Source organism: Protopterus annectens, chromosome 4.part0, assembly GCF_019279795.1.
Source record: "Protopterus annectens isolate FY-2018-M chromosome 4.part0, PAN1.0, whole genome shotgun sequence".
Taxonomy (NCBI): domain Eukaryota; kingdom Metazoa; phylum Chordata; order Ceratodontiformes; family Protopteridae; genus Protopterus; species Protopterus annectens.
Genome location: NC_056733.1, coordinates 1,317,930,601 through 1,318,002,689, shown reverse-complemented (window position 1 = coordinate 1,318,002,689; position 72,089 = coordinate 1,317,930,601).

Genomic DNA, 72,089 nt, shown 5'->3' with positions numbered 1-72,089 from the left:
TATGCATCTTGTTTGTCTTGTCTGTTTACCTCCCCAACCTACCTCCCACAACATACCTACTTCCCCTACCTCACATTCCACTCTCACCTGAAAAAAAAAATGGGCAATCTGCTCCCACAAAAAATTACACCCCATACATAGCTGCCCATTTTACACAAATGTCCGCTGGACACAGACACTGAAATTCAATTGGCAGTACAACATACTTCGTTGTCCTCACCCCTCTCTCAGGGGTGGAAGGTTTCAAAATTCCCTCCAAATTACTAGTATATGCACAGCTGTTGCTGTTAAAGAAATGGGCAGCTATGGACCTTCCCTACACCCGTCCTGCACATCCCAAGCTGTTTTCCCTACTGTCTTTCCCTCTTTGTGCCCCTTTTTCACCACTTTCCTATCTCCCCATTTTCTTTTCTTTCAAAGAAATGAGCGCGGGGGTTAGCGGGAGTAAGCGCTTGTAAGCAGTAGTAAGCGGGTTTAAGCGAGTGTGCACATGTGTGCGCTTAGCTAAGTATTGCTAAGCGTCGTGCAAACCCGCTTACAACTGCTTAAAAGTGCCTTAGTCACCCTGCATATGAGGGGCCTTGTTCTGCTCAGCAGCAAAATAAAACACCACTGTCAGTCTCGAACCCCGGACCTTGGACACACTAAACTGCATGAAGTACCACTAGGCCACAGTAGATATACAGCAAGATGTTGCTGAAATATATATATCATGCATCAGAATGTGTGAATATAAAGGAAAGGTAGGAATGCCATAACACAAAACCTGTTCTGTGGAACTATACCAGCAGTTGTTGTGGAATTGCATTACATGACTGTGATAACAGAACCAGACATTCTAGCAGTAAATACTGTTACAGCAGCACTTCACAACCCCCACACAGTATCATAGCAGGACAATCCCCACACAAATGTACAAAATACCAGTGTGTTCAAGGTACAGCAAGGATGTAGGTAGGCATACTCAGTACTGGAATTGTCCAGTTTCATGAGCATCCTGTGATAATGTCAACAAAATAAAAAGCACAAACAGTGCAGAAGTGAGTACATTAATATCCACAGTATAGCTGTTCCCAAACAGTTCATGTGCCAAATGGAAACATCTCAATAACTACATATGTATGGCAGCTAATTGTAGATGTTGTAAAGAAACTCCATACTCCCATGTATCTTGTGTTAGCATTTCTAGGGGTGAGTACAATTCTACACTGTCAACTGTGTACTGGAAGAGGCAACATTCAGGTCTGAGTACAACATACAAATAACTGGCTACACCCTTAGCAACAGTTAGAAGAAGTATACCAACCTTCTGACTTACACAACGGTGTCCACAGCAAACAAGCATGGTCCCCACTCTGGAATTCTGAAAGGGCTATGCCTACCTGACCTAGCAATTTATAGCACTGGGTTGCTATGACAGTGAGTACTGCAAGTACCACACAGCAGGCTGCATGCAATTGCCAAATGGTGGCCACCAATTGGTACAGAGGCCATCACATGCACATGTGCAGATACCTATAAAAGCAGTCTGTACTTGCTGTCCACACATGCAATCATTCCATTGCAGGTACAGAGGGAGAGAGAGTGGAAGAGAAAGAGAGCACAAAAAAAAGAAAAAAAAGGTGATGTAAAGTAAAGAAATATAACAAAAGGAATATATTGAAAATAAATCAGTATACTGACAAAAGAAATTATATTGAAAAAATGTATTGAATAGAAACTATATTGAAAAAAAAACATTGAAATATAATATATTGAAAAAGGATTTGAAAGAAAAATATATAGAAAAAAATATATTGAAAAAATATATTGAAAGAAAATATTTAGAAAAGTTAAATATATTGAAAATAAAAATATTGAAAATCAATATATACTGAAATAAAAATCTATAAAAGAAAATTCCTGAACAGTAAAGGAGGTATTGAAACCAACACCTATATTGGGAAAAAAAGTTTACCAGGATATACAAACACATACAAAGGAAAGGTATGTAACAGCTATGTATTTACTGGAATGTAGTAGATGTTTATGAAGAGTACTCTATATAGTTGGAATCATCCATATGTGGCAGCAGTACGTATCGATGCACAGATGGCCTGCATAACCACTGGCATGGGGAAACGAGTGTGTTGCTGTGTGCAGTGGGATGTGACGGTGACATATGTAGTCCAGCATTAAATGTCAAACATCTGATCCATGTTATCTGTGTTCTGTACAGTAGTGTGTACAAAGTCTGTTTGGGGTAGTAGCCCATATGGTTATGCAAACATGGATGTGACAGAGTAACAAATGCATGATAGTCATATTAATGTGTAGCTTAGCATTGGCAACAGCTGTACCAGGCTAGTATGCTAATTCAGCATCAGCAGCTATGTATACACCCTCTGATATTACTGTGTGCTCACATGTGACACCTGTTCATGTTGCAGCAAGGCCCAACAGGTCAGCCGTGAGGTACATGTACTTACAACAGTGTGGTCCTTGTGTGTGTATGGCACACACATACGGAGAGATCTGTCCGTGTCAGATATATTAGCATCTGTACATGTGCATTGAGCAAGGGACATACTGCAACTGTTTGTGAATGGTGGATATATATATATATATATGTTGTTGAAGGTTGTTATGTGCATATTTCTATGTAGGTTGTAGTGTGTGGCAGACCAGACAGCATACAGTGCTGGTATATGACATGTGGTGGTTAAACGCTGTGGGTATGATTCATCAGGTTTGCAGTGTTGCAGCCAGTGAGGCCTGCTAAAGCTACATGGGCTGAGAACACCTTAAACGCATTCTGCACAACACTGTGCAATGTTATGACATAACTGTATACATCACAACCTTCCCATACTTGATATACCCACCATGACAGGTGGACTGTATATGTGCCTATATGTATATCTATATGTACAGCAATGGATGTTCATATGTATGTGTGTATATAGATATATTTATATACATATATATATATATATATATATATATAGAGAGAGAGAGAGACAGGGTCATAATTACTGCAACAGATGCCTGGTGACAAAGCCATGGACTCAAGCTCAATGTTGACACTGCATTGGCATCCCTCCTTGCAAAGACTCAGTACCCATGAACTACCACATAGGTGGTAGTCTACTCAACACCGAAGGTGTGATAAGAGACCATGGGACACAGGTGGACATTAGTCTCCCCTTCGATAGTCACAGTGCCACACTAGTCATGTAATCCAACTATGTGGCACACGTCATCACAAAAGGTGTGTCATCCAGGGAAAAATAGGTCAGTGTTCCCCTCTACTCCACACACATAAGACCCAGTATAGAGTACAATGCCCCATGTGGTATGTACCTCACAAGACATCTACAGCAAGTGGAAAGGACACAGACATACCTCACAAAGAGTGATACCAGTGACAAACAGATGCCCTATGCAGACCGTCCCACAGACCCACAACTACACTGTGTTGCATACCGCCTACCCAGAGGTGACCTCTGACTGACATACTAAGCTATGTCAAACCCAGATCTGTTGGACATGCTCCACGTAAACAGATCACAATCTGTATGAGCCACACGCTCTTGGGACCCAAACCCTTTGACCACAATAAACAGCACATGCTGGAGGGATAGATCCCTATCTCAGAGACATCCCATACTCTGGAACTAACCAACTATCCATAGCAAACAAAACTCCTAATTACCAGTTGTCATAAATAATCCTGGAGACTGTATGGGAGATAGTGAATACACCCAGGCAATCACCTCAGTGTCTCTGCTTGACTGGGCCACGTGAAATTTAAATACCTGTGTGTCAGAGGCCAGGGTAGTGTATGGCTAGAGTTCTATAGGCCCTAGGGCCAATAGCCTCTTACCTACCTATGAAGTGATACACACCCACATGTACTTGTCGCAATAATCGATATGTGAGGTGACTGAGTGTGATGGTGAATGTGTCGGTGAATGTGTCAGAGTTCGGTATATGTGTGATAGCTTAGTGGGAAACTGTTTCAGTCATGGTATTATGTGTCCTAGCTGTGATCCCAGCAAAAGATGTGTATGCAATTGTTAGGCAGAAAAAGCAGCATGCCATACGGTCTGACGTAGTCCCTTGTTGTCGACTGGGGTGTCCCACTGTAGGCTAAAGCAGTACATGTATGCTTATTGGGCATTACTGCTGGTGAATCCAACTCCTGTATGAACTGTAGTACTACCTGAAGCTGTATGCCTAAACAGCACAGTATGGTGTATGTGCACATTTATTGGAACCACTGTTATGTGTGTTCCCTGTAGACCTCACAGATTACATACCTCAGGCATAAGGTCTGGTAACTACTGACACACAGTACTGTAAGGTACACAGGTAAAGGTCACCTGGGTCACCATACCTTTGTGTCTGTTATGTATGTCTGCTGTGTGTGTGTGGGTATGCCTGTACCATGGCCTCGGTCATATGTGTGTTACAGGATATAACTGCGTATCTAGCAACATGTATAGTCTAGTACAGTGGTATGCCACCTATATTAACGAATGTGCACATATGTTAGGCAGGGGTCTGCCATCAACGACTAGTGTGGTATACTGGTAATACTGTCAGTGGACTTTACATTCATTGCAATGGATTACATATTTCATGATGCATTAGCATGATATATACCTCCTGTGGCTAGGTGGTGCATTGTGTCACATACAGTGTGCCATGTACTGTTGTATAGTCTTACATACTGTTATAACTTTGTTGCTGTGCAAAACATGGTTTGATATATAGAGTGTGCCAGGCACTGTGAGGCATCTGTGTGTTGAGAACTGATATGTGGTATTGAAAGTGTGTATCTTCTGACAGCCAATAGGTTGCTATATATGGCAGTTAATTTATATCTGTACTTTAGAATGTCACGTGTGCCACATGACTTGCTCACACATATTGTTTATTTGTCTTCCAGGGTAATGTCCCACCATCGTAACCCGGCATATAGCACATCCGAGGAGGAAGCCATCACAGCGAGCCTGGTGCAGCACTATGCGCTGCTGTTCTCCAGAACCAGCCAGGACCAGCATGAGTGGGCTGCGCTGTGGCAAGATCTTGTCCATAGGGTAAATGACATAGGCATGCATAACCGGACATATGAGCAGGTACGCCATCACTGCAGTGATTTAATTAGACATGTCCAGCAGTGTGCTTCTGATATCCACAGACAACAGCTTGCCACAGGTGGGGGGGGTAGCCATCCACCCCCCCCTCACCAGAGTGGAGGAGCTGCTCCTGAGCCAGGTGGCTCCTGGCCAACAACAACCACAGCAATTAACATGTATCATCATGGAGGCCGGAGCCACCCAGCAAGTTGACATGGAGCGTGCAGGTAACATGGCATAGCTGTAGAATACTGTTACCTCTATTGGTAGAGCATGCTTATGTGAGATGTGTACTGTGTAGTTAGACGATGTGGTGCCTAGTGTTGTGCAATACTAATAATTAGGAATATAATCTGTAGGCCTGTGACTGTCCACCGTTGTACTACTGTAAGATTGCAAACACACAGTAGCAATGCCACAGTTGTTGCCACTGACAAAGTGTCTGATATCCTTGTAGGTCCCTCTGGTGTGACAGCAAGGCAGCAGAGCCATGCTGGTGAGTGTGTTATACCTTTAATATTGCTAATTAAATGTGCATGTCATAGGTGAGGTGTAGGCTATGTACACGTAACACACCTACGCATAATGCATGCTGTGCATGTTTGCTGTGAGACTATGCACATCCTAGTAACATGGGTAGCTGCCTAAAACACATACAATACACAGAGCATCCCACACAATTGTGGCAACACTGTAGTGGACATCGGATAGGCAGAGTCGATACACATGCACACAACTTACACACCTTTGTCATATGCAGTACACGTTAACATGCTACACATGGCATATTCAGACACCCACTGTAAGGTCACACTACAGTATCCCAAACCTCATCCACACAGCACACTTAATATACCTGAGGGGTAGATGCCTCACATGTGGCTGTGCAACACTCTTCAACACATAACACATTCATGTTAGGCAATGCCCCCTATTGGGCACCCCACAAACCCATGTAACAACTGGCCATGAAATGGTGAATGTAGCCATGGTACTGCAGTTCAGGTACAGCATGCTATGTGCCGGTCTGGCACACATTAGTAGCCTTGAGTGACCACATGATGCTGCATGATGATGGCTCATGGTACTACACCCCATCCAGTTACAGTGGCCACAGTAATACACATATCATGAATTGCTATGCACCTCAATGTTGTGTGTGTGTGCAGACATATGCACCTATATGCAATATGCATAGCAATCCCCATTTGTAGAAAGTGACACACATATGTCTTGTAATGCTATGGGGTGTATAGGTCACATGACACACATTGTGTATGTGTGATGTTTCATGTTGCAGTTGTGTGGTAGCATGCCATGTCATGGCTGGCAGTGGCATGTACACAATATGTCCTACACTCACCATAACCACTGTACAATGGCTATGTTGAGCAATGGTATTCCATCAGGTATACATGCACCACTCATCCTGTGTGTATACATAGCATGCATGTGCTACACCTGTGTCCACAATCATCTGCTAAAGACACAGATGCTCTAATCAGTAATGGATATCTATGTGACACACTGATACACATCCAGCCATGGTATGTATACCTGTGACTGATGGTGCACAGGACATTGCAGGGCTTTTAATACCTGCACAGCAATGTTGTGTCCATGTACACATTGCGTTCCAGGGTGAGGCCATTCACTGAACAAAACACACATGCATCAAGGCCATGTATACTGTTATTAGCAATGGCTGTCTACACTCACACTGCATGCTGCTGAGCAACACACGTTCTGCATGCTGTCACGTTTGCTATACATTTTGGCTTGTGATCCTGTACTCCAGCATCACACGCTACTGAATTTGTTCCAGATTGCTGGTTGTGTGTGTGTGTGTGTGTGTGTGTGTGTGTGTGTGTGTGTGTGTGTGTGTGTGTGTGTGTGTGTGTCTGTACTAGTGAGGAGTGTGCATGTGTGCATGTGTGCATGTGTGCATGTGTGCATGTGTGCATGTGTGCATGTGTTCATGTGTACATGTGTGCATGTGTTCATGTGCGCATGTGTGTATTTGTGCATGTGTTCATGTGTGCATGTGTGCATGTGTTCATGTGTTCATATGTTCATGTGTTCATGTGTGCATGTGTTCATGTGTGCATGTGTGCATGTGTGCTGACATCATGTACAGGTCGTAAAGTGTGTTTCCTATCTTCCTCTCACAGGTGCTGATATTGGGTTGGTTCAATGCAGCAGGGAAACTGATGTCACTGAGCATGATAGTGACAATGATGATAGGTGTGTTGAGGCACAGGCATGTTTGCCAGGGTCTATCATTGGCTCACCAATTGACACTACACAAGTGTCCACCCCATCCATGCACTCAGTCTTACTGCCATTACATCCGTCACCAATGCCCTTAGCAGAGGGACAGCGTACAGCCAGCATTGGCCAGGACTGTGTGGTATCCATGGCACATGCATCCCAACACAGCAGCCATACCCAGATGTCTGGAAGGGTGCCACATAGGCAGATGTCCAGGGGTTCTCGTTGGAGCACTGCTGCCCATCATGCCACTGGCAGACGTGCCACAGGTCTAAGTACCTCACGCATGTTCCAGGCTGTCATGGAGGCACAGGCATGTATGGAATGGTACACCAGACAGGGACTGAGGGCACAGAGGGCACATAACACCGCCGTAATAGACAGTATCCATGACCTAGCTGGTGCCATCCGCAATTACACTGAGGTCACCGATAGACGTTGGGGAGAGACACTAGATGTCCTCCGCAATGTCATGTCCATGTGTCAGGACAGTGTGGGATGGTTGAGTCATCGACGTGGATGCATGCCAGCAACATCAGCAGCTGGCAGTCACCGCGGACGTCCCTCGAGCAACAGCTGCTATAGTAGTGCCAGTAGCAGCCCCAGCAATGTTGGGGGTGGACTTTCCATAGAACGTCCTAGAAGACCACATGCATGTGGCTCTGGACAGTCCCAGCAGGGACCTGGGTCCAGTGTACATCCATCTACCTCTGGGGATAGTACCCAGTCTGGCTTGGTACCTGATAGTGTCAGTAGCACCCCTGCCAGGCACAGGCACCATATCCATGGCCAGAGATGGTGATCTGTAAAGCCTCGCAGGTACAGTCTGTGGCTGTCCCACAAGTACCCGTATGTGGCAGCTGCATGGTGGAACTGTGTGCATGCAGACACACACACACATAATCCAGACACCTAGGGCTAACACATACCCACACTCATTACATCAACATTGGCCCATACCATTATTCTTGCCCCTCACACACACACACACACACACACACACACACACACACACACACACACACACACACACACACACACACACACACACACACACACACACATATGTTGATTGGATGGCTCACTGTAGGCCTCTGGCAGACCAGCAACACACCCTGTGCATATGATGAAACCTGTGCCACCTCCTGTCATCTGTAACATCGATGCAGGAACAGGCTACCATGGTGCTGATGCACAGGGTGTCATTATAGCAGTATAGCAATGTTAGCATGTAGTCAGCAGTAGAGTGTAATGATATGCTTGAAGGTGTATCTGAGCAGGCATGATGCATTAAAGCTATGATTGTCATTGTAGTGTGGTTTACACCAGTGTTAGTTCCAATTGTATATTGTCCGCCCACGTGCCACTTGGCTGATGTGTGCAGTATTGGCAGCATGTGTTAGTGAGTGGACAGTATGTGTGGGATGTGTGTAGCACATATTTGCAGGTGTACAGTTGTGGTAATGGAGGAGGTGCACTGTCTGCATGTACATGCATAGTGGACACATGGGCAGGGTGACATGCTCTGTATTACACAGTAACACTCCATAGTTTCTATTGGTGGCCAGTATGCATTGTACTACACACATTTTGGAACCTGACTACACATGTGTGTATTACATGGTTTGACACTGTGCTGTGGGTGATACTGTTACTATCTGTCATTGTTTTGCATTCTGGTAGTATACATGACTTCAACAGCCTGACCATAACCAATCGTTAGATGATGTGTTGACAACTGACACACAGATGTAGGACACACAGCAACATTTGGATCCTTCAGGTACTATACTATGCCAGTAACCAGTGGTATTCAGCTGCACCCATTACTGGGACCACTCCTGTTTGGCATATGGCTCTCTTAGGTACAAGCAATCACAGTAGGGATATGTCTGTCCACGTGTGTTAATGCATACTGTGGCCTATACTGCATTCTCCAGGTGACACACATATCCTCCACAAGGGTATCATACAGACAGATACCTGTTGTCGAACCCATGCTGTAAAGCTATGGGCGAAACTAGGCATAATCATCCAGCTTTACAGAACATAGTATCCACACAGTACCGCATAGGTAGTAGCTACCAACATGATGAACTGGTACCGATGTGTACATGCAACCTAGTGTTACGTCATCTCACTTTTGATAATTATATTCCCTAAGGTAATTTGAAATCCTGCGGTGGATCACATAAGCAAGAAGGGGTCTGCATGCATGTCCACACAGGTTGTTGTACACCTATAATGCATAGTCATCATTGACAGACTCTGCTGCATTTGAACAGGTCAGACATATGCCTCGGCCATAAACCCTCACTCACACAATTCAATAGAAACCGTAATGAGTGTGTGTGACACGGATGACCTAGGCCAGGCATCACTGCAGTGGCTGGCCTTTTCACAAGCATACAGATGTGACCTAAGGTCTGTGAAGCAGCAGCACAGTTTGGCAAAGATGACAACTGTGTACTTGGACAAAGCAGAGTTCACACACATGCAATGATTGAGGTAACATGTATGTATATCTATTTGCCTCACAGCTACCTCACATGTGCTATGCCTACTGATATGTCATACGGTGGTAAAAACAAAACCCCCAACACAATGACCAACACTGTTGCACACACGCACCAAGTGCAGGATTCAAACCCCTACCTACCTACTTCATGATACTAGAGGAGTACGCATTAACACGACGCACTATACACATTACTGGAGATTCTTCTTTCCACAGGTATATTTGTAGGATGGTGACATCATCAGACTTGACAAAGATTGGTTTAACAACTTTAATGTATTTTACTACTCTCCTAAAAGGTTGCTCCTTCCCAAGGAGGCCACACACAAACACACTTTTCAAATGCAGGATTCAAACCCCTACCTAATTGCTCCATGATATTAGATGAGTACACATTAACATGACGTGCTATGCACATTACTGGGTGTTCTTTATTCCACAGGTATATATGTAGGATGGTGACATCATCAGACTTGACAAAGAATGGTTTACCACTTTTAAGGTGTCTGACTACTCTCCTAAAAGGTTGCTCTTTCCCAAAGAGACGACACAAACTCATACAGTTGTCAAGTGCAGGATTTAAACCCCAACCTAACTACTTCATGATACTAGAGAAGTACGCATTACTATGATGCGCTATGCACATTATTGGGTGTTCTTTCTTCCACAGGTATATATGTAGGATGGTGACATCATCAGACTTGACAAAGAATGGTTTACCACTTTTAAGGTGTCTGACTACTCTCCTAAAAGGTTGCTCCTTCCCAAGGAGACCACACACAAACACACACAGTTGTCAAGTCAGGATTCAAACCCCTATCTAACTACTTCATGATACTAGAGGTGCATGCGTTAACATGACACGCTATGCACATTACTGGGTGTTCTCTATTCCACAGGTATATATGTAGGATGGTGACATCATCAGACTTGACAAAGAATGGTTTACCACTTTTAAGGTGTCTGACTACTCTCCTAAAAGGTTGCTCCTTCCCAAGGAGACCACACACAAACACACACAGTTGTCAAGTGCAGGATTCAAACCCCTACCTAACTACTTCATGATACTAGAGGAGTACACATTAACATGGCACGCTATACACATTACTGTGGGTTCTCTTTTCCACAGGTATGTTTGTAGGATGGTGACATCATCTGACATGACAAAGATTGGTTTAACACTTTTAAGGTGTTTTACTACTCTCCTAAAAGGTTGCTCCTTCCCAAGGAGACCACACACCACACACTTGTCGAGTGCAGGATTCAAACCACCACCTAACTACTTTATGATACTACAGAAGTACGCATTTACACACCGCACTATACACATTACTGTGAGTTATCCTTTCCACAGGTTTATTTGTAGGATGGTGACATCATAGGACTATACAGAGTGGGTTACATTAGGTGACATTAGGTGGGCTACATTGAAGGAATGTCTAAACACCTTGGCCATGTGTTCATCAAAGGGGAGTTTACTATCTACCTGTGTCCCCAGGGCCATAATGACTTTCTCCGTACATACTGGATTACCACCTATGTGGTAATTTGTGTGCACTTTGTTGTACCCAAATGGGATGACTATGCATTCTTTGGCATTCAGCTTCAGGGCATTGTTTTGACACCAGGTATCTGTCTCTGTAAGACACTTCTGGAGGATGTCTGTGTTAGCCGTACAGTTGATTATGGACCACAGTTACCATTCATCTGCAGAACTGTTCAGCCATACACCTCCCATGCTTGCCTGTACCTCTGAGCAGTATCTAATGAACAGGTGGGGTCCCAGGACCAAGACCTGTGGGATGCCATTTGTGACTGGCTTAGAGTTGGACATGGCACCAGCAACTCTGAACATGTGTGTTTGATCTGTGAGCCACCTGGCCACCCATCCTGTGACATAGCTGTTAATGTTCCAGCTGGTATGCTTGTCCATGGTGACAGAGTGGGGAATGGTGTGGAAAGTCCTTTGTGTGGTCCGGGTGGCCTGTGTGGACTACTTTCACCTCCATCTATGTCCTTGGTACGCTTGTGTCTGGACAATGAATGTAGGTGAGGGTCTAGTTCCTCATGGGCCTAGTGTAGGACGCAGCCTGGGACACCATCCAGTCACATTGATGCTGTGTTCTTAGCTTTGGTGAGGGCTGTCTTTACCTGGATGTCCATGATGTCTGGGGCTCTGCATCCTTCTGTGATGGACACAGGCCCTTTTGGGGATGATGAGGGGGAGTGTACACTGAACTTGTCCCCCTGGATGTGTGCAATGAAAGTTGGTTTGTTGTTTTTCTTTCCTATTATCAGTAGCTGACAGCATATTTGGAAGTTGACACCTACATGTCTGGTATAGCTACCGAAGGCTTTGTGGTTGTTATTCTTACATTCCTTGGCTATTTGTCTTTTGAAACTGTCCTTGGATTTTTTATGAGCGATCATTGTTTCCCCCTGATAATGATCAGTGCTGCCTTTCCTTTAGTGAAGTTGGCTCTATCATGTGTTTGTTTCCTCCTTCTGTTGTCTAGCTTATTTATGGGCAACAGCCACATGATTGTTGTCCTATTTTTGGAGGACTGCATCTTGGTTTTATTTGTGATGTCTCATTCCATGCATCCCTGTAGATGATCATAGGATGCACTTGTAAATGATTCTGCAGATTGTATACCATTATCCTATAGCAAGAGTGCTTTGGAACGCTCCACTTTGGTCTTGGGAAGTGTGCAGTTTGCTTTTGCAAATGTCTTCACAGTGGTTTCATTGACTGGGTGGGGGTGCCGGATGTGGATGTCCAGTGTGAATACTTCATGATCTGATATTACCAGCGAGGGGTTTATCTCTGTAGTGGAACACTGGTACCCCATGTTGGTGATGATCATGTCCAGTATGTTGTCACCTCTAGTGTGCATGGTGACCAGCTGTTCCAGGGTGTTAGGGTTTTTAAACTCTAGGAAACATTGGGTGAAGTACGTTGTACATGACTAATTCCACCACTCACTGTTTGGGTAGTTGTAATCTCCTCATATAATGGTGTTTGATAGGACCTTTATACTTTCCACTGTTCTCCAGAATACTGAGTGAGGTTCCTGAGACAAGGTACATGAGCTGTAGCAGGCTACAATGTGATGGGCAGCTTTGGCCAATGTTAGTTGCACTTGCATGGTCTCCTAGGCCTCATGCTGTGCCACTAACCTGAAGGTGTGGGTATCCATAAGGTAAATGGGTACACCCCTTCCTTTTGTATTTCACTTGTGGTTTTGGGTCCACAGGTCGGAGAGATTGTGAGTGTTTTACGTGGAGCATATCCAACAGCTCTGTGTTTGACATAGCTTTGTATGTTAGGCAGTGAACACCTCTGAGTAGGCGATATGCAAGGGAGTATGGATGGAGCATTTTGAGATGGTCTGTGTATGGCATGTAATTCAGGCCACTAATGCTCTTTGTGAGGTATGGCTGCTGGCCTTCCAGTTGTTGTAGTTGTCTTGTGAGGTACATAGCAGCAGTGGTCTTGTACTCTATTATAGTTCTAGTGAGTGATGAGTAGAGGAGAACATTGTCCTCTTCTATTCTGCATGTGACACATTTTGTGATGAGGTGTGCCACATAGGAGGGTTTCCTGACTACTGTGGGAATGTGATTATCACAGTTGTATCCACTGTCCACCTGTGACCAAGGGTCTCTTGTCACACTTTCAGTGTGAAGTATACTACAGCCTCTGTTGTAGTTCTTGGCTACTGAGTTTTTAACTAAGGGGATGACAATGCACCTTTTGGCATTGAGCTAGAGCCCATGGCTTTGACAGCAGCCATCTGTCTCAGTGAGGCCCTTTTGTAGGATGTCCACATCTTTTGTGTTTACAATTATGGCTCCTAGTTTGCAGTCCTCTGGAAACTTCAGCAGCCACAGACCGGCCATGTTAATGTTTACTTCAGGGAGGTAGATACTATGCAGCCTGGGAAGTTATCTGGTCCTATGGCTGCTGTGATACTGGCTTTGGAGAGTGTTTATTACTTGTGCGGCCATGATAACAGCAACTTTGCAGTCTTCCTTTATAGAGATGTGCTCTTTCATGGGTGAGATGCATGGTAAAGTTAACAGTGATCCTATCTGCCAGGATGTTGGCTATATCAGTTGGCTCTGTACATTTACTGCCATTGAGCTATAACTCAGAACAGATCTGAGTGTAACCATGACATGGACCTGTCTGTTGGGCAGAGATCTCCTGAGTAGACAGTATGCAACGGAGTACAGATTGGATTACATTCAGTCTTGTTGCATGGGGCAACTATTTGAGGCCAGTAATCCTCTTGTTAAGGTACTTCATTGGTCTTTCTAGCTGCTGAACGTGCCTAGTCGGATTCATCGCCAGTGTGTTGTGGTACTCTCTGACAGGTCTGATGACTGCTGAGTAGTGGGAACCTCCTTTCACCTACATGCACAGACCTTGGCAGTTTGTGTGTACACATAGCATGGTTTTCAAACCACTTTGTGAATGTGTTTCTGGAAGTTGGGATGACTATCCACATTTGTCCATAGATCCCTTATTATCACATCCATATTTAGCCTAAGTGTGTGAGCATGCCCAGTATGACCTTTCAGTATGTTGCTGCCTGTCATTTGCTTTGTTTCTTTAAGTGTGTGAGCATGCCCAGTATGACCTTTCCGTATGTTGCTGCCTGTCATTTGCTTTGTTTCTTTAAGTGTGTGAGCATGCCCAGTATGACCTTTCAGTGTGATGCTGAATGGAATCCACTACATTTGTTGGAGTGTGTGAGCACCCGGTATAGACATTTATACTATATGTGTATGGAAACCTAGTTGTATTTTTACAGCAGGGCTCACCTTTGTGTCATAGATCAACAGGGATCATGCTGTGGCTGCAGGGCTTCCATGCAACACTTTGCATAGACTTATCAACATTTCTACATACAGAGGTGACAGCTATTCTTTGTACATTTCTACCTGGGGGCACACCTGGTTGTTACTGTGGGTGTACATAGGATGTGGGTTTCACCTGACACTTATACACATTTGCTATGCCTGCACTGCTATGTACAGGACACCATTTCAGTCTGTACTGTTGCCTATCATAGTGTCTTGTGGCATACTACTGTACTACAGATGTTAGCGTCCAATGTCACATATATTACACTGCGACTTCATAGCCTACACAACCCACATCACACCACCTAGCCTGATGTTCTCTGTCTGCATAGGCATGTGGGGGAGGTTACCCATTTGCCTCTTTAGGGGCATGATACTGCATTCCTTTGTGTTTGCATTAGTGTACAATTGTCCTGCTGTGTCTTTGCCACTGAAATGCTATCATGGCTCAGTGGTTCAGTACTGTGACTATAGTGCACAGTATCCTGGGTTCAAGCCCTGTCATTGCTTTTTATTTTCATGCTGGGCAGACCAGACTGCTTAAGGAACAGTAATGCAGATATGAGCATGTTTAACTGACTTTGGTCAGCTTTGGCCAACCTTGGGCAACATTGCTCAATGTTGCCCGATGTTGCAATAGTTGGCATGAGCAATTTTGTTTACATATACTAGATATTGGTAGAAGCTGCTTAGCACTGCTTGATATTGCTTAGAACATGGCAATCATGCCTCAGGTGGTGCCGCAGGGCTGCCTGTGTCGGATGCACATTCTACACTCCCTATACATGTTTGGGAACAAGTAGTGTCAAGTTAGGCATCCCTATTATTTTATGTGCGAGTCAGAGGGAGGTATCATTTCAAGTTTCCTACTGAGCCAGTGTATGTGCTATGTGTTGCCTCTTTGCCAAGGCCAAGGCATACTGGGCATGCCTCCTTCTGCCTACTGGGGCAGGCTCAGGTTGTTCCTCCTCTGAGTCATGCTGTGCCTGTGCAGGGCTTGGAAATGGTGGGGGGCTGTTTGGCCCTGCCCCATGCTGTTCCTGCTGCAGCTGTTTTCGCAGGATCATATTGTGTAGCATGGCACATACCATGACAATTTGGGTACATGTAGTTGGTGAGTACTGCAAGGCTCCACCAGATGTGTCCAGGCAACGGAACAGTGACTTGAGCATCCCAAACACACGCTCAATTACATTTCATGTTTGTGCATGTGCCTCATTATGGAGTTCTTGTTCAGGTGTGTGTGCATTTCTGATGGGTGTCACCAGCCACGGCTCCAGTGCATATCCAGCATCCCCCACTAGGTGACCGTCAGGGATGTCCCCATTGGCAAATGTCTGGTACAGCTGCAACAGATGCCAGATATGGGAATCATGGTAGCTTCCAGGGCAGCCAGCACACACATTCAGTATTATGCCCTGAGCATCACACACGACCAGGAAGTTGATGGAGTGAAAGCCCTTGCAGTTGATGTAGGCCCTAACCCGCTCTTTGGCTGGTGCTTTGATGTGTATGTGCGTGCAGTCAATTGCACCCACTACCTCAGGGTATTCTGCTATTTGATGGAAGAGACGCATGTTGCTGGCCAAAACCTCACGGGAATTGGGGAAATATACATGATCACCTACATGTGCTGACATGACATTCAGGAACTGGTGCAGTACCCTGGATGCTGATACCTGTGAAATCCCCATCATATCACCAGTTGGTCTGGAAGGTACCTGTTGCTAGTATTCTTAGGCCAACACATCCCTTGGTTTCCACTGGGATGGGTTCCCCTCTGTTGGTTCTGTGTGTGAGGCGTGGCCTGCACAGCTCAACAATTTGCTGCAGGAGCTCTCTGTCCACTCTATAGCGCTCCACTATCTCCAGCTCATGTAGCCCCTGGTAGGTTACCCTGGGTCTGTACACTCTTCTCTGTCTCCTCACTGTGGGTTGCTCAGCAGCATTTGCAATGGCACCACCCTCAGCATCTTGCACATGTCGCCTTATAATAGCAATGGCAGCCCCTAACATTTTTCTGTCTCAGTTAGGCTTTTTAAGTTTTCACTTCTCTTTGTAGACTGCAGTGTTGCAGTGTTTCTGAGAAAAACATGGGGGAATGTTGTTTGCAGAGTTTTAAGTGCTGGGCTGGGCTGGGCTAGTGTACTGCCTGTGTAATTGGCTGATTCTGATTGATTTCACCTGGCAGCTCTGCTAGTTCTCCTTGGTTAACTTCCTACTACTTCCCTTCCTTCCTTTTCCCATTTCTGTTTCCACAGGGGGCAGCGCCGTGCAAACAAGCGCAAACACGCGCACACGAGCGCACACGCACGCACACAGGCTTACACAGGCTTACACGGGCTTAGGCGGGTGCACATTCATGCATACAGGCTTAGACGGCCTTACACAGGCTTACACAGGTGCACACATGTGCACACAGGCTTAGACGGGTTTACAGGCACGCACACAAGCGCACACAGTGTAAGCAGCTTTGCAAGAAACTTCAGTGATAGCCATAGCATACACCTTCGGTTTCTGGGTTTCAGTTTAGACAACTGTGGACACGCCTCTTCCAGTCCTGAGTAACTCACAGCTATCACATGCCACTCTGCTCCAATAAGATTAGAGTCTTTTTGAAACATACCCCCTCATGATGTCACCTATTTTCTACTCTGTTACTGCCCTAATCCTACTCTTACACTCTACGGACATGGTTCACATAGCAGGAAATTTGGGATTCACTATCCTTATCCTCTTTTGCATAGGATTGCCTACTAATGCTTGGTTACATCTCTCAGACTGAGCTTCCCCCCATAGCAACCACTACTCAGTAGCCATGTTGTCTTCAGCCTGCCATTCACCTGCATGGCAGATGAATATTTTGAATAAAATCCCTATTTGTGGCTTTTATTTTTTGTTTTTCTGGTTTTTACAGCTCCACAAGTTTGCGAGGCGCTGCGCTATGCTTAAACATCGGAGATCGAGGAAAAAAAATGCATTTTTTTTTTATTTTGCAATGGATAAAAATGCCAACGGCCATATATTTGGTCATTGGCATGCTTCCTCAACTGGATGCATCCTTTATTTGGAGCTGTCATGGCTCCGTTTTGCTATTTGCAGAATGGTACTCAGTTGCCAACAGAGTACATTTCTGCAAATAACACTACTCTTACTCAGACAGGTTAGTGTTTCCTGGATTGCAAATTTACCTCATTTGCATAGCTTTCAGCAGCAAATTAGGTAATTTGCATAAACTAACCCTGTCTGTGCAAGAGTCGTTTTAGGAGCTCTCTTGCACGCCCCTGCCAGCTGTTCCTGGATCACTCGGCAGACATGTTGGCTTGCTGGAGTCTTACTCTACTCTTAGACTCCATGCAAGCCTTCGTGAATCCGGCCCATTATCTTTCCTATTTCATAAACTGCCTTCCTCTATGTATAGAAATGTTTCTCTAAACATAACATTGCACAATATCACAAATTGGCAGAAAAACACTTTTACTGAAGTTGGAGGACCTGTGCAGATTTGATAGGAGATGGGAAGGATGGTGTCAAATTTAGGGCAAAAAGATGGGATGTGGAGGAGTCAAAAAAATATTTGTTTCACTCTTCATGAAGCTCTACATCCATAGGCTGCTGCAGTAGGACCATACCTGGTCTCAGTATAAAGCTGAGGCTTGGAACTGTCAAGCCAAGTCTGTCTCTGTGTGACTGCCATACCACGTGCTGGGGAGCAATGTAGGCACATTATAATGACCTGAAATGGTACAAGCCGACATAACTCAACCAGTGGCTGGATGAGTTTAGACCTGCTGACATCCCACAGCTGTGTAAGTATACAGATAAAGCAACTTTAAATATTATAGAAAGCTGTAGATAGCCAGGACTGGCATGCATAATGCTTTCATGTGTCTTTCTCTTCTCTTTGTTTTACAGATCCTTAGGAAATTTCAGCAAACAGGGAGGCACATGCTTAAAGATTAGAAAGACTCAGAGAGGCAAAGGGTATGTATGCAGGACAAATAAACGTGACTGTAATAAAATGAATTGCTCGTCTATACATTACTAGCAACCTAAGCATGTAGATCTTAACTGTAAAAGCAAGCATGCAAGCTTTCTTCTGTAGCTCTTGGTAATTGTATCAGGCAAGTATAGTTGTGTTTTAAGATTTGGTGAGTTCAATTCCTACAAGTAACAAATGCATTCGAATTACAAAAATCTAATTTTTTAATTTTAATTCCAGCAAGATTGACTTTAATGGGGTCTATATTAGAACACCGAACATTCAAAATGTTGAGTGTTCTAATATCGAACCCTACCAATTGAAAATACTAAACATCGAACATTCAGAACAGCAAATTTTTTCCTAGGGAAAAAATTTGCTGTTCCAAAACACATACACACAACACAAGCACACCAAACAAACAGTAATCCACACACATACACCTAAAGTCTTACACGTAACCCTACACTAAACTATACGTACATCACTAACTATCCACTTACCTTAACCCAAACCCTAACCCTAAGGTCTGTCACTATCGCACACTCACCTCACCCACGCCCTAACCTAACTCACCTACCCCACCTAACCCTCATATCCACACAATCGCACACTTACATGACCCGCGCCCTAACTCACCTAACCCGCCTTAACCCTCATGTCCACACAATTGCACACTTACCTGAACCCGACCCGTAACTTTCCCCCAGAGCGCTGAAAATACTGAAGCAACAGAAACGGACAACCAAATTCTTTCCCTAGGAAAAACTTTAGTTGTCTGTTTCTTTGACATTTTCAGCATTCGCTGAAAACAGGTCGATATTAGAACACTCGACATTTTAAATGTTCGGTGTTCTAATATAGGCCCACTTTAATGCCATGTTGCTAACTGAATCTGTACTATATTTAAAAACATATATGCAATATCTGCATATAGCAAGGATTACTTGTTATAATTCATAATCCTATTTTGTAATGGGAAAGGTATTTTATTACAATAAATATACTTTTATTAGTATAGCTATTATACTAATAAAAGTATATATATTGTAATAAAACATTTGAATGTGACATATAATGGTTCTAATCAACTGTTTTCCTTTTTGTCTCACCCTGCCCCTTATCTCTATTTTTTTATAAATGGGAGCAAACTATTCTGATGTCATACTTTTCTTCCAATGAACAAAATGCTTTTCAGCAAAGGGAGGTAGGCCAACCACTGCAGCTTAGCCTGCCAACCCTCCACTGACCGTCACACCAACATCCAGCACCTCTGAGACAGAACCTAACAGTACTGCTTCCGCAGCCCATGCACTACCTGGCCCATCCACATCAGGTAGCATTGCTCTGGCTGCTGTTGATGACATCTCCCACAGGATCTGCCAAGGATGGCGTGAGGTAATACAAACTGCCATTGCTGGCCGCCTCAGCTCGCTGGAGAGGTTGCTCGTTAGAATGCAAGAAAGACCCTCATTTCAAGCAGTCTCAAAGAGAACTGAGGAAGACAACAGTGATGACAGTTCTGAGGCTGAAGACTAGATTCTCACTGTTCCCATGATTGATGGGCATGTGCCTATAATGTCCCTAACCTATTCACGATCATAGTGTTTCCCAAATGTTTGTGTCCATCGCCATCACTGTGTCTGTCTTGTTTGCCTGATTGCCTGTACCTGCTTCCTCACCTACCCTACATACCTGATTCTGACATTCCTATGTCATTTCCCCAACATTCCTCTCTTTTTGAAATGCCAAAAAAAAAAAAAATTGGGCAGCTGCCCCCCCCCCCCCAAAAAAAAAAAAATGTCCTATACATAGCTCTCCACTTTGCATATTTGAGTTCTTGACACACTTGATTTGGTTCATCCATCTGTATTGTGGTGACAGTCCAAACTCATCCAATGTTCAATACATTTTCACATTACAGTGCTAAAGAAGTGGATAGCTATGGCTCCTTTTTAATTCCGTCCTGCAGATTCCTTTATTACTTCTCCTTTGTTCTTCCTGTGCTTGCCCACAATTTCACCTCTTTCCTATCTATCCCATTTTCACACCTTTAATCTGGTTGAAAAATAGAATCACACACCACGCACACATGGTCAGAAATGGCCCATAATAAAGCCTTCACATTTTTCCTCTGCATTTGCACAGAGTTTGGCATCACACACCAATACCGACTGGTGGTGAATAGCTCTATATGTTCTATGTCGTAACCTGGTGAGTTTTTGCCATCAGCCACACTAGTCCATTTACCAAAATGTAAATTCCTATGTGGAGTGTTGACATAGCACTTAATTGAAGTTTTTTTTTTTTTGACAATAGCTTCAAGGACTCAATTCCAGAAGCATCTCTCATCATTCCCTGGTGTGATGATTCATGTGTATGATGTATTTAATAACCCACATATTAAAATCTGTCACAGTTATGATTTGTCTAGGAGCTATATACTGCCCAAAAATGAGTATCTGAAGCGACATCCATACCCACTGCTATCACATATTTAACTAACCTTGCTCTGCTTGTATAAGCCTGTTGTCCTTCTTCTAAGCCTTCTCTACCCTTGTGTCACTCGCTTCATGCTACACAGCATGTAATGTTTGTTAATAATAATAACAGACCAAAAATAATCATTAATGTGCCATTAAACAAAACAGTGCTAGATGTATGTTCATCTCTTCTTGTTTCATCCCATCACTCCAACTCCTCTTTATATGTGTGTGTATCTATTAGGTTGATGGATGGTGTCGGCAAACTGACTTGTCCAGGATATATGGCCATACACAAATAGTTAACATATCTGCTAAGTCATAATAATCATTTCATAGGTTCATAGGTTCATGGGTAGGTACTAGGCTATCAGCCCTAGGGCCTATATAAGCCTAGCCAAAAGGTACCCTGGCTTTTGCAACCCAAGAAAATTATTTTTCTGTGCCCCTGTCAAGCAGAGCCACAGAAGTGATCCTCGGGGTGAATTTCCTATCTCCCATCCAATCATCAAGATTTTACTTGAAGAGTGCTAATGAGGAGCTTTGTTTGATATAGATAGACAGTTTGTTCCAGAGTATGGGAAGTCTCTGGGAGAGGAATCTATCCCTCCAGCATGTTCTGTTTATTGTGGTGACAAGGTTTAGGTCTCTAGAGCAGTCTTTCTTTCTTTCTCAAGTATCATGTAGTTCGGAGGGATTGGGATTTCTTTAAGTGGAGCATGTCCAACAGCTCTGGGTTTGACATAGCTTTGTATGTTAGGCAGAGATTGCCTCTGAGTAGGCGATATGCGACAGAGTAAAGCTGGAGTTTTTTGAGACAGTCTGCATAAGGCATCTGTTTGAGGCCAGTAATCCTGTTTGTGAGGTATTTCTGTGGCCTTTCCAGTTGTTGTAGATGTCTTGTGAGGTACATACAAAAAGGGCATTGTACTCTATAATGGGTGTAATGAGTGATGAGTAGAGGGGAACAATGACCTCTTTTTTCCTGAATGAGAAACCTTTTGTGATGAAGTGTGCCACGTAGAAAGATTTCCAGACTACTGTGGTGATGTTATTATCAAAGGAGAGGCTACTGTCTACCTGTGTCCCGAGGTCTCTTATACTTTTGGTGTTAAGTAGACTACCGCTTATGTGGTAGTTCATGGGTACGAGTTTTTACCAAAAGGGATGACAATGCACTTTTTGGCATTTCAAAAGATGTACTACCCCTTATCATTTCTAGAAAGCTGCACATACAATTAAATTATTATTTGCAGTGAAGCCTGCAACACAGCTAATAGCTGTGCAACTGTATAGGGTAGGCATTAATGATAAAAATTGTGGAAGACACATACTCTACTGTAGTCACTGTTTGTTACATTTTCTTAGCTAATACCATCCTGACATCATCTGCAAAAAATGCAAAAAGAATAATCTGAATTTGAACCCTGTGATATCTGTGCTCAGAGAAGGAATTCACTGTTCTTACACCTGGTGCCACAGAGAATCTAGGCAGCAAATGTATTGTTTTACACTCAGTACTATCCAGAGTGCTGATGGTCATGCATCACCGTTTAGCCTGTTTATGCCGAGTGAGGCAAACCAAATCAAAAATTACTATTTTTTCCATTTAAATAGAGAACTGGTTTTGCTCGTCTCTTAACTCCATGGAAAAGGAAAAGGTAATATCAACAGCTCCTAATGTAATGAAAGTTATGACACAACATTTCTGATGTAAACTACAGGGTCAATATTAGAAGAACCTTTTTACAGAAGCTCGTAGTTCATATGGTCGAGACCGTATGACTGTTTCCGAAAACTAGAACTTCAAAAAAAAAAAGAAAAACACAGAAAAAGACAAAAAAACTACCTTTTTTATGTTTTTGCAGGAGTCAAGCCCTCCGGCACCCCTCACACCCCTTGAAAAGTATACATACCAACTATGAGATTGCACTATAATGGGGAAAAGGGTACATTTCGTGATCCTCACTGTACAGCAATCTCCATTCAAAAGCTTTGGGTTTTCAAAAACTCGATCATATGGTCTCAACCAAATGAATTTTGAATTTGTGAAAACTCAATCATCTGATAGGGACCCAAACTACAGTATGAACAGCATAGTATTTGTCAGACATGACTTTGTAGGTCAAGCAGAGATCGTCTCTAAGTAGGCAATAAGAGACAGGGTATCACTGGAGTTTTTTGAGTTTGTCCATATAGGGCATGTGTGTAAGGCCTAAGATCCTCTTAGTGAGGTATTTTTGTGGCCTTTCCAGTTGTTGTAGGTGTCTAGTGATGCACATGCCAAATGGGGTGTTGTATTCTATAATAGGTATAATGAGAGATGAGTAGAGAGGGATTATGACCTCTTTCTTCCTGGATGAGAAAACTTTTGTAATGAGATGTGCCACATAGAAGGACTTTCTGACTACAGTGGCATGTGGGTATCAAAGGAGAGGTTGCTGTCAACCTCTGTCCCCAGGTGTCTTATCACACCATCGGTGTTTAGTGTACTACTGCCTATGTGGTAGTTCATGGGCACTGAATTTTTCCCAAAGGTCATGACAATGCACTTTTGGCATTGAGTATAAGGCCATGGTTCTGGCACCAGTCATTGGTGTCTGTGAGGCCTTTTTGTAGAATGTCTACATCAGTTGGAGAATCAATAATGGCTTCCAGTTTGCAATCATCTGCAAACTTGATCAGCCAGAGTTCCTTTGTGTTGGCTTGAACTTCAGAGAAGTAGATGCCAAACAGGAGAGGACCTAGGAATGATCCTTGTGGGACACCACTTGTAACTGGTCAGTAGTCAGATTTGGAGTCCAATACTTTCACAGTGTGGGTTCTATCACTGAGCCAGTTGGCAACCCATCTTATTACACAGGGGTCTATGCCTAGTTTAATGAGTCTATCTAGGATTCCTGAGTGAGTGATGGTGTGGAAGACCTTGGCAAGATCTAGGTAGGCTGTGTGAACTACCTTGCCCTCATCCACAACTCTGGTAACAGACTCAATGAAGTCTATCAGGTTGAGCAGGCATGATCTACCTTTCACAAACCCATACCGTGTGGGGTCCAGAGTTTGGAAATTCCCTATGTCCTTATTTATCAGGTCCATGATGATGCGTTCCATAGCCTTGCATATTAGACTCATCAAGCTAATGGGGCGGTAGTTCCCAGGGTCTGTAGTCACTCCCGCTTTGTGAAGTGGGATGACCATAGCAGTGCACCATTCGGTAGTAACAAAGCCTGAAATTAGGCTGTGATTGAACAGGGTACTCAGGTGTGGTGCCAGTTTACTTTGTAATTCATGTAGAACACAGCCAAGGATATTATCATGTCCCATGGAAGCTGTATTCTTGGCTTTGGACAGTGCATTTTTTACCTGTGTAGCCATGATAATAGGGACTTGGCATTCCTCAGGTATTGTGAGAGGCCCTTTAGGGGGTGACAACATGGTAAAGTTCGCACTGAACCTGTCAGACATTGTGCTGTAACTCAGAGCAGATCTGAGCATTGCCATGTAGATTCATGACAAAACTATAGAATGCCTTGTGGTTATCTTTAGAATCTGCAGCAATTTTGTTTTCATAGCTAGCTTTAGAGGATTTCATGATGGATCTCAGTTTTTTGCTAAGGCTAACAAAGGAGTTTTTCCATTCTTGGGACTTCACCCTTTTCTGCAACAGTTTTTTATTTCTGTTGTAGAGGTTGTTTATGGTGAGGGACCACCAGATTGACTTCTTTTTTTTGAGGAGAGAGTCTTGGTTCCGTTTGGTATGGCCCATTCCATGCACTTGTGTATGTGCTCATACAGTGCATTGGTGTATGATTCAGCAGTCATGCACCTATTTTCCATTGCATGGGTGTCATGAAGTTAGCCACCTCTGTTTTTAGAAGCCCAAAATTGGCTTTGGAGAAGTTTTTTATGGTGGTTTGCTTTAGGGGGTGAGGGTGGGATGTAGATATCCATGGTGATTAGCTTGTGATCAGAGGAGTTGATTACTGGTGTACAGCAACGATCACCCATGTTAGTAATGACCAGGTCAAGGATGTTTCTATCCCTGCTGGGGCTAAGAATGAGTTGGTCCAGGTCACTGGAATTAATGAATTCTAGAAAACGTCGAGCAAGTATGTTGGTACATGAGTAATTTTCCCAGTTAATGGAGGGGTAGTTAAAGTCACCCAGTATAAGGGTATTGAGTTGTACCCTAATATTTACCAGTGGGTTTAGGAATGTGGGATGGGAGTCTTGGGACATGGTGGGGGATCTATAGCAGGCTACAACCTGGATTGTAGTTTTACTCAGTGTTAGTTGTACCTGAAGTATCTCTGATGCATTATGTTGGGTTACTAATCTGAAGGTGCACATATCCTTTATGAATATGGAGACACCACCGCCTTTAGTGTTTATCATCATTCATGATGGCTTATTTCACCTAGGTTACCATGATGTCTTTAAATATATTTTTATACATTACAATCACAAAAGCAAATCTGAAGTCCAGCCTTAGCACACAAGTCTCGTAGCAGTGTATCCTCTATAAAAAGCATCACAACAATGACAATATCTGTGATGGTGTGAATGTTAAGTATTGTGTTCACCAGCTAGATTAACTAGTTAGGGAGGGGGTCAAATTGCACAACAGTCAACTTGTGTGTGTGCCTGTATGTCTAACTGTTTGCGTGTGTGTTTGCTCAGAAGAGCATGAGTCTTTGTCACAAGTTCCTCACTCAAGTCTCATTCAGAGCAAAATTTGACAGTGGTACATGACTGTGTGTGTGTGTGTGTGTGTGTGTGTGTGTGTGTGTGTGTGTGTATGTGTGTGTGTGTGTGTGTGTTGTCTTTCAGCTTTTCCCAGTTAGGGGTCGCCACAGCAGAACTCTGGTCCGCTAATGATTGGCAGTAAATTTCCATGGTGCTGAGTTGCCAGCTCGATGCCCAACCTTCAAAGAAGGCACGCCCATTCATGCATGTCTTTCAGAACGCCACTCGACCCACGGGGAGGACATGCAGACTCCACACACTAGCATATGACTACACAGCAATTTTATACAGTCTTTCCAACATCTTTTTCTTACCATACACTGATCATGTCATCTGCTATAGAGTGCTCACTGACATAAAAAATAAATCAGATGTGCTGTGGTGCTAGCATTATGTGCTATGTTTTCTAGGTAGGAAGGAGTTCTAATCTCACTGCAGTCAACTTTGCCTATGTTCAGTCAACTCACATTATAAAGGCAATTTTTCCCCAATAAACATCCTTATTAAACCATCACATATGATACAGGCAATCCCACATCCACACAAATGAAAAATAAACATTGACACCACCAGAGTTGCAAACACCATACATCACATACACCACTGAAATAACTGTAGTTGCAAAAACTATATATCTAGCCAGTCTTTGGAGCAGCATGTGAGGCACTCCTGCCAACATCTTCTTTTCATTATACACTGATGATATCTTCTACTATAAAGTGTTTGCTGACAGTGTAAAACATTAGACTTGTGCTGTGATGCTAGCATTAAGTATTGTGTTCTCTAACTTGTGTAACTAGGTAAGTAAGAGTTCTAATCTAATGGCAGCCAACTTGTGCGTGCTTGTTTCGCCAACTCTCATTCTGGAGACAATTTTTGAGCAGCAAGTGAGACACATCTACCAACATCTTATTCTCACTATACAATGATGAGGTCATCTGCTATAAAGTATTCTCTGACAATATAAAAGTCAGACTTGTGCTGTGGTGCTAGCATTAACTGCTGTTTTCTCTAGCTTGTGTAACAAAGTAGGTAGGAGTTTTAACCTTAGTGCAGTTAACTTTTGGGTGTTTAGTCAACTTTTATTCTGGAGACAGTTTTAGAACAGCATGTGAGACACTCTTACCAACATCTTCTTCTCATCATACACGGATGATGTCATCTGCTATAATGTGTTCTCTGACAATATAAAAGGCAGACGTGCCATGGTGCTAGTGTTAAGTACTGTGATCAATAGCTTCTGTAACTAGATAAGTAGGGGTTCTTCTCACTGCAATCAACTTGTGCGTGCATGTGTTCATTCAACTATCAGTCTGGGACAATTTTAGAACACCATGTGAGTTCAAAGCTATGTCAGTCTCTCCTCCAAACATCTTCTTCTTGACATACAATGATGATGTGACCCCCCTATAAAGTATCATCTGACAGTGTTATACTCAGATGTATCTGTTGGCATGGAACATTAACTACTGTGCTTTTTAGCTTGTGTAGCTGTATACTGTGGGGTTCTAATCCCACAGCAGACAACTTGTGTGTGTGTGTGTGTGTGTGTGTGTGTGTGTGTGTGTGTGTGTGTGTGTGTGTGTGTGTGTGTGTGTGTGTGTGTGTGTGCTAATTGAAATATGAGTATGGAGGCAATTTTACCCTGAAATGTCACTCCATATCTATGTCAGACACACCTGCCAACATCTTGGAGATTACATTCTATATATAATTGTGTTGCTAGTCACAAGGAGTATTCAGGTGTAAAGAGAACCAAAAGTTTTGTCTAGGAAAATCTTTGGAAACATGAATTTTTACTGAGAACAAGTTTATTACTTATGTCTTAAGTGTTTTGTCATTTTTATATGTTGATGAGGTATGTGAACGTTTTGTATTAATTTCAAAGGAAGTGATGTAATTAAATGTATTATTGGTTCCTTTTAGTTGGATATAAAAAGGGACTGTGTAGTGAAATTTGTTAATCTGATGAAGTCTTCACCCCAGGGATCACGTCAGTCGCCCTGCTAGACAGGGGTCCAGGAAAGTAAATAATGTGGGAAGAAATAGCCAGGGAATTGTTATGGCTAGGCTTGTATAGGCCCTAGGGCTGATAGCCTAGTACCAACCTATGAACCTATGAACCTATATGAAGATGAAAGTGCTAAATAAATACTGTGATTTTGGAAAAATCAATGCTGTATGGTTTGAGTTGGAATCCTTTTTGTGAAACATTTCCAAAGTGTTATTGTATTACTAGTTGATTGGTACAATTTGGTTGCCTGCAGACTTTTTTTGTGATTATTCAGGTGTTGCCAGCAGCATTGTGTGACTGTCAGCATTTGTGTCATTAACTGTCCTGCATGAACCATAGCCACCTCATTTGTAATGTGTCCATATAGGTCCCATACAGAAGAACAACAGCTGAAAAGACCGAAATCCACATAACCAACACCACATGGTCGACAATCAAAATGCCGACAATGGGGAAACGGTATGTCTCCATAGTGCAGAATGGAAGGATTTCCATTCCTGCACTGTAGTGCGATTTCAGAGTTGGTATATTAAAGTTACAGGGGGTGTGGGGGGTGGAGCCCCACAAGAGAGGTGCAGGGGAGTATAGCCCCCCTGCTAGCATAAAAAAGGATTTTTTTTTCCTTTTTTTGTGTAGTAATTACATTGCCGGTGTTTTGATTGTCGACCATGTGGTGTCGGCTATGTGGATGTCGGCATTTTGCGCTGTCGTTCTTGTGTAGGTGATCCATCCATATATGGTCTCAGAACACACACACACACACACACACACACACACACACACACACACACACACACACACACACACACACACACACACACACACACACACACACACCTTTTCAATGATAAACGTATAGGCACATGATGTGCAAGTGACTTAATAATGTGAAATAGGTACAGTTGTATGACTGTGTTAACCATTCCACTGTGTAGCATACGATGAATACACAAGGTTTTGTTTGGAGGTGCTGTCACAAAACCTTTTCTAGTAAGTACAAATTCTTATGTGGAATACACAGCTATGCACGCAGATGGTTAGGGATGGCACCACCCATACTTAACTGGAGGCAGCACACAACCTGCTAGCTGACAGATATGGATCAAACTTCACCACCCTGTATCCACTGGTTGTCACCCAAAGTATACATGCAAACATTACTCAGCATATTTTATCAAGAGAACAGCTCATCTATGTGCTGTCTAAAGCTAAAAACACAGAATCAATTAGCCCTGACAATATCCCAGGTTGCCTTATCAATAAATTAAAACATGACCTAGCAGACACAGTTGGATCCCTACTTAACCACATCCTCCAGACAGGCTATTTTCTTGTACAGTGGTGGACAGCATCAGTCTTCTGTCTGAACAAGGGGGAACCCTCACCTGACACTTGGAAATTATAGACTCATAAGCCTCATCTGTAAGCCAATGGAAGGAATCATCAAGAACCTTCTCAACAATAACATAGTTAATTTTCTGACTGTATAACCAATCCATTTTGATTTGTTAAGGCTAGATCATGTTTGATAAATATAGTCCAGCTTCTTCGAGAAGGTCAACAAGGCCATGGATGAGTGAAAGAATGTTCACCCCACATAAACTGACCTGGCCAAGGCATTTGACACAATTCCACGCTCAGATATTACAGAGAAAACTTTCTCAACTTGTCATAAACCAGTAGCAAAAGGCTAGTGAGCAGTGCTGTACCACAGGTTCAGTACTAGGCCCTTTTCTGTTTGGTATTTAATTCACGGAAGCCAAGGCAAACTTAGCTTTTGTCCAACAAACTTTGCAGATGACTGCAAATTGTATGCAATCCTTTAATCCAGTAACTGTATTGATATAATGCAGAAAGTCTTAACGCACGCAAATGATTGGTGCCAGAGCCATGGAGACACACTAAATGGATAAAAAACATAATTATTCCCTTTTTAGCAAGCACCCAAGTGAATTAAAATATAGAGAGTACACCCCTATGAGTATATTCAGTGGTATGTGATCTGGCTACTCAGGTAGATAGTAATCAGAAGTTTAATGAATGTGTTCCCATTGGTGACAAATCCCTTATATGTGGCACAACTCATAAGTATGGCCATGTCATCCAGATAAAAGGACATTATAATTCTATTGTACTCAGTCCTCATCACAACAGTAACTGAGAACAATCATGTAACTATCCACACATCTGCAACAGCTGTAACAACGCCAGAGTTTTTGCACAAGGAAGATACAGGGTGCAACAAACAAGTCCTATGGGGAAAGACTGAAAGCCGTATCAGTATATTATGTTCACTACAGACTAATTTGAGCCAATTTATATCTGGCCTATAGGGCAGTCACCAATCTGGCCCTGATGGAAAGGTTACACATTGGTGAGGCAAATTGCACAAGGGTCACTTGTTCCAAAGATGTTAACCTAGCATCTGACATAATAAATCAGGTTGGAGAGATAGAAGGTCCCTTAGACACTACCCCTTATCTGTAACAAGCTTCTCATACACGTAAAGCAAAGGCCTTTCCTCATCATTTTCAAGTGCAGTCTACATCAATGGATGGTTAATGGTAATTGTACTCCTGGTGTTGCACCCATGTCCCTCAGGGATAGAGGCAGTTAGTCTTAGATAATATAGCATAAGCTCATAACTGTGTGAACTTTGTTCTACTAGCTATTTAAAATTGTGAAACTCATGCTAAATATGCCTAAGCTTTTATGGGATCTTGGAACATTAGCCTAGTACTCTTCTATGAACCTACAAACCTATGAAGTCCAACTGTATATTAGGTACAGCTATAGTATGACTGTACAGCATCATAGATGTAACAGTACATCACATCACTGTTACCACTAGACATTTTGCATAATCCCATATTCATGCATGTCAGGATTTCATGGCAGCATAACATTTTCCGTGGCAATATCAGGGGAACAGTGATTGTATGGAGCATGTCTTGAGGTTTGACATGTGTTTCTAGAGTGTGCTCCATATATTCTTTGATATGTGAACAATATCAGACTGACAGTTTCCTTTCACATCAATGCCAGACTTTGCACTGTTGTAGTTTCTGTGTGCATTGACATAGCGATGATATCACTTCTTAATTTACATATAATTGCAAATGCTTCAGACAATATCCATTGCTATTGCATGTGCCAGATGCATTCAATACACAGCTGTGTGTAGGGATTCCACTCATAATAGTGTGTTGTTTGTGTGTGCTGTTACCCTTATGACCAATACCAATATCAGCCAGGAATACTTTAGTCAAATGTGTCACATCTGGAACAGTGAACTTCCACACATCTTGTTGGTCATGCAGAACTATTCTTTGTTATGCATATCTATTAAGAATTGACAGAGGAAACTTCCCTTCAAGGTGCTGTGCAAGATGCATGTGTGATATGTCTTTCTGTGTTACATCCAGTAAATACACAGCTCATTGACAACATTGATGGCATGAGTTTGATTCTTGCAAGTGTGGCTTATGGCTTATGTGTCATACAAACCTCTCAGCTGATCAGGATTGCCCCTGCATTCAACTCCAGCTTTAACATTGTCCCCTTAACCCCTCCAAAGACAGTTTATTTTTGGAAAAGGGGTGATGAATTTCCGTTATAGAATACTAGCGATCATTACAGTTGTACATCTGTTTCTGCAGAACATGTATAATTGCTTAAACTCGCATATTCTGGCAATGTCTCAAATTAATGTTGTTAATATTTTAAAATTGTTCCTGACTGTGCCTGCTTCTGTCAACAGTTTTCCATGACTCTGTTGCTGTGTGCCCATGATTGGTTGAGAGGTACACTGACATTTCAGTCATATTCAAGCAAGTTATTTTGCAGATCTTCACAATATGCACATGCCCCCCTATTGTATATACCTTCCTTGCTAAACGTCCTCTCCAGTGAGCATGGCAGTGATGTTTATATCACAGCCATTCATCAACATTGACATGTAACCTTGTGTGGCAGTCATGTATATACTATCATGTGAGATGATATGCATATATTCACACAGGAGGTGTAAACAACAGTACATACAATGCTATCTACATATGTGATAAATGTTATTTTACTGATTTGTCTTGGAAGTGTACATATCCTATCTTGGGTACATTGAAATAGTATACATGCCCTCCGCCTCTTTCTTCATTCCTATATTCATGTTTGTGGCCATTTTAATCAGCACACTTTGCCTGCCTAGTGTATTTATGTTTCATTGTATTTGCCCTTGCTGTTCACACCACCAAGTATTATTTCAGTCTGCAAATAATTGTTGTAGTGTACATTGCAGTGAGTACACTTTTCTATATTTATTTATTTTATTTATTTATTGACATTTGTTAACAGGGTTTGTCCAGCTGGGCTTGTGGCCCATTTTCAGTGGAGACCGAAGGAGAAAAGCTCCAGTAGTACATTTTAAACAAGTACAATTTTAAACAATATTGATATAATAGCAGTTATAGCAAAAAGATTCACATATGTTGGGTTACATGCATAAAGTTAAAGTTGCATTAAAAAGAAGCTAAGTAACAATTTTACATTGATATAGTTCAATAGGTCAACAATACCATTATTTTGTTTGTATAAAATTATGTAACTGCATAGTACACACATTGGAGAGAGAGAGGTGTAATGAGGTACTAAGTATAGTCCTTTTGAGGGTACATAAAGGGAAGGAAGACTAGGTAGGGTCATGGTAAGGGCAGGTTCTGGAATTGAGAAAATAAGCTTTTAGTTCATTTTTAAAGTGTGAGGTGTGGGAGATTAAACATAAGTCAAGGGGAAGTTTGTTCCAAGCATAGGTAAGGGAGCCTTTGTAGAGTATTTTGCGTACTGACATTTTTGGGTGGTAGATATCAAGTAATTGTTGGTTAGAAGTATAGAGGGTCCAGGATGGGATGTAGATGGAGACTAAGGAAGATAGAGATGGACAGAAGGAGGGTTTATAAAGAATAGAGTGCAGCATATGAAATTGATAAGATAGCAGAAATTGGGGAAGTTCAAGCCATTGAAGAGAGTTTAAAAGAAATGCAGTGGTGTGAGTTGTATGGGGAGTTAGTAATGAATCTGGCTATTTTATGGTAAGTCTGTTGGAGTTTGTTTAGAGAGGAGGCCTGGATATTGGTAAGAACTGGGGCGGCGTATAAGAGGGAGGGGAGGTGGAGTGCCTGGCCCAGGGTAAGTCTAGATTCAGGGGTTAGGAATTTTTTTGTTCCGATATAGCAGCCCTAGTTTCTGGTTTGTTTTTTTCATACATTGGAGTATGTGTAGGTTGAACTTTAGTTCGTCATCGATAATGACCCCTAGGAGTTTTTTGTGGGTGTCAGGTTGGATAGTTGTATTGTTAGAAGATCTAATAAAAAAGGAGGTTTTGTGATGAGAAAGAGAACGGGGAAGAAAAAGTAGGAGTTTTTTCTTTTTGGGATTTAGGATCAATAGGTTGTGAGAGAGCCATTGTTCAGTGGATAGTAGGGCCTGATGGGTCAGGGAGTGTAGTTCAGGAATGTTATTTGAGATGGATATAAGTGTGGAGTCATCGACATACTGAATAAGGGAGGATTCTTTGCATGAGGTGTAAAGATCATTGGTGAAGATGTTAAACAAAAGGGGTCCCAAGATGGAGCCTTGGGGAACACCAGTGGAGATGGGAAGGAGAGGTGAGGAGGATGAGAGCCATTTGACAGATTGTTCCCTGCCAGATAGGTAACTATTTAACCAGGCAAGTGCGGAGAGGGATAGCTGGAGATTTGCGAGTTTGGATAATAGTAGAGGATGAGAGACAGTATCGAAGGCTTTGGAGAAATCTAGGAAGAGACAGGAAATGAATTTATTGTTATCTAGGGCCTCTGCAATGATATGAGTGAAGGAGAGGAGGGCAGTGGTGGTGCTGTTGTGAGGACAAAATCCATGTTGGGTAGGGGTAAGTAAGTGGTGTGTGAGGAGGTGATTGAGAAGCTGCGAGTGGATACATTTTTCTAATATCTTGGAGAGGGGGGGCAGAATGGCAATAGGTCGGTAGTTTGAGGGGTCAGTGGAGTTTCCACCTTTATGAAGAGGGATAGTGATGAAAGATTTCCAAAGGGTGGGGACAGTTGATTCCAGAATAGATTGATTAATTAATATAGATATAGGATAGGCAATTGAGTCAGCAGCAAGTTTGAGGAATGTAGGAGATTGTCAGTGGAAGGAGAGCAAGGTTTTAGCTTGAATAGTAGAGATGTGATGTAAGTAATGGGAACTGGCTCAAAAGAAAACAAAGTTGTGTTAGTGGGACTTGAGGGGTGGGTGTCGAAGCAGAGTTTGGCTTAGAAGTTACCAGAATTTGGATGGAAGAGATAAAGTGTTTATTCAGGAGGGTAGCTGTTTCATGAGAGGAAGAGTTAGGGTATGGGGAGGGATTAGAGGGCTTTCTAGGACAGAGGATGTTGTTGAGAGTTGACCAAAATTTTCGAGGATTGGATTTGTTGTTAAGCTGAGCAGAGCTATAGTATAACTTTTTGCCATTAGTTGTATGCTTTTTTTTGCAAGGTTCCTCAGTTGCCTGTATTTTTGAAGAAAAGGTGGTTGTTTAGTTTTAGTCCACGTTTTCCAAGCACAATCTCTTTGTTTCATAAGGGACCTAGTCTCTTTGGAGAGCCAGGGAGCATGATTTGACTTTACTCTGATCTTCCTAGAGGGAGCTAAGGAGTTTAGAGTATTCATGAAGGTGCTATTGAAAGTGCTTACAGCATCGTTTAGGGGGAGGTGTTTTGGGATGGACCAATCTATGTTGTGGAGAATGCAGTTAAATTTGGATGAATTGAAAGTCGATAGTTTTCGACAGTCTTTGATAAGGTGGGGTTTAGGAATATGGGAATAGTGTCTTAAGATGATGGTAGGGAGATGATCACTGAGGGAGTCAGGTAAGGTGGTGGGATTGTGGTATTGGCGGGGGGAAATGGTAAGGATCCAGTTTATGTTGGAGCTGGAAGTGGAATTTTTATGGAAGCGAGTGGGAGATGTTATAAGTTGGTGGAAGCCGTGTAGGTGGATACTGACTTGGGGGGAGTCAGTTGTGAGTTTGGAGCAATCAATGCTGACATCATCAAGGATAAGTGTCTCATATGGTATGTTGTGGGAGAACCAAGATAGGATGTTTTCAAGAATGGGCAGATTGTTACCAGGAGGAAGGTAGATAGAGGCAATTGCACGTTTGTGTGTGTGAATAGTGCAGTTATTACAGTATTTTCATGCCTGGTAGTCAATGTGGCTGTCTGCACAATCTCACAGACCAGGTTTGCCCGTACTCAAACTTATGTGCATCTTCTTTTGTGTCCGTGCTGCTCTGCATGGTTTCCTGGCCAGCAACAGGAAACACTGTCGCTGGCGACAAAATGTTGTATTCATGTGAGAGTGATGCCCAGCATGCATATGTAATTAGTGCTGCTGCTCATCATGCTAACATGTAACTCCTTTGTAGGTTTTGTACAAAGACTACAAAGAGTTTATTGAATCCCTGGTAGTTTGTCTCAAAGTTCTCTCTTTGCATGTTCCTTTAATGGTTCTGGACAGAGTACAGATGGTCTAGGTATATTGTGCAAAGAAGACAAATTTATATTCTCCACTGTTACCATGAATTCTGACACTGGGACATTCAAGTACTATATTTGTACTTTTTACAAAATTTCTAATGTTATTGCATTGCTTATATTTAATGTTTTGCCTTCCACAGGTTTAGCCCAGAATGCTAAATATAAACTAAGTATTTTCTTTTAAAAGGGATGAAGTGTAGTGTGTGTGTGTGTGTGTGTGTGTGTGTGTGTGTGTGTGTGTGTGTGTGTGTGTGTGTGTGTGTGTGTGTGTGTGTATGTGCGTGTGTTTGTATTGATATCTCACCGCTCACCGGGTTTCACAGGAAGAAAAAGGAAGTTAAACCAGGAAATAGCAGCTCTGTGCACATTTGAGCACTCTGTTTGTGAGGCGTGCACACAGGCTTACACAGGGAGGCAATGGGAAGGGAAAACAGCAGTAGGAAGGTAATCAAGGAGAACTAGCTGAGCTGCCAGGTGAAATGTATCAGAATCAGCTAATTACGCAGGCAGCAGACCAGACCAGTCCAGAATACCACAATAAGCTAAACAAACACCTTCCCCCCAGTTTTTCCACACTCTACACCACCGGTGTATACAAGCGGGGACATTTTAACAAACAAACCTGCAAAATAAGAAGGGCTGCAGCAGGCAACATAGAACAACATGTGCAAGAGGCTGAGGGTGGTGAGGATGTGAATACTGTTGAACAACCCACAGTGAGGAGACAGAGAAGAGTGTACAGACCCAGGGTAACCTACCAGGGGCTACATGAGCTGGAGATAGTGGAGTGCTATAGGGTGGACAGAGACCTCCTACAGCAAATCGTTGAGCTGTGCAGGCCACACCTGACACACCAAACTGGTCGAGGGGAACCCATCCCAGTGGATACCAAGGTATGTGTATGCCTAGGTATACTAGCCACAGGTACCTCCCAAAGCAGAACTGGGGATATCATGGGCATCTCACAGGCATCAGCATCCAGAGTATTCCACCAGTTCCTGGATGTCATGTCAGCACATGCCAGTGAGCACGTATATTTCCTCAACACACATGAGGTGTTGACCAGCAATATGCGTCTCTTCCACCGAATAGCAGACTACCCTGGGGTAGTGGGTGCTATAGACTGCACGTATTTACGCATCAAAGCACCACCCGGTGAGCAGGGTAGAGCCTACATCAATCGCAGGGGCATCCCCTCCATCAACTGCCAGGTTATATGTGATGCCCAGGGCATTATACTGAATGTGTGTGCTGGCTGCCCTGGAATCTATGACGATTCACACATATGGCAACTAACGCAGCTGTACCACAGATTTGCTGATGTGGACATCCCCTACAGTCACCTAGTGGGGGATGCTGGGTACCCACTGGAGCTGTGGCTGATGACACCCATCAGAAATGCACACACACCTGAACAACAATGCCATAATGAGGCACACGCACAGGCCAGACATATAATAGAGCATGTGTTTGGGATGCTCAGGTCACGGTTCCAGTGTCTGGACACATCCGGTGGAGCCCTGCAGTATTCACCAGCTACATATACCCAAATTGCAATGGTATGTGCTATGCTACACAATATGATCCTGCGGAAACAGCTGCAGCAGGAACAGCATGGGGCAGAGCCACACAGCCCCCCACCAATGCCAAGGTCTGTACATGCACAGACTGACTCAGAGGAGGAACAACCTGAGCCTGCTCCAGTAGGCAGAAGGTGGCGTGCTCAGTATGCCATGGTCTTGGCAAAGAGGCAACACATAGCACATGCACTGACACAGTAGGGACCCAGGGAATGACACCTCTCTCTGACTCGCATAGACAGTAAAAGGGATGCCAAACATGACACTACCTGTGCCAAACGATGTATAGGGAGTGTACTGTGTGCATCTGACATAGGTAGCCCTCCAACACCATCCTTAAGTCCGGCACACCCTCAAGGTAAATCAATCAACCTACCAATTGCCAAATGGAGTAGAATGTGTCTTTACCTGTAGCTATGGAATGGATGTGACCATGCAAGGGAATTGGGTGGCCGAATGTCAAGGCAGCAGACAGTAGACACCCATGGTGGCATCATGACATCTGTAACACATACTGGAGTCACCATAGTAGCCAGTACTACACAGGATGACAAAACCCACTGCAGGAAATGGCTTGAGCAATATGTGTGTCCATAAGAGCCACACATGCCAGTCAGGAAGGTTCACATACCCAACAGCAGTCTCAGCCAGCAGTACAGGTGAAGACAAACACAAAGAAATGCTGTACTATGGCCTCTAAATGTGCCCTATGGGTAACCCCTCCCCAGGCCTACACAGACAGACCACAGCAGGCCAGGCAGTCGGATGTAAGTTGTGAAGGCTAGGAAGTCAGAAACTAATATGTAGGTAAACAAAGCTAGGATCTGTAGTACACTAGTAAGCCTCTAGCCAGCAGGATAGGTAAGACTACAGACTGAAATGGAGTACCTGACATACCAGTACAGTCCTAACAAATGTGTACAAGTGTCAGGTGCACCCCCCCCATCCAATGTACACTTATAGTAACAGTCAGGTTTGCCCCCCCCCCTACACTCCTGTGTAGAACAGTAGAAACAGTCAGGTGTCTCCCCCACCACTATGCAGAAATGTAGCAACAGTCAATGCCAAATGACCGATGGATACCCTGCAGAAGCAGCATGCTACCTGTTGGTGTACAACACAAAGGTCAGCACCATGTACAAACTACCTGGACTTGATCCACACATGCAACACAGATGGCCATACTGGGCAGGCTCACACACTTAGAGGAATGAAGGCAATGTCAGTCAACAACATACTGAGAGGCCATACTGGGCATGCTCACGCACTTAAACACATGAAGGCCATGTCTGCAAACACCAGTGGACCAGACATATCTGGCAGTCACAGTTCTCAGTGGAGACACATGTCAGTATGCACCACTCCTGCCATGCACACACAGTGGATAGGAATACAGACAAATATGTAAGGACAACACACTATAATAAGCCACGGGTACACGGCCATAGATGTGTGGAAGAGGGTGACCGTGATAAGGAGCCATGCGGGCCTGCCCCAACTGGCACACAGCCAAAGGGCCCCCAACACTTGAGGTGTGGATGTAACCCACTGCAGATACTAGCCACCAGTACCTGTCAGCATGACAGACTATGTGGTGCATGAGCCAGCTGTGCAACAAGACTGTACAAGGAAGTAGCCATCTAGTAACTGTATACACGTACCTGTGACATATGACCCCATGTGTGCCCGCATGTGGCATGTCAACCCCTACATGAATGGGGTATGGCCCATGCACACTCTGCCCTCCCCATAGCAGTAGTATGACAAGCCTGCTGAGGTCATCCAATGTGAATTACACCTTTGGGAGGGCTATAGCTCAGGTAATATGCATGGCACGTCCCATAACTGTGTACTGCTGTAGTGATGGACTAGTTAGGTAGTAGTACTAACTCCAGACCTGGCAATTGTGTGAATGTGTGTTTGTGTGCATGCCTGTCTGTCTCTGAATGTGTAGAGAGAGAAATGCTTGTTAGGCTACTCACACTCCATACAATACATATACTTAAATTTGGCAAGGCTGCAGATGTCACTCACCTATAAAAACACCTCTGGGAAAGTGATAGCTTAGTAATTGCTGTAAAGCGTCCTGTAACTGCGTACTGCTGTAGTGTGATAAACTACTTTGGTAGGCGTTTGAACCCCAGACATGGCAACTGTGTGTCTGTGTGTGAATTTGTGTGTGTGTGTCTGACTGAATAGAGAGCAATGCTTTTTAGGCTACTCACACTTCATACAATACATATACTCTACTTTGGCAAGGCTGCTGATGTCACTCACCTAGAAATACACCTCTGGGAAGGTGATAGCCTAGTAATTGCCGTAGCATGTCCTGTAACTGCATACTGGTGTCGTGTGATAAACTAGTTAGATAGGTGTTCGAACCCCAGACTTGGCAAGTGTGTGTTTGTGTGTGAATCTGTGTGTCTGACTGAGTAGAGAGCAATGCTTTTTAGGCTACTCACACTCTGTACAATACATATACTCTACTTTGGCAAGGCTGCTAAAGTCACTCACCTAGAAATACACCTCTGGGAAGGTGATAGCCTAGTAATCGCTGTAGCACATCCTGTAACTGTGTACTGCTGTAGAAAAACAAACTAGTTAGGTAGGCATTCAAACCCCAGACTTGGCAAGTGTATGTGTTTGTGTGTGTGTCTGACTGAGTAGAGAGCAATGCTTTTTAGGCTACTCACACTCCGTACAATACATATACTCTACTTTGCCAAGGCTGCTGATGTCACTCACCTAGAAATACACCTCTGGGAAGGTGATAGCCTAGTAATCGCCGTAGCGCGTCCTGTAACTGCGTACTGCTGTAGTGTGATTTAGAATGGTGGTAGAGTTCCATTTCCGTCCATGGCAGTTCTGGATGCTTTGTGTGTGTGTCAGTGTCTATGTATGGAGCAATGCATTATAGGCTACTCACTTGCAGTACATTACAAATGCCCTACTTTGATAATTCTGCTGATGTCATTAGTTGTGAAATACACCTTTGGGGAAGATGTACTTCAGTAATGTCCATGGTGCGTACTATAACTGCGTAGTGCTGTAGTGTAGTAAACTAGTTAGGTAGGGGTTCTACTCCCAGACATGACAGGTGTGTGTGTGTGTGTGTGTGTTTGTAACTTGTATCCTGTGTAGAGGTGGTTGTGAGTGTGTGACACCTGTGGGTAATTTGGAGGGGTTTTGCTTATTTCATTTATGGTGGCCCTACTATATACCACAATGACAACCATACAGGGATAACAGATGTAAATAGCTGAGAGGCTGGGGTGCAAAGCCATACCCATACATGTGACATCAAGGCCAGCCAATCACAGTTAGCAATCCCAGTGTGCCTTCACATGTGACTCACAATGGACATACCCTGCCTGGCAACATGCCCTGTATAGACAGATGACACTGACATCAGGGAATGCTGTTAGCATGCTATCAATGTAGGTGCAGGGTAAACCTGCTGACCATTACCTATCCCTGCCACAGGTAGGCAAGACTGGCACATCTAATGATAATCTGTGTTAACAGCATGGGCCAGACACCCCAGGTACAGTTCCACATGTCACTGTACATGCATGTGGGAGGTGTGCACATCCTTGACACCATCCAAGTCATGGACTAGGGAACACATACATGGCAAGTGGTGCACAGCATTAGCCACACACAATAGTCACCCAGGTGACTGGATGAAGGATGCAATACCCACCTGTGTGGACAAATGCAGAAGCTACAGGCCTGAGCCACAATGCAGACCATTGTCATGTAGCCTGATGCCAAGGTATACCATCGCCTACCCTTGTATAGCCTGCTGGTACTGTTGACCACCACACACCTGTGTAGACATTCACCCATGCATGTCAGAACTGGCACCCTGTGTGTTCATGTGTGTGTTGTATGGTGCGTATGTCCACATCCACACTCACTACATCCCCAGGGCACAGTGAAGCATGCTGTCTGATGTCTGACACCCCCTCATACTCACTGCCCATACGACCTCCATATGACCCGTGTGGTGTATGTGTTACCTACACATTGATGTGTTGTGGCAATCCCACTACTGATGAGTTTCACTCCTGGCCCTGCCAAGTGTGTTAATGTGTGTGCATCCCTGTGTGAGTGTGCCTGTGTTGATGCTGGCACCTGTTCATGCAGACAGGCATGTGTATGTCACCTACTGTATATCTACCGTATCCCTGTTGCAGATGTCACTCACTATCATATATATGTTCTGAGTGCTCCCTACCAGATAACCCATGTGGCGCATCCAATAACTGCATCAAACTGTGATAGCACTACATAGCTGTTGGGGGGTTGATACCCTGTGCTGGTAGGTGTGTGACACAAACATGCTTCAGTTTTACCCTCCCACCACTCCCTGACATGTAGTAGCCTCTGTCTGCCTCCCCCACTCCCTCTCTGGTGGATGTGGAGGCCCACACCTGATTTGCTTAGGCAGCAGCATGTGTATTTTAAGTGATGCTCATGATCAGCTGATGGCCTCTGCATGAATTGCAGCCCTCCCCTAGCTGATTGCATGTGGAACAGCTGTGGTAACATTCCCATAGCCAATTGCATGGAAACGCACTCCAATACCTAGGAACATCATGGTGATGTTTACCCTTGTCTGTCACTGTGAGCAGGAACTAGAACTGTTGTTTGGCAAACAGCATCTTAGATGGGTTGGGGATTTACCTCTAACAACATACACTGTGGAACGAGGGCAACAAACAGGAGGGGGATGTGCCTGACCTGACTACAGACTGTAAGTGCTGCTATACTGCATATGAAGTAATGTTGGCTCAACAGGGTTTGTCTGGATATGCCTGTCGTACATGTCGCAATACCTGGCATGTCAGTTCCATGTATATGAGGAATCCCCATCTGCAGGGTCATCTGCAGACTGGGCAGTGTTGTGCCTTTGGTTTCATGTGTTAGCCACGATGCATCTATCTGTGGAATGCAGACGGTAGTGTGAGGATTGCAGTCTGCAGATGGTGAATGCCATGACAGTTACTGACTACATATCCCTCATTGGACATATGTTGCAACAAACCCTGTTACAATGGTAGATTTATGAGGGTATCATAGCAACATGTCTATACTGGCCCTGTGTATGTGCTGTCAGCCACACCTCTGTCAACCTTTGTACATATGTTGTGCATGAAGTGGTGCATATGTGCTGTACACCGTAAATAGTGTCATCACATCTGATAACAAGCAAGTGATATATCAGATTGCTACACATGTCATGTACAGTAGGGGTTACATTTCATGCCATAACCTGGATATTCTGTGGATGTTTGTACAGTACTGAGGTCTGTGTAGTGATTGTGAATGTTGGCAGTGTGTGTATTGTTAATATGCACTTTGGCCTGTGTACAGACTGTGGTAGATGTCATTGTTCTAGCTCCCCTTCTATCTGATGTAACATGCTGCCCCACTGTATGGTACCATTTTGCCGTACATGTTTGTGGGGCAATACGCACACATGTCCCATATCACAGACAGCCATCAGACCAAACTATGTAGCAGCCCAGTATATGTAGGGTCATTCTGTGAGTGGCACATATGAGGATGGTGTAGAAGAGATAGTCCATATACTGTACTATTATGCTAGAGTATCACATGTGGCTGTGGTTGTGTTCACATTGGTTGTGGTAATGCACTTTCACACAGGTGTATCCTACCCTGTGCTGGGACATGGCTGTCGAGCCTGCTATATATGCAGGTACTGTACAATGATATCCTTAGGATGTCTGTCAGTAGCCAATGGCATATATGTTATGATCAGATGTCACCTTCCACACACGCCATGTCTGTGAAGACAATCCCAATGACAGTAGCAATAGTCTATTAATATACCTGCTATTCATACCTGACATCCCCTTGCACTACGACTTTGGGACTATAGGGGCTGGGGTAGGGCTACACTCCATGTCCAGGACATATGGTGGAAATATATGGACATGTACTTATCCAGATACCCATATATATATATATATATATATATATATATATATATATATATATATATATATATATGAGTACACATGTGTAGTACTTCCAATTACCACTGTCATGACAAACACCCACTATGAATCCCTACATCATGTGGGCGTATTCCCTGTACATTCCATGTGTGATGGACATCCTTCCTGTGTGTGGGCATCAATGTTATAGACAGCAGGTAGAAATACCTCTTACAGGAGAACCAGCACACTCAGGGCAGCCACATATATGCAGGAGGATCAGGACATACAGACAGACTGTGAGTAGAGTGGTGTTATTCTTTGTATAGTACTGGTGTTACAGGGCATGTGTGTGTACATACTAGTTTACCTTGGAATGCAGTCTGTCTGCATAGCTCACTACTGTGGGCCTATCCTCATGCTGGACACAGGTGTACCTATCATGTGTTGTCTGTCCACCACACGGGTCCTGCGCTGGATATTACACTGGCAGTGTGTGTGTGTGTTGTGTGCTATCATTACATGGCTACATCCATTTGTGTTCCTGATGTCTTATTCCTGCATAAGAGTATGTTGCAACACATCCTGTAACACCAGCAAGTTCCAGGGTGTGTAACAGCAATATTGCGAGTATGGCCCTGTGTTCCTGCCTTTGTCCTCCACATATATGTCAGGCTTTGTCCTGCTGTGATATGGTTAGGGGTTGTTAGGTAATGGCCTATCATTAATTACTGCTAGCATTTACTCTATCATCCCAGTCATAACGTGGACTCCCACAACATTTGTTGGTCGGGGTCCATACATGTGACAGATACATTGACATCACCACAAGTAATAAATGTCCCCCTAGGGCTTGACTACAGGGTGTAATTGGAGGCTGCTGAACTACATCTGATATTGTTGATTGTTACTTATCTTGCAGGCAAATCCTTTGTCTACTGTTGTATGAATTGAAGGGCTTGGCCTGGACACCATAGTATGTTATATATCCGCACTGTCTGCATCTACTGTTTTGTGTGGGCCTTACACTCATCACTGGTTATATACATCAAATTCTATGTGCTGTCAGTAATGGCATACATTATTGTCTGGTAAACAAATAAAGGCTGCCTGTGTATGCATACCTGTGTGTCGTGTCATGTCCTTTGAATTGTGAGTGGGTATATGTGTAATGTAAGTATTCCCTTTGTGGGGCTGGTTGCCACACTACACATGTCACAGGTATCAGTTACAGGGCTTGTGGTTGAGGGATATACATTGCACCCAGTACGTCCACACTACTTCTACATATGTATGGCTACTAATACCCTTTGTCTGTATATATGTGTATGTACCCATATATCTCATATATCATATATATATATATATATATATATATATATATAGCTGCACATGATTGTCAATGTATAGATGTGTGCGCATATCTGTACCGTTGTAATGTGTACCCCTTCAACATTGTACATTCCCTGTGGTAGAATGGCTTTTCTGCATGATATGTTACAGATATTGCCCTGACATGTACAGGTGACTTGGATTACTGTTGGAGCATCGTAGCTGTGTTGTGGTGGGTCCTGACATGAAGTACTGCATGTGCTGGATATTAGATTGCACAGCATATCCGTTAGGTCTGGCGGGGGTTACATAGCAGTAATTACCAGGTGTCCCTCATTTGTGCCCCCACCACATTAACTGTGCTCATGGTCTGTTATGTTGTACGGAGTGAGCCAGGAGTCCATTCCCATGTGGAAATCATATACACATGTCTATCTGTATATATATATATATATATATATATATATATATATATATATATATATATATATATCTGCGTAATTATATATGTGAAACCCCCATATATAGAGGGATAGAACTGGACATTGATATAGCTCTAGAAAAGAATATGTATTTATATATATATATGTGTGTGTGTTTGTATGTAGATATCTACATCTATCTATCTATCTATCTATATATATATATATATATATATATATATATATATATATATATATATGGCTATATACACTGAACCTATTTATCTATCTATGTACAATTGCTGTTATATGGTTATCTGTGAGCCATACATACACACACATATATATATATATGTATATATGTATATATGTATATATATATATATATATATATATATATATATATATATATATATATATACCTATAGCTGTCTATCTGTCTACATTTACAGATATATATCTGTCCATATGTCCATGCATGTTCGGCTTATATGTGTGGCCTGTACCTCATTCTCTTGGCAATTGACATGGATGACCTTAGGACTGAGGTCAGTCATTCGTGCCGACACGTTTGTGTTTCAGACTTATCATCTCCTTCAATATATGTGTTCTACTACATATAACTGTGTAACTAGTAATGCTTTAAATGTGTTAGAGCAATATATGACAGATATCCCTATTTATACCCACATTATGGCGCACTATGTCTGGGATTCATGCATTGAGAGGTTGTGTGGTGTGATATTACTACATTTCCTGTGCTTTTGACCAATTGTGCTGAATGATATGTATGTGAAATAAGTGGGTATGAATATCTGTCATGGTTTACTGGTAAATCGCATAGTGTATGATGTGCAGGGTCCTGGGTTTGGGCCTTGCAGAGGCTGTATATTTTGTTGCCGGGCAGAACACCGGCTGTCTGATACAGAGTGAGTAGGGGACATTTGAGCAGTTGCACACGGGTGTGCGCGGGTTTGCGCAGAGCTAAGCAATGCTAGCATCTACTTCTACTTCGCTTAATCTATGTTGGCAATGCTTAACCCCACACAAATACACGTACACACTCTTGCAACTGCTTATCCATGCTTACTACTGCTGTTTTGCACTTACACCTGCTTATTAGTGCCTTTGTCATTATGACACTTCACATGTGCATTTAAGGCAGTACTCCTGTGCAAATATAAATGTAATTTAGTAGGTTATATAGCACAGTGATGTTAACATACAGATTTCACATGGAAAATAGAATGTGCTGCAGTGGGACTTGAACCGGGAATGCGTGCGCGTTAGGCGGATGCTCTGACCACTACACTATTGCTGTTCTGCTTCATTTGCATATGTCTACCATAATGTCATACCCATGTTCCCTTCCCCCGGCCCCTGAGCTCCACATACACAACATCCATCCATTCCCCAGTTGCTAGCCCTGCCATACCACACCTCCACACATTTTCCTCTCTGCATGTCTCGGTACTCCTCCAGTATACTGTTTCGACCCAAGAGTCTGCAGGCTCTTCATCCATTTAGCCCATGTACATACCAACCTTCCCTTGATCCTCCTCTGATACTGGTGGAGACATCGATGTGACCCACAACTGTTGGTTCATCCTTCCAGGGAAAGACCTGTTGTTGTGTCAAGAGTAGACCTAGCTGGTCTACACTGTTTCTCCCACTGGTAGCATCCTGCCAGGGTTTTGTGTAGCAATGGTTTGCTCACACACCTGGCCAGCCTCATCTCCCGGTTCCATGGAACCAATGCCCCAGGTGTGACATACTTTGCTTGAAGCACGCTCACACGCCCCCACGGTGTGCACCATATATCATTATTCCCTTCGGTATTATGCAGGACTACTGTTCTCACAGTATGATTGGACAGGCACTGTTCTGTGATGCACATAGACTGCTCATACTACTGTGATTGAGCAATGGACACGTGTGCTGGCATTAATCTACACACTTATATACATTTCCTATACTGTTGGATGACTGTGCTGGATGATGTGTTTGCGATCACAGCAGCTGAATGTGTATCTGCCATGGCTTAGTGTAACACATGTCGACTATAGTGTGCAGTGTCGGGGATTTGCAACCTGGCAGTGCAGATTATTTTGTTAATGGCCACGACAACAGCTGTTGGCTACAGAGTGACTAAGGCACTGTAGAGCATTTGTAGGTAGGTATGCACTGGCTTTGTGTGAAGCACAGCATTGCTGACCTCTGGTTGCAGCATCTTTCAATGAGTTAGCTTCTACATTGCTTCACCAGTGTTGCAATTGCATACCGGCGGCCAAACAGGCTTACACCTATTTGCTCCCGCATACACACATGCAACTTCATGTATTTAGTTCACATTTGTCAACTGGGACAATCCAAATGTATGCTTGTCCATTGTCAGTGGTGGTCCGGGGAGTGGAGCTCCACATTGACCCCAGCTACTTATTCCAATTAAAACTGGGGTGTTCACATTCATAGAGGGTAACAGACGTAACATAGCTACGTCCCCCATTCTTCATACTTAGTTTACGATAACATGTCGGTATTATCCATGCTTAGGTCAGGTTTACATGTCAGGTATGACTGTTGACAAAGGTCAGTTTAAGGTGATGTTGGATTCCTGTTAAACAGTTCTGGATAGGTTACATGCAGGTATTCGGGGTAGGTGTAGTTATTTCATACCTGTGTGGTACAGTAGAGGGGAATAATGAAGGAGTAGGTAAGTAGGTAGTGGGGGTGACATTGTAACTGTATAGTAGCCTGTAGGAATAATTGGATGGGGAGCAATAGGGAAGGTGTTATGACTGGGGAGAGATGGGCGAAGGCTGCCAGCCTAGTCGAATAGAATTTGATACATAATTCTTTCAACTGTATAAATAAATGTAAAATACAGGCTTGTGTTTTTAAATGTAAGAAAACACTGTAAAATGTGAAATTCAAGATTGTTGCAGCATTGCCATCTGCTGTAAGAAAAACCAAGCCAAGTATTTCAAAAGTGTCTTTTTAAGTTGAAAAGATCTTATGAATCTCTTTAATGTTTTACAATTCCGCTCCAGTGTGGTTGGATGAAGGTTTCATGCCCATTGTTTTAAGGCTAAAGTTTATGACCAGAATTTAGATGTGGAAGATGCTTTATTGCTCTAGTTTCTGTTAGAATATACATGTGAAATGTCTTCTATTGTTGTAAGTTTCTGTGCAGGTGTTAGATTGCTAAATAATGCAGTTTGTTTGACTGGGAAAACCTAAGTGTCAAAATGATGTCATTTGGGGAGGGACCCAGCAAACATGTTTGTTAGTAATGTTTAAATACTATTTCTCACAAGAGACTGAAAGCATTTTGACTTTGGACATCCACTTATCAGCACTCTGCCTTATGCTCACATGTAAGTTTTAGCACTGTAATTTCTTGTAAGAATAGTTAAAGCTAGTAAAGATTAATTAGGTATTTTTCTTTGAAATCAGACCTGTCCTACTGTATTATTTTAAGTTTCTGTGTGATCTCTGAACTCTTAGATATCTCTTTGGTGTAGTAGTTTTGTCTTGTGTTTTAATTATTTATTATTAAATATTTTTAAAACCTTCTACCTGTGGCTGCTTTCTGCAGAGATAAGCTCTAGAGTACATTGCATATTTATAGAGGTTATTGTAATAGGCCACTCTAAACTAAGCCTTGACTGTTAGTCATACTACCATTGGATAATAATATTGCACAGTAATAATTTGACACCCTTTTAAGGGTCTTTGAGTAGCTGATATTTATTTGCTGGTGGTGGCAGCAATTACTACCGTATAGCCTGGGTAAAGGGGCACAGCTGGAGAACCTGTGCCAGGCCAGCCTTTGCCCAGGAGGGTCTGTGTGGTTGTATAACCTCTTCTCAAAGTGTGTGTGTGGTGTATCAGCTAACTGGGCAGGGACACGAAGCACTGGTTGGACAGAGAGGGTACTGGAGGTTAGCTTGCCAGCTAGACTGAGATCTGGACCCTATAGCTGTGCCAATGGGGAGTCTTATTGGGGACCTGGAGAGCAAGGGAGCAACCAGCCCCAGACTGACTGTGATCTCTGTGTGTACTTAAGGGAAATTGTACTTTACTGTGTGTCTTAGTTATCCTTTCCTCTTCTATGAGACAACTTTCCTGGTGTTAGTGGTGAGGATTGAGGCTCCTTGATTGCTGGGCCAGGGCACGGTCATCACAGAAAGTTTGTTGGATGTTGGGATATGTATGCAAGGCAGGAAAAGAGGTGTTGGTTCCACTAGTTGATGTAGTGGTATAGAGGGTGAGTTTGGGGGGGGGGGGGTTTCGCAAGGTGGTGAGCCTGTGCTGATCTGAGTGTGCTTGTGGTGTTCCTTCATGTGTTATTTACATGTGTCCTGTGGGACAGCTGAGGTACTACATGTGGGCTGGGGTTCCAGATACTGGCAATATAGTGGGGGAAGAGGGTGTCACCTATGTGTAACCTTAAACATTAATAGAAATGGAACAGTGACTGATAGGCATGTGGTGTGCATGGGGCACAAATGAGGGAGTTAGTAGGGTAATTATCCAGGGATGTACAGGACGGCTGCAGGGAAGGTCCACAGCTGGCCATGTCGTCTATGACAACAGCTGTGCATATACACTGCATTTGGTGCTTGCGTTGGGCACTCACACCCCTGGGTGGGGGTGAGGACTACAATAATACCTTGTGATGCCAACTAGATCGGCTTACATGCCTACAGTGGGGTGTTGCGACCAAGTGTTCTTCGGTGTTATGTAGTGGGTTATGCAACAACACATATGGTTATACCGTACTTTTCCATGTATACTGGACTGTGCTGCAGTGGGACCCATATCGGGAATGGCTGCCCTTTAGGCAAAAGCATACTTGTCAACTGTACAGTTTCCGCAGACTGTCCATAGTTTTGCTTCATAATTTTCGTGTGTTCCTCTTACAATCTGCACCTGTCTGGCAAATACCTGGGAACTGAAGTCATTAAATAAAGACAAGTATTTGAGTTTAAGACTCCACATCCTTCAGAAAACTCATGCTAATGCATAACTTATTATTCTATCAGCTTTCTAAGGTTGTAAGTGGAATATTTAATATCTGTCCCTATTTGTCCCCGCAACAGTTTAGGTTCTGTCCAGAGGTTTTGCTTTAAGAGGTTGAGAGGTATGGGTGGAAGCTCTGCCCACTTCGCAATATTGCTTACATCCTGAGGCAGTCTGAATACAACTGCACCAGCCAACACCTGCACGCCTAGGCCCATAATTGCACACACATAGTTCCCCCACCTGTCCCTCCTCTACAGCACTCTTCCTTACTTTGGTTGCAGGTGGGGTCTAACCACACCACTACGCACTGCCCACTCTCCACGTCTCGGGACCCATGTTGTATGTTGTGTCGACACATGGGTCATCAGGCTTGCCCAACCTAGTAGTGCGTGTACGTACACTGCCTGGTTAGGGTTAGATAAATTGTTACAGGGACTGACTCCGATCATCATCAATTTTTAGGGTGCTCCACAAGGGACATTGATGTCTTTGTTTCAAGATTAGACTTGGCAGGTCTCTCCCACTGGTAGTATCCTGCCTGTAGTCTGGGAAGCAGTGGTGTGTTTACTTGTATTGTGTGTTTGTATGTTTCACCTGTCTAGCTGGGGGGGTTGATGCTGCATGTTACTCGTTTGTTGATTGGATCCCTCATCCCCATTGGCACGGCCTGTGAACATATGTAATTCTTAACTGCTGTATCATATCCTAGCTATATATGTGTGTATGTTTACAGGCACACACATATATATATATATATATATATATATATGTAGGTAATTAATTATATTCTGTCTCTGTATGTATACATTTGTACTACTGAGAGGGAGAGGTATATCTCCATGTAGGTATGGGTATATATACACACACACACACACACACCTCTACATTTTTACATCTACATCTGGTTATTCCATTCTTTGCCATGTACAATAGACTGTGCTGCAGTGGGACTTCTAGCGGGAGTGGCTGCCCGTTGGGTGGCAGTTCTGGCCAATGCACACTATTGTTTACATCCCTGGGGCGGTCCACATAGAACCACTCCAGCCAACACCTGCACAGCTAGGCCCATAATTTCATACCCATAGTTCCCAAACTGCACATCCTCTTTGGCACTCTTCCTTACTCTGGATGCAGGTCGGGTCTGGCCACACAAGTACACACTACCCACTCCCCACTTCTTGGGACCCAGCTCAGTTTAAATAACATAGCAAACGACAATTATCTAATAAACATCAATTAATTATCCAATAAACATTAAAAAATCATTAAAAAATCAAATTAAAAGCCTCCAGTTGCATTCTACATTGAGACCCTGAGGAGATAAAGTATCATATTTCAAAATTAAAATGCTTTCCTTATACAACAATTTTTTCTTATACAATTGGTCAGAAAATACACCTTTTTCAACTTGTTCCAAAATCGTGGCTTGTAAACCCTTAGGGTTAGAGTTATTAACCATCATAAAATGCTTGGCCACAGGGCTATCTTCTTTTTTTATTTATAATGCTCCTGATGTGCTCTTGAAGTCTGATTTTAAATTTCCTTTTACTTTCCCCTATATATATATATAAGTCCACAGGGGCACCTCAGGGCATAAACAATACCTTCAGTATTGCAATTATATATATTATTAACATAAAATGCATAACCGTTAATATAGTCAAAAGTTCGAACAACAAAATGACATACATTACAATGGCCACAAGACATGGTACCCTTTACATAAGTAGTCCTGATTTTCTGCACACTAGTGGGATATCTAAATTTATTGTGTACTAGAATATCTTTAAGATTTTTATCTCTCCTAAATGAAATACCTATAGAGGTTGAGATTAACTTCGCCAAATTTTGCCGAAGCATTTGCCGAAGAGCTAGAGATATAATAAATCGAGTGTATTCTTCGTCTGTTGTTTTATGTTTATCCCTTTTTTTTGGTTGGTGTTTTGTTTATTCTGAGAGCTCTGCTCTCAGACACACCCCCTGCACTCATCCATGCTCCATGTAGAATTAAGTGTTCAGGCAGCATGCCTTCCTTAATATGCATGGCGTGCTGCCGTCCTCCTCTTAGACTGGCACTTCCATGCAGGACTAGAGTAGTCCCGCACGGAGGATTAGTGAATCTGGGGTTCAATGTATCTATATAGATTAAAAATGAAAAGTATTGGTAAACTTGTATTACATTTATTTATGTAGAACCAGGGTATCTTTTCTATATGAAAAATTGCTTACATTTCCTCATCTTTATTACATATAAGTTTCATCTGTGGTTGGGGCTATGGCTAAAATAGTTCTCTTTTTTTATCTGTACACTTATCCAGTTAGCTAGCACACATGAAATAAATATTAATCAGTGTAACATGGAATGCATTTTACAAAACACAAGGTTAACACTTTTTTGGATTGCACTGTATAAGTTGTGTATTTTGGTATAACAAATTATATTTCTTCATCTGCTTCTAACTCTCAGATTCTGATTTAGCTGAAGCATTTCCATGATTTTATGGCAGAATGCATGACATTTCTGGTACAGGTCCCCCAGGAGTGGCTCAGTCAAGACCATAAAAATATAATCTGTTGTTCAACAAATCATACAAGTAAAATCATCATTTTGATGTATAGCCAATGACTAAGGTATTACAAGCCTCATGTGGTCCATTCTGATCATCAAGGCCTTATTTGCATTCCTTAGATTTCAAAAAAAAAAAAAAAAAAGTAAGACTTGCACGCACACATGCTCTCTTTCTGATCCCAGGTTTTATTTTTCTTAATAAAACAATGTCAGGGCTATTAAAATCACTGGTAAATTAATAAAGCCTATTTGTACATAGTTCAAACCCTCAGAAGTCAAACATGCTAAAAGTAGCTCACTGTAAAGCTTATAAGTAACACTACTGTCATCTTATATTTATGAGATATCTTGGTTTTTATATAAGCTCATATTTTGTAACACCTGAAGTAACTCATATAAGGAAGAAACTAAGAATTACATTTATTGGTGATTTATGTACAACTGTTATCCACCAAGAAAACTATGAGATTTAAATATGATTGTATGGTGAAAACCAGATAACAGACTTGTCTTGTTCAGCTTTATTATTCAAAGCATTACAGTTACAGTTTTAATTACTAAATGAATACTGTGTTAAAAGATGAGTTGAAGCAGTTTCAAGGAAATTCTTACATTCCTAAAATGTACAGAAAAAAGTGAAAAGGGTCAGTATACTTGTTGCTGGTACTGTGACATAATTTCCTCTCTGCATGTAAAATGTATTGACACAGAAAGTGAACACAACAGGGGACTTCCACGTTTTGATGGAAAATATGATGATCTGACTGAACATATAACAACCTCCTGCATAAGAAAAAAGTAAAACAGACTCAAATGGCAAGTACAGATTTCATATATAAATACTACACAATGAGAATAAATGTTTCTTTTAATGCTACTATAAGTTAAATGATACAAACGCAACTTAAAGTTAGTTAAGAATTATAGTAAATGTTCTCTTTACTAGTGTATTATAGTTGATTTTATTCTGGTTATTGCAAACTTGTTTTCATATGTATGTGTATATAAAACACTTGAAATATTGAGAATTATATATTTTTCTCCAGGGAGCTAAAACACAGCTGAATAAACTATTCTTTTCTGCTCTTCAATTAACAAGAAACTGTATTCATACCCAGACTAAGCCTCCAGAACCATAAAAGGAGGTCTATATTCCCTAATCTGAGCATTTAGCACTCCCTCGTGTTTTGAAAAATATCACAAAAATTACTGAGCTATAAATGAATAGTACAGTATGCTCAGAAAACCTTGTCAGAACAGTTATTTATACCATATTCAATTGATGCCTATTTCAGATTAAATAACAGCAATGCATAATAACAGAAACTTCTACCAGTGACACTGGCAATGTTACATAATCATTAGTAAATGTTGAGTATTTTAATCAGCTAATGCATCAGGGATGTAATAAAAATGAATAATGGACATTGCACATATACTGTTTTTCATAGCAAAATTATAGCTATTCATAGAAGTTGCATAGAAATACGTAGAAATACAGTCCAGCTGTAGTGTTTATGCTTCAGGTTCTGTGTTAGAAATTTGATTCTCCATTAGGTACTTTTATTGCCACATAGCAAGTGTAGCTACCTTTTAGGTACTGCTGAAGATAAAAGGGTCACAGTCAATAAAGTAAGGAATAACAGATGTGCAGAAGTTCTCAGCAAGTTATTTTCTGTCATGAATTTTAATGATGCTTCAGGGTCTTTGACATGAAGAAAGAGAAAATCCTAGAATACACTGAAATATAACATACAAACCATTTATTATATAAAGTACATTGAATCATTTCTGTCTGCAGCAGAGCTAGCTACTTGATGGTGTGAACATTGGCTTTAGATTATTGTTGCTGTTGATGTGACAGCTCAACTCTGGGTGTTAAAATGAGAAAACAGGGGTCATCAATACATGTATTGATGGCTTTATGGCATTATGAAAAGACAGTGAGATAGTCATGATGTTGAAGCTTAACTTTTGCCATACAGCCCAACATGAATATCAACATTCTGCAGAATAGCACATTTAGCAGACCATGAATATTGGACTTTTACAGTACATAGTATGACACTCATGCAAAATTACTACGCTAACAAACGCAGTAAAGGAGTAGCTTAATTGCAGACATCTACAGAATGTTGCACAATGATAGCCTCTGTTATGTACAGAGCATGTAGCAACACAATGTAACGTAATGAACAGGCATAACAGCACAACATGTTATAGCACAGTAGCACATGAACAATGCTACACTCGGACAAGGAAGTGCAAAATTGTATAGACAAATGATAATGTGGAAAACACAAATATAAAAGCTGGGATACTTGTTAAATAGGGTGAATATTGCCTTGAACAACTGCTTTGGGTGAGTGCAGTCAACTATAACAGAAATGACTCATTCACTGCAATGGAATCCTGTAGGTTTTTAATTCCCAATGATGGAATTCTGAGCTTTTTGACAAAATCAAGTTATAGTCTGTCATTTCAAACCAATGTTCATATCTCTGGAGCCATAAGAGTTACTGAAGAAATGTAAACTACTGAGTGCAAATCAATCTTTACAGTAGTAGTGTTCATTAGATTTTATGTATTTAACTGGATTTTGTAAGTCATAATAAACACTGTAAATATTAATTTTGTAACACTTTGCAAACAACTTACAATTTATTTATTTATTTATTTATTTATTTATTTATTTATTTTATATTTGTTAACCGGGTAGTGTCTGGCTGGGCAAGTAGCCCATTTTCACCAGAAACCTGGGGAGAAAATCTCCATAATAATAGTACAAAAAAGATTACAATTTTTTTTTTTACAAAGATTTACAAAGGGTTTACAAAAAGTTTAACAGTTGCCTACAATCACAATTTACAAAAAGAAAATGTAAAACAGAAAACATTAAATTTCCTCAGCCTTACTACAGACAGTAATATGAAACCCATTAGATACATAACTAAAATAAACCATTGTGGTACTTCATTTGGTAGAAGTAAGAAAGAGAAGACAGCAGAAAAGAAACATTTGATTGATGGCATGAGAAACTGGCCAGGAGTATTACATGAGCATAGCCATTGTTGAGTAAAATATTCCTTTAGGAGTTGTTTGAAGCTATGACTATCTGTGTTTTTTAGGATATTCTGGGGTATTATGTTTCACTGGTTGGCTTAAAGGAGAAGAGAGAGTCAACAAAGTAATTATGGGGCTTAGTTACCTTAAGTATAAGTTTATCAGATGACCTAAGGGTCATGGGGTTGGTATTTAGTTGCACTAACTTAGAGAGTGCAGGTCAGTTCTCAGATTTGTGGATAATGGAGTGGGTAATGGTAAACTGACTGAACAATAACATAGTGGGAAATTCAAGCCGGTGTAGTTTTTGAAGAACAAGGCGATGATGGGTCCTGTTGAGTATATCAGCAGCAAATGTTGCTATTTTATTATGGCAGGAATCAAATCAGACTTGCACAGGTTAGTGAAAATTTGAGAACAGCAGAGAAGAGTAGATAGGAAGTGGGATCTGGCTGTGGCTAGTCTAGCATTTTGAGTGAGATAAGGCTTGACTCTATATAGTGCACCAAGTTTAATGTGAACTTTTTTAATTGTGAGTGATATGTGTTTATTGAATGTTAGGTTGTTGTCTTTTGTGACACCAAGTAGTTTTGTTTGGTTAACTGGTTCTATTATAGCGCCATTAGTGGAGTAGATGGAGAGAGGATGTGGGTTTACTTTGGATTTCCTGTTGGAAAAGATCATTAATTTAGTTTTGTTTGGGTTTAGGATGAGTTGGAGTTCTTTTAAGTAATTTTCAATATCTAGAAATGATTTTTGTGGTTTATCTTGGAGTTCTTGGGGTGTGGGAACAGAGCAAATAAGAATAGCATTGTCAGCATATTGAATGGTAGAAGCAGATTCAGTGGCAGTGTTTAGGCTATTTGTGAATATAATAAAAAGGAGAGGGCCAAGGATGGAACCCTTAGAAACTCCAGTGGAGACTTTGAAGAGTGTGGTGAGTTGATTATCCCATTTGGTTGCCTGTGTTGATTAGTAAGGTAGCTAAAGAACCAGTTGAGAGCTGTAGAGTTGAGGCTAAAGGAGGCTAGAGTGTTGAGTAGTAGTTGGTGAGATACCAAATCAAAAGCTTTGGACATATCAAGGAATATAGTAGAGACTGGTTGCCCATTGGTTTTGAGGAGCTTGACATAGTTAGTGAAACTTATGAGGGTTGTTGAAGTACTGTTTTTTGGATGGAAGCTGTGCTGTGACCTAGATAAGAGGTTATTTGTAGTGAGGTGGTCTAGGAGCTGCTTATGGATACATTTCTCTAGGATTTTGGCTAGGAATGAGAGAATGGCAATGGGCCAGTAATTAGATAGATCTTTAGATGGGCCTCCCTTGTGGAGGGGGATGATATTGGGTATTTTCCAGCGAATTGGGACATATTGTTCTGCGTTGGATTGATTCATTAGGATAGATACAGGATAGGTGATGGAGCTTGCAGCAGGTTTTAAGAAGTCACTAGGGAGTTAGTCAGCTGCTAGACAGGTAGGTTTTAGTTTTTATAGGAGTTTTGCTACAATATCTCAGTAACCATTCAAACTACATGGATACTGTCAGCAGCATTTTGCTGTCCATCTCTTAGCTTTTGTATGAAGCTAAAGACTTATGTCCGCATTACAAGGTTGTTGAAATATTTAGAAACATATGCAAATTATAACAATATATATAAATACATAAATAGCATTTGAACAACAATACATTAGACAGAGGTCAAGCATCACTGCAGTTGTATTGCACATCATGTAAGCTTTAAGATGACATCTTTCAATAGTTTGTGTAGCAGAATTTTTAAATTATTAATGCAAATATGAACAGGCTATATTAGATGCCTAGATATATCAGTTGGATGTAAATGCAGAAGCACCTAGAGCTGTCACTAGGCTATAATGAGTTAATTGGATTTTGACAGAGGGCTTGTAGAAACATTATTTGCAACAACAAATAGTGGAAAATATCCAAAATAACATGTGAGCTAAAGGTTAAAAGGATCTCACTCAATAAACATTCAATAAAAACTCCAAGAAAGATCCAGTTGAGCTAGAGTCTTCCCCATGTAATACATTCAATCTCATGTAGAGGAGAAACTTGGGGTATAGGCTCTTAAAGACATACCACTGTTTCAGCTGCATGTTTTCTGAATGCTTATGACTTTTCACACTTTCATTTTTTTAAGTTTTTTTCTGGTGCATTCATGCCTATATAGTCAAACCCAACTAACTGCAGACATGCCATTTGTAATCCTTTTTTGGAGCTCAGCAGTACAGCATAAATGTATTATTGTCAGTGTTTTACATCTGGTTGAATTCATGTTTTATATAGTATAGCTATATAGGAGTGTGCAGGAAAATGAAAGTTTGAACAGGTGGTAGTTGTGAAAATGTGCAAGATTGCTTTATACCAGGTAGTGTATATGTGCAAATGTTTGGGGAAGTAGTTTTAGCTTAGGGTAAGCAAGGGAATAGGTTTAGTGTTGTGCCTGTTTGATGCTATGCATCCTTTGTGTCCTTTTGTGTTGATTAGTGGTACTGTTAGAGAAAGGGATTATAGTAATGTAACATGTAGGGTTAGGGTTGGCAAACATGATCAAAGTGGATGGAGGACTGACTGCAACCTCACCCCTGTCTCTAAACCTAACTCTGCACATTAAATTACTAAAAACCCTTTTTTCTAACAGTACCACTATTCAGACAATGCCTGATCTAGGTTTTATAGCTGAGGTTTACTGATGATGGGAGAGAAGTTGATGTTTTTTGATTCATTCATTTTGTATGTCACACATTTGTGTTGTTGCTCAGTTTATGTCTCTCCTCTGTGTGTCAAGTCATTTGTGTTGTTGGTCAATGATGATACACACGTGTGTGCCGGTATATGTATTTATAAATAAGTAAACGAGTGTCTGGGGAAGTTATACCACATGGGGGGGTGCAGAGGGGTAAACTCTCTGCACAAGTGCTTATTGTAAGGTTTGCAGATGGATTATTATAGAAATGAGTCTTTGATTAGCAACAACCAACAGTTTCTCAGAGTACAGTCTGTAAGTGGATTATAGGAGAAGCCATAGTTAATTTACATGGCACATGACCATAACTCAGAACTGTCAAGATATTGCCACATATTTTAATTTGTTCCTCATATTTGTGGTTTTCTGAAAAATCACTGAGGCTTGAGGACACTAAATACTAGCGTACATTTGAGTTTCAAACTTCATATCCTTCAAAAAAATGCATGTTCATGTAAATATATTGTTCCAGTAGTTTTCTAAATTTGCAAGACTAATATTTAAGACCTGACCCTATTTTTGGGGCTTTGTCACACAATTATTTTAGGCTTTGTCCAGATTTCTTGTACTAAGAGGTTAAGGGGCATGAACATGACTGATAGTAAAGCACTCAGAAGATTTTGAGAAACTTGTTCTGATAATGCAATAATTTCCAGTAATTGTAACCTACCAAACATCAGAACAAAATATCAATGCAAGTGTCTTATAAAGGATTATAACATGATAGTACCTTCTTTCAATATAGTGCATAACAGTTGTGTACACATATTTCTAATTATCCTTAGTAAGGCTACAGTGCACATTGCTGGCCTAACAATGATGTTTGCACCTTTTTCTGCAATACAAATATGATAAGCAGTTCATTTGTCATCTCAGTATCTAGGGTGTTATGCATTTTAAGCCAGCTTGGTGTCACTCCCAATAGGACTACTCTGCTGTGGAAATGTCTGCTAATGTATGTGAGTTCTCTTCTGTCTTTCAATCACCTGAGGTGTTTAGGCTTTTGCCTCTGAGGACAAGTGGAAAGCAGGTGTAGGGCCACCTATGGATATACATGGCCAAGATGCTGTGACTAGTACATCACTGACACATACATGGTACATGCCTGATGTACAGTGCACATGCATACATAGTTAAAAGTGTTTTACTTGCCATTTATAGCTAAACATGGATCATTCAAAGCATCATATAACAGCACACAAGAGACCTAGGTGTGGTAGTGATGGTGGTGCACATGAAGGCACACAATCCATGTCCCAGGTCATGACTGCACAGAGACCAAGCTGTGATAGTGATGACGTACAGTTGAAGGCACACAATCCATGTCTTACATCATTACTGCACAGAGACCTAGGTGTGATATTGATGGTGGTACAGGTGAAAGCACACAATCCATGTCTTAGGTCATTACTGCACAGAGACCTAGGTGTGGTAGTGATGGTGGTACAGTCGTACCTCTCAACCTCCTAGAGCAATAAATCTGGACAAAAGTATGAATAAAAGTGGGACAAAGGCCCAAAAATAGGGACAATTTTTAAAGATTGCTCTTGCAAACTTAGAAAGTTGATAGAATAACAGGTTTTATATTAACATAAATTGTCTGAAAGATATGAAGTCTGAAACTCAAATGTCTGTCATTATTTTTTAACTTCTGTTTTTAATGATTTACCACTAATTTGCTCAGAAAACACAATTTTATAAAAAATGGACCAAAAAATATGAGGCTGAAATCTGGACATTCTGCGAAAATCTGTCCAGTTGAGAGGTATAGGTACAGGTGAAGGCACACAATCCATGCCCTATACCATTACTGTACAGAGACCTAGGTGTAGTATTGACGGTGGTACAGGTGAAAGCACGCAATCTGTGTCCTAGGTCATTACTGCACAGAGTCCTAGGTGTGATTGTGATGGTGGTATAGGTGAAGGCACACAATTCGTGTCCCATGTCATTACTGCACTGACACCTAAGTGTGGTAGTGATGGTGGTACAGGTGAAAGCACACAATCCATGTCCTATGTCATTACTGACAGAGACCAAACAGTGATAGTGACAGTGGTACAGGTGAAGGCACACAATTCGTTTGGCGTGTCATTACCGAACCGACACTTAGGTGTGGTAATGACAATGGTACACGTGAAGGCACTCAATCCATGTCACATGTCATTACTGCACAGAGATCTAGGTGTGGTAGTGATGGTAGTACAGTTGAAGGTCCACAATACATGCCCCAGATCTTTACTGTACAGAGACCTAAGTGTGGTAGTGACTGTGGTACAGGTGAAGACACATAATTAATCTCTCATGTCATTACTGCACAGAGACCTCGGTGTAGTAGTGAAGGTGGCACAGGTGAAGGCACACAATCCATGTCTCATGTTATTACTGTAAAGGCACCTAGGTGTGGTAGCGATGCAGGTACAGATGAAGGCACACAGTATGCAGTATTGGTAGAGAGTACTAGACTGCTAAGCTAGCATATATAGCTTGGAATGTAGAGAACATGTGGTGATAGCATGTGTATAACTTTAGTGATAAAGATGGTAGCAAAGAAGGACTAAATACTGCGATTCATGGAAACACAGATATACAGATATATTCATAGGTTCAAAGGTGTATACTAGGCTAATGGCCCTGGAGCCTTTACAAGCCTAGCCCATAGAAGTGGCCTGGCATCGTGCCACCCGACGTTAGTTCCCAGTGCCTCTATCAAGTAGAGCCACTGGAGTGATCCCCAGAGTGAACTTTCTATTACCCATTCACTCATCAAAATTTCTCTTGAAGAGGGACAGTGAGGTGCTCTGCTTGACATGTATGGGAAGTCTATTCCAGAACATGGGCAGTCACTGGGGAGGAACCTGTCTCTCCAGCATGTTCTGTTGATTGTGGTAATGAGGTTGAGGTCTCTAGAGCCTGTGTGCGGAGGAATTGGGGTTTCTTTAGATGTAGCATTTCTAACAGAGCTGGGTCTAACATGGCTTTGTAAGTCAAGCAAAGATTGTCTCTAAGTAGGCGATATGAGACAGAAAATAGCTGGAGTCTTTTGAGTCTGTCCATGTAGCATGTGTTTAATGCCTAAGATCCTCTTCGTGAGGTACTTCTGTGGCCTCTCCAGCTGTTGTAGGTGTCTAGTGAGGCACATGCCAAATGGCATTATACTCAATGACTGATCTAATGAGGGAAGAGTAGAGAGAGATGATGACCTCTTTCTTCCTGGATGCAAAACTCTTGGTAATGAGATATGCCACATAGAAGGACTTTCTGACCACAGTGGTAATGTGGTGGTCAAAGGAGAGGTTGCTCAACCTGCATCCCCAGATTTCTTATAACGCCTTCAGTGTGCAGTGGGCTCCCATCGATGTAATTAGTGGGAACTGAGTTTTTACCAAAGGAGATGACACATTTTATGGCATTAAGCTTAAGGCCATGGTTTTGACACCAGTCATTGGTCTCAGTGAGGCCTTTCTATAGGATGTCTGCATAAAGAGAAGTACTGTATGAGTTATCACTGCATACATTTTTTGTATGCTGAAATTCTGGTGTTTTTCATCGGTAGTGCAGTTGATCAAATTATTTAACTGTTGAAGTTCATTATATATCGACCATTACATAATTCCTGGGCTTTTCCCTTTTCTTAATGCTTATGTGACCCTAGAGTTACTATAATTAAATTTCCCGGGGAGTGGAGGTGGAGCCCCCATGTTGAGGGTTGGAGGGTAAAGTCCCAACATAAAAGTTATTTTTTGTGTTTCTTTTTTGTAATCATAAATGTAACCTATTGGATTACATTTGTGAATACTTTTTTCTTACATTTTTGTTACTAATAATGGTAATCACCTGTGAGTTTGTTTAATATTTTTGTTTCAATCAAACTCAATTGTAATTCTTCATCATAAACCATATATATATATATATATATATATATACACACACACACATATATATATATATATATATATATATATATATATATGTGTGTGTGTGTGTGTGTGTGTGTGTGTGTGACTCTGTGTGGGGTCTGGGTTTGGAAATTTCAGCAAGGAACTTTATGCCAGTCTTTGTGGTTCCAAAGGTTTGCCTTTTTGTAGGAATGATAAATTTGTATTATGACGGTATCTGGATGGAAGATACATGCTTGTTTGTTAAGAACAGCATCTCTGGGGATGTTTCTGTGGAGGTTAGTTCTGCTGCTAACATATCTGAGAGAACAGATGTACTTCTGCCAGCAGTTGTGCCAACTTAGTGTCCTGCTCCTGGATTCATGCATTTTACAGTGCCTTTACAGTATGTGTGTGTGTGTGTGTGTGTGTGTGTGTGTGTGTGTGTGTGTGTGTGTGTGTGTGTGTGTGTGTGTGTGTGTGCGTGTGTGCCATCCATAACCCAGATGCACCTATAACTACAAACTCCACAAACAAATGCACATTTCTGTTATGCTATATTATGTACAGATGTAGTGTGATTATACCCTCAGATGAATTACATGATTATCCTTTGCAGAGTTTGGTGGGTTCCATGATATCACAATGCATACCATTGGTCTGACTTGCCAGAGCAAAGCTTACCATGAGTGCCAGCCTTACATGCACCATTAGATTAACATCCTCATGCCTGATGTCCTCCTTTAGTGATATTCTCACTGGTATGGCATACAGGGGGGTACAGCTATCATTGTATATCAGTCAGTTAGTCTATCATTTAGTCAATCAAATTATCAGCCTATAGTCTGGCACATCAAAGCACTGCACTGAAATGTTGTAAAAATGAAATAAAGTAAATAACAGGACTGCACTGTGAGATAGTTCATGATGTAGGAATCCATATAACACTCTACCTGCAAGGGACTGGTTCCTTCAGCTTATAGTGTAGGTGCACCATACAAAGGAACCATTACATCCCATTTAAGTACAAGGAAGCCTTTACTTTGGAATTTGGTCCATGACTCCTTTATAAATGTATTTAATTTAACTGTTCCTTACATTGGTATGCACACAGTCGAGGTCCTAACTCAATAGTCTCCCATTTAATAGCTGCTTCTTTTACTGGTCTCCCTCCCCCTCTAACCTGTCTACCTCCCTATTAAAAGCTTTCTTCCTCTGTTCTCCCATTCCCTACCTAACTCTTTTCCTCCATCAGTACTCTTAACCTAGTGTTCAGCGCTGTAGAACTCAGTTCTCTACCTGCCAGCTCCTCAGGGCCTATTAGCTTTCCCATTATTCTTGACACCCCAAGAACCTTGTGCATGTTGCAGTAGGACTCTTCCCATGTAGTTTATTCTTTTACCAACAACCCCTGAAACTTACCTTAATTGCAGCTCTCTCCTATTTTCTTCCCTTATTGTTTTTCTTCTCTCACTGGGTGTGCGATATGGTGTCGATTGTCACAGCACCTCGGTCCTATCATGGGATTTAGTGTTCTCTGCCCCTCCCCTACCCCCAGCATCTGGACCAAGTTTATTTAGGCTTCATGAGATACGGGTACCATTTTTAAATATCTGTCTTCCCCTCCCATGTCTCCCAGTCCTGTGTTGCATGCCAAGTAAGTCTCTGGATTTATTTTAAGTGCCTGAACTTGTCTTTAGCCTGCTTTTAGCCTGTGAAGCTTTAATAACTGTTATTAGCATTTTAGGGGTGTTTTTATGTCAAAGTGCTACATTGTTAATGCCTATATTATTGTATTTAAGTCTCATGCATATCTCTTTGTGAATGGTACATTGTTTTACAGCTTGTACTTGGATCGCACAGGTGGTTTTGTTGTTTAAATGCTACAACCATATCTCAAGCATGGTCGTTTTGCATGGGCAGTGCGTTTAATGAAGTAAACCTGTTCCCCACGCATTTCTGTTAATGAGTGGGGCATTATTGTTAAATGTGGTAGTCCTAAGCTTTGGGGCATTTCTTTTTATTAGACTGCAGTATAGCATTCCAAAGGTGCCCTGAGCACTACTTAGATGGCTGCCTCCTAGGTATAGACCTACCTCAGTGTAACTATAAATTAGTCATCTGTTACTTATCCCACCTAAACATTTTTTTCTCTAATGCTATGTTAAACTGCATTTGACTATTGCACTTCATTTCCTGTTTTTTTTACTCATAAAAGGCAATCAGTGACTGTAATAGTAACAACATATCCACGTGGCTGGTGTACAAGCTACACAAGTGTGCCACTAATTTAGTTTTGCAATATACATTGCTGCCTACATGCAGGAGTATTTTTGAATGACTATATCATATATTAGATGCTTTATGTAACATTTAATTGATGTATCTGCCTGTTTTAATACTTTTTAGCTGGTTTTGGTGTACTGCTTTCTAATTTCCAATCTCTCACCTCTCTTTCAGTTCACTTGTCACTTTTTACCTGTGTTCTGCACAGTGCCCCCGCCCTCATTCTGATTCTTCTTGTGGGAACCCATATAACACTCTACCTGCAAGGGACTGCTTCCTCCAGCTTATAGTGTAGGTGTTCCATACAAAGGAACCATTACATCCCATTTAAGTACAAGGAAGCCTTTACTTTGGAATTTGGCACAGGGCTCCTTTATAAATGTATTTAATTTAACTGTTCCTTACATTGGTATGCACACAGCCGGGTTCCTAACTCAATATTCTCCCATTTAATAGCCACTTCTTTAACTGATTTCCCTCCCCCTCTAACCTGTCTACCTCTCTATTAAAAGCTTTCTTCCTCTGTTCTCCCATTCCCTACCTAACTCTTTTCCTCCCTCAGTACTCTTAACCTAGTGTTCAGGTCTGTAGAACTCAGTTCTCTACCTGCCAGCTCCTCAGGGCCTATTAGCTTTCCCATTATTCTTGACACCCCAGGAACCTTGTGCATGTTGCAGTAAGACTCTTCCCATGTAGTTTATTCTTTTACCAACAACCCCTGAAACTTACTTTAATTGCAACTCTCCTATTTTCTTCCCTGATTGTTTTTCTTTTCTCGGCGGGTATGTGATTTGGATCTTTCCTGCTCTGTTTGCCCTCGCTATGCTCGGGCACGCACCACTCCCCTGCCCTACACCCATTATCACACACCCCCCATTTCAATTACATTTATTTTCACCTTAGGACCAGCCCCTCATTATCTCCCATCCAATCACATCCTACCACACACTCTTCCATTGTAACCTACAGCTTCTATTGTCTATTCCTAATACCTCCAGTTACACACTGCCTCCTCTTCCACCTTCTCTACTTCTTACACTTTCTTTATTACTCCTCATCCAATAACCTACAAAACTCTAAAACACTTTTCCCTACTAGAACACTATGCCACTTAGACACACTCTTATACCCTTCACCCTCTTGTTACCGTGAACCTTCCTATTACAACTTACCCCATTTCAACTTATAGATTTCTACCAAAAACCCACCTCCACAACCTCTACCCATAGTTTACCTTTCAGTACCTACCATGACATCTCACCTAACCTATACCCTACAGACATCATTCTCTGCTTTAAACCAAAACTACTCCCCCCAAATTGTAAGCTCAACTCACACCATCCTACTCACCTATACGACAGCCTAAGAAGAAAGCTAGAACTGTCTGCTCTCCTACATAAGCTCTCTAAACTAACCTGATGCAGAGATATCCATCCTAATCCTGGTCCTCCAACTTCATCTCCTAATCCACACAGCTCTCTCAAATCCTTAAATCTAACAACAGTCAACCTTCAAAGTATTCATAATAAGGTCTCTGAATTCCATGCCTGTGTAGCACATAACAAACTCGACATTGTCGCTGCAACAGAAACCTGGCTAAAACCATACATTAAAAACTCTGAATTCCTTTCCCCTGGTTTTATATGCCTGCACTTAGATAGGCCCTACAAAATAGGTGGTGTAATAGCACTGATCTATCCAAACACCTTCAATATAGTTTCATACAATTCATCTATACCTGACTTCTCTACCGCTGAAATCTTAATAACCTTCCTAAAAATAAGCAAATGCAAAAAATCTCTGTATCATTGTCCTGTACATTCCCTTGGTAACAATATTCCCATATTAGGGGATATCCTAACTTGGACATCCAACAGTATAACCACAGAAACTATAATTCTTGGTAATGTTAATATTAATTGGTTAGATTTCTCAAAACAGCACTCCCCCTCTATCATAAACCTACTCAACTACAGCCAGCAAATCGATATTACTAGACCCAACAAAAATTGTACCTGTGGAACAATCTTAGATTGGATCTTGGTCTCTGACCCAACAAAATCTCCACCACAGGAATTCTCCCAAATAGTATCAGCGACCACTTACCTGCCTTTATTATACGTAACACCTCAGCGCCATTAAACAGGCATCTGTATAAGAATGTTAAAAGTCTATCTATCTTCTACCCTTCATCCTTTAACAATACTCTAAACAACTTTGACTGGGCTCCCCTAAAAACGCTTCTCCTAGATGAAGCAGTTGAATTTTTTTAACTCTACATTCTAAATATCTTAAACAGGCTAGTACACCCCCCCCCCCTGACTAAAAGGAGTAAAACCTAAACATACCCCATGGCTCACTAGAGCTACTAAACACAATATGGCCACCAGAGACAAAGCTTGGAAGCTTTGGAAAAAACACAAAAATAACTCTGACCTTATAACCTATAAACAACTTCACAACTAAGCAAGGCGCCTAATTATTAAGGACAAAAAAGAATACTACCTCACTTTACAAAACCATCCCAAACTAAATCCAAAGCAGTTCCGAAGCTCAATAAACAACATTCTTCACCCAGGAACTAACAGTAACCCCTGTCCCAAACCAGAAAAAACTCCCAATGAAATAGCCACCCTCTTCAACACATATTTCATAAACACCATAACTAAGCTCACCGCCAACTTCCCTCATAATTATCCAAACCCATCTGACTAGACTACTAATGCCCCCCACTTACATAACTTCTCTCTTGCACCTACCCCTACTGCCACAGTAAAGAAACTACTTCTGAAATTAAAGCCATGCACCAATGCCCCTGATGACCTGCCCTCAGAATTCCTTCAAATAGCAGCAAATTCCATAGCATACCCTGTCAGCCTACTTCTAAATAGGTCCATTCAAGAGTCCCATGTTCCCACCATTTGGAAAAAAGCTTTCATCCTTCCACTGCACAAAGGCAGAAACAACACTGATATCTCCATCTTCTGACCCATTACCATTCTATCCGCTATCTCAAAGATCCTCAGAATATGTATCCACACCCAATTCCTTAACTATCTTCAAGACAATAACCTAGCATGGCTTCAGACCTGAATATAGCACCACTACAGCTCTAATATCCTTCTGTGACTTTGTAAATCAAGCTTGGGATACCGGGAAGCTAGTCTCCTCTCTATTTCTAGACTTTTACAAAGTCTTTGATACAGTATCCCACCCTTTTCTCCTTAGTAAACTCACCAACTTAGGAATGCCTCCCTCTACCTTTCTCTGGTTTTCCAACTACCTCACAGGCAGACAACAAGTTACAAAATGGCTACACTCTCTCATTCTCTCCATTCCTCAATACTACTACTGGTGTTTCCCAGGGATCCATCCTAGGGCCTCTGTTATTCAGCATTTTTATCAATGATTTCCACTCTACTCTCTCTCCAGGTACAGTCATCCAGTATGCAGATGACTCTATTATTATTTGCTGTGACAACTCTCCTATTGAACTCCTGAAACTTAACCAGTCAGCACTCCACTGAAATATGGATGACTAACAACCATCTTGCCCCTAAACTGTAAAAAAAAAAAAAAAAAAAAAAAAAAACTTATGCTATTCACCCCCAAGAAGACCACTACTATAAATAAATACTCTTTCTCCATATTCTCCCAGGATAACACTACTATTGAGGTTGTCACACATACCAAGCTATTAGGAGTCACCATAGATGAGCACTTATCCTTCGACTTGCATATTCACAGCAATATTAAAAAAGGTCACCAAAAATTGGGCATGCTATACCACCACAAAACATTCCTCAATTTCTCCTCAAAACTATCACTTGCCTCCTCCTTCCTGCTCCCATCTCTCCTCTATGGCACTCCTCTCTTTACTAATATACAGGCCAGTCTAAAATCCAACCTCAATTCTTGCTATAACAAAATTGCAAAATTTGTCACTAACAGAAAAAATTCATCCCACCACAGTGCCTCTCTTCACATACTAAACTGACTAGAACTTTCCCATCATCTCACATATAAACAACTAACAGCAGTCCATAAACTAATATTCAGCCCTGCCAGCTGCTCTGCCCTTTCCTCTCTATTTAAACCTTATCACCCAAACAGGCCCCTTCACTCCGAGAATCAAATGCTTTTGCAGATTAACAAACCTAGCCTCTCCCCTGGCCAAATGTTCCACTCCTTCTCCACTGCTACATTATGGAACTCTCTCCAACAAACTCTAAGATCCACTAGCAGCATATCTCTCTTCAAAAAATCCTTAAAACAACATCTGTCCTCACAGTGACTATGCTCATGTGCTAGTTCTTCACACTCCATAACTTGACTTTTTTTTTCTCCCACTACCACCTCCACTTCACTCCTTCTCCATCCTACCTACCTCCTTAATCCTTCCTATCTCTTGATTAGTAATCCTTTGCTGCTATTAAGGAGAAGTGTGTACACATACAGCTCATGCACTACCTCACACAGAACAAGCTGTTGTCCAAATTTCAGCATGGCTTTAAGCCACACCACAGTACTACTTCTACTCTCCTCTCTTTCTCTAACATCATTAACCCCAACCACAATAATAACAAACTATCCTCAGCACTCTTTATAGATCTATCCAAGGCTTTTGACATGGTTGCCCACAAAATGCTTATAAATGCCTTGAAGGCCTTCTCCTTAAACAACCATGCACTCCAATAGTTTCAATCCTACCTGCAGAGCAGGCAGTCCAATGGCAGGACAAGCTATCATCTCACCTACCCATCACATTTGGAGTCCCCCAGGGCCCGATACTAGGACCCCTTCTTTTCTCTATCTTTATCAACAACCTTCATTCAGTCATCCCAGATGCTACCTGCATTCAATATGCAGATGACTCCACCTTGATTTGTTCTGACACCTCACCAGCTACTTTATTCACATTAACCCAAAATACCTTCAATACAGTGGAAAAATGGCTCTCCAATCAACATCTAATCCTAAACCCCAATAAAATTAACCTGCTCCTCTTCTCCCCCACACTCAGGACCCCCCTGCCATCCTTCAACATAACCACGAACAATGGCACTATCATCTCCCCAGAAGCCCAAACTAAATTACTGGGTGTCATATTTGATAACCTGAAGTTTAATGTGCATATCAATCAAACTATCAAAACCATTAATAAAAAAACTTGGCTCTCTTTACAGAATCAAACCTTTCCTTACCCCACTTGCTAGAACTGCAATTGCCCATTCCCATCTACTATCAACTCTTCTCTACGCCTCACCTCTTTTCTCCAACTTAAACAAAACATATCTTAATAAACTATCATCCTGCTATAACCACATTGCCAGATTTGCTACTGGCACAGCCTACCAGACACACCACTGTCACAACTTAAATCGCCTAGGATGGTTTGAACTGCCTGGACTACTGAAGTTTAACCAGCTAATAGTGGCACATAAAGTCCTTTACCAACCAGGAAATACACCTACACTAAAAAATATTATCAGCCCCTAGACCAGCACCCGGCCACTGCGATCATCCATTAGACTCCTAGTTCAAACATACAAATCCAACTACTCAGCTGGGGACTCTCTGTTTGTCAACTCTGTTGGAAAACATGGAACAGACTCCCAGCTGACTTGATCCTAGAACCCTTACTAACTCGATTCAAAAACAAACTCAAGAAATACTTTAAAACTCATTGGTTATGTCCTTGCACTAACCTGGACTAATGACCTCTCTATTACTTAGGTGCCTTACCTTCAACTACTTCTAACTTTTTTCTACCACACCAGTTCAGGAAGGGTCAATTGTATAACTGCTGCTCAATGTGTCTTAAACCTGAATGTAATGTTATGTATATATATAACTTTGAAAATAGTTATGTTTTGTAAAGTGTTTTATAATAAGTCAGTACTATATGTGCTAAATGCTGGTATTGCTTATGACTGTAATCTGCTTGAAACTAGCATTTACTAAATATTCAATGTGTATTATTATCTTGGAGCTTTTCTCCCCAGGCCTCCGCTGAAAATGGATGTATATCCAGTTGTACTATCCCAGTCAACAAATGTAAAATAAATAAATAAATACATAAATAAATAAATATTACTTATACTAGTATAATCAGTAGAGAGTCTTATTTATAACTGTATTACCTCATTGCGAGTGGTGGTGGTGCTGCGGTAGCATTGTCGTCTCACAGTAAGATGCTGTCTGGTTTGATTCTCAGCTAGAGTGTCTTCTGCATGGAGACATGCATGAATGGGTGTGCCTTCGTTGAAGGTTGTGCATCAGAGCTGGTAACTCGGTACGTAAAAATCAACTACCAATCATTAGCAGACCGGAGTTCCGCTGTGGCAACCCCTAACCGGGAAAAGCCGAAAGACACAGACAAACCTCATTGCCTAATTTTATTTTGTTAAAAAACTATTTCATTGTCAGCTCTTGTAGTTGCTACATTTGTTGTTGTTTGTACAACTCACTGAAAATAGGCACTTTTTGGCCCAGTGGACCATCCCGGTAAACAAATGCAAATAAATAAAAATAAATAAAGATGGACTGCAATAATGAAACAAATAACTGAGTGACTTGTGACTCTAAATACGTCTATTAACAGGATAGCAAATACAAACAGTAAAACAGAATAAACACAATAACAATAACAGTATTTGAAATACAACTTCAAATGTGATAAAACATATACTAAGGTAAACAGTGAAAATTTGTTAACTAACTAATGAAATATACTAATGAGTAATGCAGTAAATACCTGCCTGCACCACTTTACTAATGCACGCTAACCCTAATCTGACACTGTACCTTAAAAAAACTAATCTGACACTGTACCTAAAAAAACTTTTCTGCAACACTAACACTACACAAGACAGCTTAGGCACACATTCTGTATATAACAGCAACAATAGCAATAACACACACACACACACACACACACACACGCACACACGCACACGCGCACACACACACACACACACACACACACACACACGCGCACACGCGCACGCGCACACACACACACACACACACACACACACACACACACACACACACACACACACACACACACACGTGTTGTTTAGGGTTGGAAACTGATTGTGAGCCTGAAGTTGAATGCACTGTGTATTGGACAAGTTCATTTGGAACATGCAAGTTTATATTAGTTCCACAAAGTAAAATGTTGCAACACTAAGTAGGCTAGGTTCCAACAGCAATAAAGACCTGTCCAAACTCCAATAATAAAAATATAACAGACTGGATTTATTAAGAAGATTTTACATATATATGTTCATTCATGAGATGATGTCATTGTGTTTGAATTTACAAGACTATTGTGATTGGTAAGTTGTGCTTATTTATTTGTGATTAACAGTGCATCTTATTGATTTTGAAGAAGTCCACTGTTTGTGGACGAAAGCGCTAAATCCATCATATATATGAAAAATCTTCTTAATAAATCCAGTCTGTTATTTTTTTATTATTGGAGTTTGGACAGGTCTTTATTGCCGTTGGAACCTAGCCTACCTAGCATTTCAATATTTTGTAGAACTATTGTTTTGGGAAACGCTTATTTTACTGTATCCAGAGAAGGTTATATTAGCTTGAACAG